This window comes from Arachis hypogaea, chromosome 14 (genome assembly GCF_003086295.3).
Source record: "Arachis hypogaea cultivar Tifrunner chromosome 14, arahy.Tifrunner.gnm2.J5K5, whole genome shotgun sequence".
Lineage (NCBI taxonomy): Eukaryota > Viridiplantae > Streptophyta > Magnoliopsida > Fabales > Fabaceae > Arachis > Arachis hypogaea.
Genome location: NC_092049.1, coordinates 22878817 through 22950905, shown reverse-complemented (window position 1 = coordinate 22950905; position 72089 = coordinate 22878817). Strand labels below are relative to the sequence as shown.

At 34.2% G+C, this 72089-nt stretch overlaps 1 protein-coding gene and 1 pseudogene across 1 annotated transcript; both read right to left on the bottom strand.

The window, feature by feature from the left end:
- Nucleotides 1-20723: 20723 nt before the first annotated feature.
- Nucleotides 20724-38297, bottom strand: LOC112741830 (pre-mRNA-splicing factor ATP-dependent RNA helicase DEAH10-like; annotated as a pseudogene).
- A 13760-nt stretch (nt 38298-52057) lies between these two features.
- LOC140178537 (uncharacterized) lies at nt 52058-53116 on the bottom strand. Its single transcript, XM_072215713.1, has one exon. The coding sequence runs from the start codon at nt 53114-53116 to the stop codon at nt 52058-52060; it is 1059 nt and encodes a 352-aa protein (XP_072071814.1).
- Nucleotides 53117-72089: the final 18973 nt, after the last annotated feature.

The window sequence follows — 72089 nt, the reverse complement described above, 5'->3', positions numbered from 1 at the left end:
GCCCAACGACGCGCAAGCGTCAGCCACGCGTACGCATGGGTGCTCTTGCGCCCCAGGCACAAAACTGGCATAACTCTGGCACAACTCTCGGGAAAATAGCTGGGCATTTGGTGCAGCGCATCGACGTGCCCGCGCACACCACGCGCACGCATGGATGGTGCTTTCTTGAAGAACGGCACGTACGCACCAAGTGCGCCTACGCGCGGAGGGTCATTCTGCTAAAAATTTTCTAAGTTAAAAGCTGCAGAATTCACAGATTCAACCCCCAATCTTCTGACGTACATAACTTTCTCATTTTAATCGTTTTCCGTCCGTTCTTCCAGCGGCGTGGACATCCCGGATCCAATTTCATTTCTAAATAAGTTTGGTACAAAACGGGGATCCGTAGTCCAAGTTATGTCCCGTCAAAACATGCCCGAAAATCATGTTTTCATACAAAACCACAAGGTGCCATTTTCAACTCTTTTCAAAATCAACCAAAACATGCCAATTTCGCCTTTTTTGAAATCAATCAAAATGTACCAAAATCAACATCAAGCCATCCTCAACTCACACATTGACACTTTACCAAAATTTCCAAAACCACCGTCCAACCATTTTAACACTTCTCAATCAAATGGCTACAGGGCAAACACAATATCATATCACACATCCTTCCTCATCCCAATTTTCGATAATACCATTTCCAAATCAAACATCATTATACATAATCATCATCATACTCACCATCAACATGGTACCACCCACCAATTCAACCTCAATCATTCATCAAGCAAATATCACAACATGCAGTTTCTCATATATTACACAATCAAGGCATCAATATTCATAATCACATATATGATCACATCATATATCTCAACCATTCAACAACATCATCAATTCAATGCCTATCTTAGGGCCTCTAGCCTAAGTATTTCCTACCACATTACATATTAGATACGAGAAACCGAGACCATACCTTAGCCGATTTTCTAAGCTCAACCGGAGCACTTCCAAACCACTTGTCCACAAGTCCTCTAGGTCTCAACACCTCCAAGAACAGATTTTTACCACCAAAAATCCCTTTTCAAGCTTTCAAAGGTCTCAATCAAGCCCCAATATTCACATATACACAACCTAAGCCACAATCATCATACCCATACACAACATCTCAATACCCAAACATCCTAGAACAACAAATTACACTAGGATTGAGAATCTTACCACACCCAAGGTCCAAGGAGACAAGATTAACCTTCTCCTTTAAGAGAGTTAGGTCCTATAACATCAAAGAGCCCAAAATCTCAACATTTTTGCTCATGAAACTCGAAATCAAGGCTGGAAATTTGAAGAGAAAAACGTGGCTTACCTCAAGATTGATTGTATAGATTTTGTAGAGCTCTCCGCGGTGAACGCGTGGCCACAAACGGTGCGGCGATCGGAGCTCTAGATCAAAAGTTATGGTGGTTTGAAGATCAAGTGAGAGATAGAAGTTTGAGAGAGTGTTCTTCCCCTCCCTTACTCCATTTCAGCGTGTGTGTGTAACAAATGAGGAGAGAGAGTGCTGAAAACTAGGGTTTTGGCTTAGTTTAGTTGGGCCAAGGGCCCACTTTGGGTCCGGTTGGTCCGGTTTGGCCCGTTCGGTCCAATCTTGGTCCGATTTTTATAAAATTGGTACCGAAATTTTCGTCTCAATCTCCTCTATCATCTTTAGCCATAAAAATCGCATTTTTGGCTTTCTAGAATAAATTCTCATTTATGGGTTAATTAGTCGTTAATTAACCAGGTTTTACAGTTGTACTTTTTTATTGGTAGGGCCGTTTGTGGCGCTACTGATGGGTTTGGATTTATTAAAACAAGGGGAAAAAAGATAGAACAAGTTTTGGAGAAGGTTGGGCCAGTGACGGATTCAGAAAATTTTGATAGTGGGAGCAAAATATATATAATATAATAATAATTTTTATAGTAAAATTATTATGTGTACATAAAAATTAGCTATTAAATTATATATTAATTATTATGTATTTATGTAAACATATATGTGTTGTTTAATTTATTTTCAATGTGTATTTTGTATTTCAATATATATTCTATACAGATAATTCATTTTTATGAACATATAGCACGATTATTATAATTATATTTTGTTATTATAAAATATAATTAATCTTTAAAATAACTAATTTACAAATTAAAATACTAAAATAGTAAATAATAACACATAATTTAGAATTTTATTTTTTAGGTTTTATATTTTAAAAAAATTGAGTAATCTTTTTCTTAACAATACAATTGAAATAAGTTTTTTCAATTAATGCAATTGCATAGGAAAAACTAAAGCTAATTTAAAAGAAAATAAATACTCTTTCAAGTTGATTTTTAAGAAAGAACAACAATCTCATTTAAATTGAGAATTAATTATTATAATAGACATCTAATATGAAATTTTTAAATTAACTATTAAGTACCAAAAATTGAATAAAAAATTATTATAAGATCAAATTTAATAATTTAATGAGGACAAATAAATATTATTATCATATACTACTAAAAAAATTTCAAATTGTAGTGGAGGCACTTGCCCCCATATCCAGGAACATAGATCCGTTCCTGGTTGGGCCAAAATGTTTGATCCGAGTAATAGGTGTTTTTAAATTTGTATGTTATCCCAAAAAAAAAACTATATGTTATTTTTTGTTAGGGGTATTTTTGTAATAGAACATAGAGAAAAGAATAAAATGATCAACTTCTTTTTTTCTCCATTATCACTATTTGTGTCCATTATCTCTATCCTATGCAATAGTACATACACTAAGAATAAGATACATTTTTTAAAAGTAAGTATGAAAAACATGCAAAAATCGATTTTTTATCATTATTATTTCAAATAATAATGCCTCTTATAATCATTTGTTGCTTTTGTTAAGAAGAGGCAATGAAAAACAGGTGTTGTATAGTATGTAAAAAAATAAAAAAGAGGTCATGGTAGTATTATTTATGGTTATCAGATTAGATATTTGAGTGTGAAGCATTTAAAGTTTAGGATCAATAATTTAGGGTCATGTAATTAGAATTTAGTCATTAGTATTTACAGTTTAAAAATTAGGATTTAAATTTACAATTTAGGATTTAGAGTTGATAATTTGAATTTCAGGATTTAGAATTTATGGTTGATGAAAAAGAATTTAGGGTTTAGAGTTGAGCAATTATAATTTAGTGTTGAAGGTGTAAGGTCAAGGAATTACTTTTTAGGGTTTATCGTTTTAGGTTAGTAGGATTTATAATTTAGGATTTGTGATTTTGAGTTTATGATATAGGATAATGACTCAAATAAGATATTGAATAATAGATATTTAAAAGTTATCTTTTTATGTAAACAAATTCAATTAGTTAATTATTTTTTTTTCATATTTTTACTTTAGGAAATACATAATAAAAATTTCATACTTTTATCTTTTTTTTTTTTCATACTTTTACTTTAGGAAAACAATTTATTTTTATTGAAGATGTAGTTTGCTAGAAATAGAATTAGAAAATTGAAAACTATATATTAGACTTAGGTCGATAATAAACTATGTATTTGAAAATATTATATTTTTTATGATAATAGTAAATAATAATAAATCTATTATAATACTGTGTACATATCATAAATAAAATATTTTATTTTTTATGATTAACATTAGATATTTTTATGTTAACAATAAATAATAATAAAACTAATACGATACTATACAAAAGATAAATAGTATATGATATATTTTTTATCTTAATAAATAATAATGAATCTGTTATGCTACTGTATAAATAGTAAATAAAATATTTAATTTTTTATGTTTAATATTAAAGTACTTTATATTGGTAATAAATAATAATAAAATTACTGTAATGAAGAACAAATAACAAATAAAATATGATATACTTTTTATTTTTATTATTTTATTTTTCATGTTAATAATAAATTAAAATTATATTTTTTAGGTTTAATATCATATTTTTTGTCTTAATAATGAATAATTATAAAGAATTTATTTTAGTTGTATTAAATTTTTTTATTTTATTTAGAGAATAAAATATATTTATTTGTATTATTAAAAATGATGAAGAAGTTTAAGTATCGTGGACTCTAATGTTAGTTTCATTGGTATTGAAATTTTTGTTCATTGGTATTGAAGGTAATTATTATTATTATTATTATTATTATTATTATTATTATTATTATTATTATTATTATTAATTTTGCTGGGCATCGTTGGATTTAATTTGTTGTTATTATAATAGCATTGTCCAAAATATGGAACTTCATGCTCAACATAGCATGCCCATATGATTAGTCCAAAATTAGTTTTTTGACCAATAATTCACTTTCTTAGCGTAGTTCAATGACAACAAAATTCAACAAAAGAGTAAACTATCATTTGTATCCACAAAAGTTAAAAACACTGACATATCTATCCATAAAAAAAAGAAATTACCATTTGTATCCATAAAAAAATGTTTTTACAGGCAAAATTATCCAAACCCTAAAAAATTATCTAAAATCCCTAAATTATCCTTCTCTCCACACTATCATCTCCTTCCTCCCTCCTCTTTCTCTCAATGTTCTCAGCCACCCAATCCCAGCATCAACCACAAACCACTGTCTCACCCTCCTCATCATCGTTCACCTTCTCCGCTAGCAACGTCGCGGACCTCCGCCAGCGCAGGAGCACCGCGCCAGCTTCTCCTCGCCACCATCACCATCGGCCTCAAACCAGAGCCTACCGCGTCAGAGACCCTCCTCTTCACGCTATCTTATTGGCGACGGCGGCATCAAAAGCTGCGAGAATGTCAGAGTCGAAGCAACCGCCGTTCCAGCAGACCTTGCAGATGGCGAGGCGGACCTGCAATTTCAGGAAGTTTCCCCTTCATCTTTTGCAGAGCTTCTGTCACCAGCCTTAAGTTATACAAAATTCCAAAGTAAAACTTTCTCAAGAGTGAAATGGCGCTTCCTCTTCTTTTTCCTAGCCTCCGCAAGTTCCTGAAATCAAACAACAAAATGTTTCATCGATTCATACCAATAACAAAACACAAATTCAAATGCATTTGAAAGCAAATTGGTAACGTTTTAAGACCTTAGCATGAAGACGACATTCTCGACCTGTAAGGGGAGCCTTCTTGGTCTTGTCTTTAGGAATAGCGTCCTGTTTGCGTGTTTTGAGGGATTTGAAGGGTTCTTAGAGGCAGAGAGTTTAGGAGCCTTAGAAGGGGATTCATGTAATGCTTCGGCATTAGAGCCCGAAGCTGGAATTCGCTTCCTCTTCTTGGTGCTTCCATTGTCCTGCTTCTTCGGTGCCATTGTAGCTCAAGCTCTGAGCCCTGAAGTTGAGTTTAGTCAGAAGAAGAAAGGGGCTCTATTACGCAGAACATGAAGCTGAGGTTTTTGATTTAATGGTGAAAGTGTGTTAGAAAGGGAAAGAGGGGTGGTGGCTGGGTGAAGAGGGTGGTGGTGGGATTTAAGATTAGGAAGGAAAAGAGGGGTAGTGGTTGGGTGAAGAGGGTTAGGGTTAAGAAGGTGATTGGGTGAAGGAGGTGGTGTGGTGGTGAAGATAAGGGTATTTTAGGGATTTTAGGTAATTTTTTAGTGTTTGAATAATTTTGTTATGCGAAATCCATATTTCATGGGTACAAATGGTAATTTCCTTTTTCTATGGGTAGATATGTCAGCGTTTTCAACTTTCGTGGGTACAAATAGTAGTTTACTCTCAACAAAAATAATTACTTTCATTAAACCATTAACAATCACTATATACTTCCAACAAACTTCTGCTGCCACTGTTATTCTTCAAGATGTGTCAGCTTCTTCAACAACAATACCAACACATGTCATTGGATCCCTTCCCCACCTCATTTTAGTAGGTGCTGAAAAATTCTTGTTTCAAGAAGTATTTTGACTAAACATCTTCCTTCTCTTTGAATTTTGTAAATGTCAATAAACTTCGTTTTAAAGATAATATTATAAGTATAAACATAGGATCGACTTGGCCAGTTAGACCGAACTGGTGAACTGGTTATAGGACTGGTTCAGCCAAAATATAGAATCGAATAAAAAAAGAATTAGCGAAAATCGATTTGGCCCTACTTATTTTATAAAAACCCGTGGGTTTGAGAAATTCGAACCGGTTCAAAATTATTTTTTTAGCTGTTATCGTTTTGAATTTCAAGGGAAAAAAAAACAAAAATAGAACCCTAATCCAGCTAAGGATCCTCCTCCCCAATTTACTCTCTCACTCGTCCTCACTCTGAAACGGGCCAAACAGCAAAGAAGCTCAGCGCGGCGCCTCAACCCTCTCACTCTCACAGAGCCGCTTCCCTCTCTCAAAGAAAGAAAAGAGGTGACAAACCCTGTTCTTCTCATCGCCATCGTCCCGCCGTTCTTCGCCAGCTTCTTTTCTTCGAGTCACCAGCTTCTTCGCTTGGTCCCGCACGCTTCATCGTCTGTCGCCAAGTCCAGTTCATCGCGTAGCCAACCTCTTTGCTAGGTTTAACTTCGTCGTCCGTCACGTCGCTTGGTCCAGCTTCGTCGTCCCTCACGTGCTCGTCGCCGGTGGTCTTGCTTCCTCTCCCTCATATTCTACTAGTTCTCCGCGTTGTAATCATAAGGAGAAGGACGTAGTGCCGCTAGCTTCTCCATGTCACATTCTTGCTCCTCCTTCGTACTCTGCTCGTTGGAAGACCACCAAAGTTTACTTAATTTTTCTTGCTTACTCTTTTCATTGTAAATCTGTTGTTCATAAAAAATGCGATTTGGTTAATTGATTTTTTAATGTGTTCAAAATGATTTAATTAAAAATAATTAGTTAATTTTGTGTGTTTCTAAGCTCTTATCTCTTATGATGTTATGTATATAATGTAATTGACTAATTGCTTGGTTAAGAATTTATGATGAGACCTGAATTTGTCAATTTGTTGAATTGGAGATTTAAATTTGTTGAATGGGAACCTTACTAATTACTAATTTAGTTATGCTGCTGACTGCAGATTGTGTTTGTTTGCTAATTTTGAATTTGGAAAGAAAATGTTTGGATATTAGTATTTAGTTATTTAGTTTACTTTGTGGTTATGATATTATGATTCTGCTAATTTTTTCAAAATTACAACTCGCCAAGTGCACCGAATCGTATCAAATAATACCATGGGAGTAGGTTATTGTTCCCACGAGTACTAACGAACTAAGCAAGCAATTGTTAATTGATTATTCTAGTCAGACAATTGAAACTTGATTTGAGATGTGTTCAAGATCAAACAGAAACTCTAAAAGGAACTTTAGCAGAAACTTTAAAATACAGCAAGCAGTAATGATTAAAGAAAGTAATATAATTAAAAAGGTTACGGTTTTGGAGATGTTAAGACTTCAGGGCAAACTTTTTTTACTTTCTACCTTGATCATGCAACGATACATCCATGATAAACCATAATTAATTAAATCTCAATCATTTGGTAATTCAATTTTTCTTAACTTAACAAACTGTCAATTCCTTGAACAATCAATTATGATAAGAGATTGAGCACAATTTCTGACTTAATGCCACACAATTCTTAAAGATTAATTCTAGTAGTTGATTAGACGCCATTTATCGAAACTAATTTTAGAAACTTATAGAATTATGAGAAGAGATTTCACACTCAATTTCCAAATTTGATACAGAATTCAATCATATTTGAGTTATTTTCTAATACTTTCATATCCTTATGATGAAGAACAAAAACCTTGTTTCTTGAAAAAACATCAATGCAATAATCAAAGATAGAAAAATAATAATATCAATCCATCAGAATTAACAGAACTCCTCAACTTAACTGAAGAGGTTAGTTACTCATAATGCAAAACAAATACAAGGATTCAAAATTATACAGAATAAGCTAAAGGTCCTTCTATCCATAGTTCTTTGGATCATTTTATACTTAAACCTAAACAAAACCTAATATTCAAACTTAACTCAAACAGAGTCAAATCATATCTTTCCAAATTAAATTCAAATTAAAAGTGACTCTCCTTGTGATTAGGACTTGATCCTTGGTGAGTTGCTTCCTTAGAAATTTAGGGGCTTCCACTCAATCTTGGGCTTGAGAATTGACTTTGCTTTTGAGTGAGGTTTGCGACCATTATTGTGCACCTCCAAGGGGTCCTTTGTTTAGAGAGCATGAAGCACGTGAGGCAAGTGGCACGCCCTTGAATGATGAAGGAGAGTGGGCATGTGCAACGTGCCACTTCTTCAAAGGTTGCATGCGCTGGTGTGAGTGGCGTGCATGGCGTGTGACGTCGTTGAAGCTGGAGGCAATGGGGGGGGTTGCTAGACAATGGCCTAGCGTGCCACACTTGGCACGCCCTTGAAAGTTGCATAGAGTTGGCGTGAGTCACGTGGGGCTAGTGGCACGCCTATGAAGCTTGGAGGATAGAGGGCGTAAGGGGCGTGCATGGTGTGCCACGCCTGCGACGCATGCATGGGCAATGAAGGTGGTGGCATGTACGGCGTGAAGGACGTGGGACGTCCTTGAGGCTGGGATGGAGGTATGATAAACCCCAATTTTGAAGTTTATCTTGTGCTTAATTTGGGAGATTTTATCAACTTATCTCACATTTATTCAATGAAAAAGCATGGTTTCGTAATTCTTCCTAATTTTGTGCTTAAGTGTAAAAACATGCTTTTTATCCCTTAAAATAGCTAAATTTAATTCACTTTAATTCCATTCGATGCCTTGATATTTTTGTTGAGTGATTTCAGATTAATAAGCCAAGTATTGGATGGAAGAAGTGAAGAGAAAAGCATGCAATGTGGAGAATTCATGAAGAAATGAGCATTTGGAGAATTAAAGGCCATGCGCACGCATCATCCACGCGTATGCGTGAGAAGAGATTTGCAAGCCACGCGCACGCGTCACTCACGCGTATGTGTGAGTAGGAGTTTTGGCCAGCGACGCGCTCGCGTCGTCCACGCGCACGCGTCACGCTCAGCACGTGACTCACTTAAAGTGAATTCACTGGGGGTGATTTCTGAGCTTCCCAGGCCCAAATCCAACTCATTTATGAGAGTATTTCATGCAGAATTCAAGTTTGGACAAAGGGAGGAGCAATTAGTTGTAGACTAGGAAGCATGTAGTTAGTTTCTAGAGAGAGAAGCTCCCTCTTCTCTTTAGAATTAGGTTAGGGTTAGGTCAATTTCTCTTAGATCTAGGTTTAATTCTTTGTTTTCATCTTGTCTTCTTTACAATTCCTTGTTGTATTGTCTTAATTCTTCTCTTTTCTCTTGTTAATTTCTCATTTTGGTTATTTTTATGTCATGAACTCTTGTTAATTTCCATTATCTTTAATGCAATTTTGAGGTATTTCATGCTTAATGTGCTTTCCTTAGTTGTTGTTGTTGTTAATTTCTTGTATTGGGTAGTAGTAGATTTCATTAATAAGCATTTTGTTGGATTTGGTTTTCATTTAATGTAATTTCATATTTGATGTTCTTTTATTGTTAATTGAGTTGTTGTTAATTTCCTTGCAATTGGTAGTTGTTAGATTTTATTCTTGTTGTCATTTTAGCTTGCTTTCCTTTTATGCCTTTCAAGTGTTTGACAAAATACTTGGAAGGATGTTAGAGTAGATTTTTTAGCATTCTTGGCTTGGAAAAAGGAATTAGGCAATCTTGAGTCATGAATACCCAATTTAGATTGGTGATCTATAGTGATTAGTTAATATTATTTCTATTGACTCTAATCTCTTGCTAATTCAATTAGTAAGTTGATTAGGACTTTTGGATTGAGATTAACTAGTCCTATTTGACTTTCTCCCTATGTTGAAGATGACATTGTACTTTCTTCCGATGTTGGAGATGACGAAATAGGATTAGCTCTTATTAATTATTGTTATTAATTACTAGGATAGAAGGCCTATATTCTCAATCCTTGCCATGAATGTCTCTCTTTATTACTTGCTTTCTTTAATTGTTTGCTTTAGTTTTCTTGCCATTTATTTTCTTGCCCTTTTTACCAAACCAAACCCCCCTTGTTCCTTCATAGCCAATAATCATTCACTTCATTGCAATTCCTTATGAGACGACTCGAGGTTTAAATACTTCGGTTAATTCTCATCGGGGTTTGTACTTGTGACAACCAAAATATTTTAAAATTTGATTTGAGGATCGATTGTCGGTTTGAACTATACTATCAACGGAATTATTTGTGTGAAATTCCAAACCGTCATAAAGCTTCTCATCAAATTTTTGGCGCCGTTGCCGGGAAATTGCAATGATGCTATGTTATTGGCTATTGTGAATATGTTCATATTGTGAATATTATTTTTTTTTTTGCTAGTACTTAGGAGTTTACTTTTCTTTACTTTTTGATATTCTTTGTTTTGATTTTTCCTTTTCCATATGAATTCTCATCCTTGTGGTTTTGGATATGGTCATGACTATGTTGTAGGTAATGAAAACTTTAATGATGGCTCACATTATGGGAGAGCGGAATTCTTGAGAAGGGAGCCACATCCATATAAGCAATCCTCATGGCAACCTCCTCAACCAAGCTACCATGATTGCAACCCCTCTTATAATGCATATCATTCCCATGAATATGATGGCTCTTATCATGATTATACCACTCAACCACCATCATTCCATGCACCATACTCTCAACATAGTCCTCAACTACCATATTCTCAATCCACATCCTATTACCACCAAACACCCCATATGATCCTAATCCATATCCACCATACCAACCACCATATGAACCATACCTAAAGCCACCACATTTTTAACACCAATACTCCCAAGAACCATAATTTTCTTACACACCACCTCAAAGCTTTCACCAATATGAGCCACCTTCTAACTACAACACCTTCCCTTCAAACAATGAACCCTCTCTTCCACCACCACCAATAGATGAAGGTCTCCATGCTCTCATGCTAAAGCAAAGAGATCTTAGATTTTATATCCTAATGCAACAAGAGGAGACGGAAAAGGATTTCAAGGAGGTAGAAACCAAGATTGCTATCATGATGGAAGCCGTTAGCAACATGGTCTCATTCCACCTAAGCCTATACGATCAAGTCACTCCCATCGTTGAATGTGGAGAAGCAACCAAGGAGCTTAGTGAGAGAGTGAATTTGGAATTTTCAGGTAGAGAAGGGGAGCTGAGACAAGAAGTGCAACAAGAGGAGGAGGTAGAGATTATTGAACAAAAGGAAGTGGTCGAATATTTAGGATATATTGGATACAAGGAGGAATCTAGAGTTGAAGAACCTTCTTCCATGGAGGATAGTGCACAACCTCCAAGGCATAATGTGATTGAAGAATTGGAAGAAGTGGGGCAAGCACCAAGTCCCCCTATATATGATGATTCCGCATCAACATATGATCCTTTTGAGTTTGAGGAATCCTTTCCCATTAGACTTGGAATTGATGATGAGGTAGATTTCACTAAACCTCATATTTATGACTTGAGTGATAGGGAAGAGCTAGAGGACACTGGTGAAGAAGAATATGAACTTGAGGAAGCTTGGCAAGAGGTAAAGCTTGAAGAATCTTGTCAAGTGGTGGAAGCCTCTAAAAGAGGATGGACGGGAGTGGAGCGTGCTTTATCAAGACCGTTGGGAACTCCTCTACCTAAGTTGTCATCTAATCCTTCATTTGAGTGGGTAAAACTTCTAACTCTTAGCTTTATTATCCCACTTGAATTTGGCTTGCTTGAGACATATGGCCAACTTAGGGCGCTTTGTGGAATTAAGCGTAAGAGGAACATGTTTAGTGGTTGGCGGTGTAAATCTAGGCTCATCATGATTGGAAGCTCAAAATTTAGGAGCATGGATTGGTGTAGTGCTCAAATAGATGGGTCTAGGAGGGTAGTTTGGTGCCTTCATGAGAATTCGACTTTCTTACCACCCAGAGAAAATTATCATGATCAACTCAAAGACGGGTGTGAAAACAAAGTATGGAATCCTGGATTAATAGACGAGGATCAACTTTGGGAGCTCATGGTTTGTGAAGAACTCCATCAAAGTTTGGAGATATCAATCTTGAATGATGGATCTTATTGGAAGTCCAAGCGTTGGTGGATGTTCAATGATGGATTCAAGCACAAGCCACCTTGATGAAGAGCTCCCCATAAGTCCAACTTAAGGACAATAAACAAAAGTACTAGCTGGGAGACACCCCACCATGGTAACATCTTTCTCTTTTTCCTTTTTTTGTAAATATTGGTAAAATAGGTTTAATTTCATGTTTTATTTAGTTCGTTAAGTTTATTTGGGAGTCTAGTAGGTTAAATAAGGTTTTATGGTATTTTGGTAGCTGTTTGGAGGTTTGGAATGCTTGGTTTGGTGCAAGAACTTGGAAAAATTTTGAAAAATAGAGCACCATGCCACGCGTACGCGTCACCCACGCGTACGCGTGAAACCAAGTTTTTCGACAATCTACGCATACGCCTCGCCCACACGTACGCGTGGATCCAAAATTTTCACCTGCCATACAAATTCCAAAGAGTTGTGCGAGTTTTGGGCTGGAATTGTGCCTTTAGCACAAAATTCACTCATGCGTACGCGTCACCCACGCGTACGCGTTACCTCTCTGAATAGCCCATGGTCACGCGTACGCGTCACGCCCATTTCACCTATCCACGCTTACGCGTCACTCGACGCATACGCGTGGAATCCCCTTCTTCACCACTCCTCCTTTCTTCTCTTCTTTCCATTTCTTTCCTTCTTCTTTTTTCTCCCCTTTTCTTTCCACCCTTCAACCATCATCCAACACTACTAAACACCATCTATCACCATTTTCTTTAGTTAGTTAGATTGTTAGTTATCTAGTTAGTTTGATTTTTTGTTTAATTTTCTATTTTCCATGATACATGTTGGATTAGTGATTTTGTTTGGTGTCTATTGCTGCTTATTATTAACTGAATGCTATTTTAGCATAATTGTTTTTTATACTCATTGTTGGACTTCTTTTATTGAGGTTACCTTTTGTTACTTGGTTTCGAATTTTTCATGCTTAACATTTATGAATACCAAGTACTTGTACATTGCCAGCATCTTAACTCTTTTGAATTGTGTGTTTTGGCCACCATGCATTCATCATCCATTATTAGGCAATTGTATATTGTCAATGCTTTTTTTGTTAGGAGATGATTGTTTATGATTGACCTTTATTTACATCACCTATTTCATGCATTGGGATTTTGAAATTGTGGAATTGGATCGAAAGCTTACCTAGTGACATATTTTTGAGCTTTTAAAACTTTGTGGACCATGCTTGCTATGTGATTGATATCCACTTCTATCTTCTTTTTCCTAAGTTCTATAGCACCCATGTATTCCACTTTTATGTCACTTAGGTGTTGCAAACAAACTTCAATATGTGTCATTGATTGTTGTGTAAGTTTCATACACCATTTTGTTCACTAAATTCACTTACACATCAATCAATGCCCATTCATTATCCGATTCACAATTACCTGATTAATTGCTTGAATGCTTTCATGCTTCTTCACTACTTGTTTGGTTGCCTTAACCTACAAGTTCTCTTCGAAGTATCTCAAGCACACTAGAATGAGTGACGTGCATACTTTCTTTGTGTAATTGTGACATAGCTCTCTATGATAGTGTGTGTGTTCTAAACCGCGTGCAACTTAGAACTCACACACTTGTTTCATTAATGTCACACTAGCTCTCTATGATAGTGTGTGTGTCCTAAACCGCGTGCAACTTAGAACTCACACACTTGTTTCATTAATGTCACACTAATTCACTCACTTCATTCTGGTGATTTACCTCATTCCAACAATTTATGCTTTCTTGCTTTTGCATTTTCTCATCTTACTGTGCTATTTTCTATTTTTCATGTGTGAGCCATCATAAGCAAAGACGGAAGTGGGAGAAAGAACATACAGCAGCCAATTGATCCACCAGCTGAAGGTGGCCATTCGGAGAGTCGCCGTACCCCCTTGCTCATCTTTGAATGCACCGAGGACGGTGCAAACTTTTAAGTGTGGGGAGATCGTCCGACCAGTCGGCGTTTTAGGGGTGACAAGTCTTTAATCCCAACACTTTTGCATTTATTTTTTAGGTCTTTTAGGATTTTAGTTGCATTTTCTTATTTTGCATCTATATATAATAAGCTTAGTCAAAATAATGAAAATTTTCAAAGATTTTATCTATAGGGCACCCCAATTGAATTTTTTTTTTAACTTTCTTGAATTACACACATTGTGGATCATGATTTTTGAGCTAAGAACACAAGCATGTGAATTTTGAGCCTAATTGTGTGGTTACATCATATAACCACTTATTTTATTCTTGTGTGTATTATTCTCTTTCTATGATTGTAATCTTTGATTTGTTTGATTATTTATGTCCATTATTTTGTGTATGAATGCACTTAATTGAGGCCATTGTTTCAGTTAGCTCACTTACCCAAATAGCCTACCTTTTATCTTCCATTGTTAACCAAACTTTGAGCCTATGCTAAACCCATTTGTTCTTAATTTTAGCACATTACAAGTCCTAAGTAAAAAATAATAAATGTCCCTTGTTTGGATCTTTGATTAGCTTAGGCTAGTGAGAGTGTTTATTATTTGATTTTGGGAGAGTTGGGAACATTGGGTAGAGATAAAAGTGTATTTTGTGATTTTGTTGAAAATCATGGAAATTGGGTACGTACTCATGTATCAATTATGTTTAAACCATATGCATTGATGCTTTTGTGTGTATTTTAGTTTGAAAAAAATGAGAAAAATAAAAAGAAAAAATGTATATATATAAAAAAAATATAGAAAAAGAAAAAGAAAGAAAAAGAAAAGTAATAAAAAGGGGGCATTTAATAAAAAAATCAATGCATATGTGTGGTGATAAAAAAAAAAGAATGCATGAGTGTGTGAAAAAGTGAGAATTAGGGGTAGTTAGGTTTGTTTAGAATTGTATAGGTTGCTATATAGGTTAGGTGGAAAGCTTAAGTTGATCAAAGATTCAAATTCTAGCCCACTTAACCAAATATACACCCTTACTTTGACCCTAGCCTCATTACACCTATGGGAAAGTTCTCATGATATTTGTATGCATGCATGAAATAATTGTTGATTGTTAGATAAAAAATAAATCTTGGAAAGCATGATTAGGGGAGAATTGAGTGAATCAACCCTATACACTTGAGTGACTAGAGCGGATACACATCCGGTGAGGGTTCGATTGCTCAATTACATGTTTTCACCTATGATCATCTTTTCTTGCAAGTTTGTAAAATCTTTCAATAACTCAATTCAATTGTGAGTTTGCTTTGATTGCTATTGCTTTAGCCCTTGTACTTGTATATGTATTCTTAGAAATTGATTTATTTTGACCAAGTAATTGCATTCATTTAGATAGATTGCATGTAGGTAGTTGCATCTAGGTAGTTTGCATTGAATAAATGTTGATACCCTTTGTTTCTTTCTTGAGTTTAGCATGAGAACATGCATGGTTTAAGTGTGGAGAGGTTTGATAAACCCCAATTTTTTTGTTTATCTTGTGCTTAATTTGGGAGATTTTATCAACTTATCTCACATTTATTCAATGAAATAGCATAGTTTTGTAATTCTTTCTAATTTTGTGCTTAAGTGTAAAAACATGCTTTTTAGCCCTTAAAATAGCTAAATTTAATTCACTTTAATTTCATTCGATGCCTTGATATGTTTGTTGCATGGTTCTGAAAACCGGACCGGACCGGCCGGTTCAATCGGAAAAACCGGGAACCGGTTACCTAGCCGGTCCGGGTAACGTAGAAAACTGCCTGGCAAAAAACCGGTGAAAAAACCGATCGAACCGGCGGTTAACCGGCGAACCAGAAGAACCGTCCGGTTTTTTGGCGGTTTAGTGGTTTGCAACTTCAATGCTAAACGACGTCGTTTTGGCTTAAAAAAAAAAAAAGACAAAGGCGTACGCGAACCTAACCCTCTCATCAGTCTCACTCACCCAAATCCCTAACCCACTACGGTGCTACAACCCTCTCTCTCTCTCAGCCAGGCGCCAGCAGCCCCCGCCTCCTCGTCTCGCTCTCAGCCAACAACAGCAGTCTTCGGCGACCCATCGTCCGGAAAGCTGACCACCATTCTTACCTTCCCTCTTCTCTTCTCGCCTCTCCTTTTCCCTTCGAACGCTTCTGCCCCCACTCAGCTCTCGTCACTGCCACAGAGAGAAGCTGAATCTCTCTGCCCTGCATTGTTCCGCCGCTCGCGTCGTTCTCTACGCCGCCGCGAGCTCAACCGGCCACCACCAACTCTGGGCGGCACTACTTCTGCTCTTCTTTCCCTTTCCATTTCCCAGTCTGTCTCTGCTACATTCCAGGTCCCCTGCCTTATCCCTGCTTCCTGCTCTGTTTCTTTACTTTCTTTTATTAATTCTGTTATTAATTTTAGTTAGATTGCTGATTAATCATAATATAGAATTAAGAAATTGGTTCTTTTTTGTTTTCTTTCGTTCTTCTCTGATATTATCATTATTGTTTGGTTTTGGGATCTTTTCCAGTTTCTGCTCGTTGGCTGCCATAGTTTTTTGGGGCTCTATTCAGCTTTAGGAGAATACAGAAAGAAAAGAAAGCTACAAAAGTAAGAGTTTTTCCTCAGAAGAAAGATACCATACATACATTTAACAAGGTTTGTAAATATCTTAAACTAGCAGAACCTAGTGCAGTGAAATGGGTAGTGCTCCTTTATCAAGCTGGCCATGGGAGAATTTTGGATTATTCATGGTATATTATATTATGTGATACATCTGTTATGTATATAGAATAAGTCTAACTACTTGTGTGTTTTCAATTTGATAAATACAGTATGTGTTATACGGTCCATTGGTGGGGAAAGTTGTGTATGAATGGTTGAATGGCGTGGAACTCTACTCCATGATCAGCTGCTGGAGCCTTCACTTGCTCATACTATGGATTCTAAGAGGAGGAGTTCATGTTCTGTGGAGTTCTTAATAATTCTGTTTGTTAGAATAGATAGATATATATGCTGTTAGGTAGCTAGGTTGTGGTTAGAGGATTCTAGGCCTGATAATTGCTCCGTTCTTGATTATCCAACATGGCTTAATACTGCTTGTTTGCTGAATGATGTTGGTGTGATCATTACTGTGTTGTTTCTGTTTCATGTGACCTGATTCTACCTGCTGCCCTGCTGAACTATACTTGTGAAATTAAGTTTGATGCTGCCTCTGTACATGCAATCCATGCTTTTCTCATGTTAATTGCAATTTTTGGATTCATGTGCTTATATTTTGCTGCTACTTGCTACCCAAATTTCTAGAAATTGCTCTGTTTTTAAACTTGTTACTTAAGAGTTGAACGTGACACTTTTCAAATTCTTAATATCACTATATTTCTCTTCCTTAATAATCTATGAAGTTGTTTAGTTATAAACTTTGATGTTTGAAGTTGTTTGTGAACTTCTAATATTAAGTTATGGATAATTTATTATGTGAAATTTTAAATTTTATTAAATTAGAAATTATTGAATTTATATATTTAAAATTATTTTTAAATTTTTTAATAATTTTATTTAATATTTAATTAAACCGGTTGAACCCCGGTCGAACCAGTGAACTATTGAACCAGTGACCTCACCGGTTTATTGACCGGTCCGGTTCTCGCAACCTTGGTTTGTTGAGTGATTTCAGATTCATAAGGCAAGTATTGGATGGAAAAAATGAAGAGAAAAGCATGCAAAGTGGAGAATTCATGAATAAATGAGCATTTGGAGAATTAAAGGTCACGCGCACGCGTCATCCACGCATACGTGTGAGAAGAGATTTGCAAGCCACGCGCACGCGTCACCTACGCGTACGTGTGAGTAGGAGTTTTGGCCAGCGATGCGCATGCGTCGTCCACGCGCACGCGTGACGCTCAGCACGTGACTCACTTAAAGTGAATTCACTTAAAGTGAATTTGCTGGGAGCGATTTCTGAGCTTCCCAAGCCCAAATCCAACTCATTTCTGAGGATATTTCATGCAGAATTCAAGCTTGGGCAAAGGGGGGAGCAATTAATTGTAGACTCGGAAGCATGTAGTTAGTTTCTAAAGAGAGAAACTCCCGCTTCTCTCTAGAATTAGGTTAGGGTTAGGTCAATTTCTCTTAGATCTAGGTTTAATTCTTTGTTTTCATCTTGTCTTTTTTACAATTCCTTATTGTATTGTCTTAATTCTTCTCTTTTCTCTTGTTAATTTCTCATTTTGGTTATTTTTATGTCATGAACTCTTGTTAATTTCCATTCTCCTTAATGCAATTTTGAGGTATTTCATGCTTAATGTGCTTTCCTTAGTTGTTGTTGTTAATTTCTTGTATTGGGTAGTAGTAGATTTCATTAATAAGCATTTTGTTGGATATGGTTTTCATTTAATGCAATTTCATATTTGATGTTCTTTTATTGTTAATTGAGTTGTTGTTAATTTCCTTGCAATTGGTAGTTGTTAGATTTTATTCTTGTTGTCATTTTAGCTTGATTTCCTTTTATGCCTTTCAAGTGTTTGACAAAATACTTGGAAGGATGTTAGAGTAGATTTTTTAGCATTCTTGGCTTGGAAAGAGGAATTAGACAATCTTGAGTCATGAATATCCAATTTAGATTGGTGATCTAGAGTGATTAGTTAATATTGTTTCCATTGACTCTAATCTCTTGCTAATTCAATTAGTAAGTTGATTAAGACTTTTGGATTGAGATTAACTAGTCCTATTTGACTTTCTCCCTATGTTGAAGATGACATTGTACTTTCTTCTGATGTTGGAGATGACGAAATAGGATTAGCTCTTGTTAATTATTGTTATTAGTTACTAGGATAAAAGGCATATATTCTCAATCCTTGCCATGAATGTCTCTCTTTGTTACTTGCTTTCTTTAATTGTTTGCTTTAATTTTCTTGCCATTTATTTTCTTGCCCCTTTTACCAAACCAAACCCCCTTGTTATAATCATTCACTTCATTGCAATTCCTTGTGAGACGACCCGAGGTTTAAATACTTAGGTTAATTTTCATTGGGGTTTGTACTTGTGACAACTAATCTTTTAAAATTTGATGTGAGAGTTATTTGTTGGTTTGGAGCTATGCTTACAACGAAGTTCTTATTTCTATTAAGAGAAATTCTAGACCAACAATGAATTTTCTTATCAAGATAGCGTGGATGGCGTAAGGCACGTCCCACGTCCTCGATGGTGGAGTGAGGCACATCCCACACCCTCGATGGTGGAGTGAAGGTAGCTTTCTGGACTTTGGCCCAACGTGTGCCTGGCGTGAAGCAAGTGGCACGCCATGCCTCTGCTTACTTCTCTATTTTTGCTTGCTCTCTGTTTCTGTTTGCTCTCTGACTTAGCTTCCTCTTTGACTTGAGTACCTCTCTGAGTTTATTTCTGTTATTTAGATAATCTTCAATAATCTCTGACAAAACACATAAAGCAAAGTACTCAAAGTATCTTAACTAAAACACCAGAGATATAGCGAGAAATCATTGACTTTACTAACAGAATTAACTAGGAAACTACTAAAAGATACTCATGCATCACAACACCAAACTTAGGTTTTTGCTTGTTCTCAAACAAACAAAGAATCATGCATTCATAATTAAAGAGCTTAAATTAAACAAAAAGTTTTTCCTTTCCGCGCCTCCTTTCGGGTAGCCACCTCCACCTCTACCTCCACCTCGTGTTACTTTTGGATTTGTCTTGTGTCACCATCTCTGCCTCTACGTCGCCTTCCAAATCTGGCCGTTGCCGGCTTCCTAATTTCTTCCTCTTTCTCTGTCATCCATATTACTCTTCCTCTTTTCTTCCTGTTCCTTTTCTATTATTGTTCCTATTGTTTTGTTGAGTTGGGTGGCTGCGGTGGCTGAGGGGTTGACATGGCAGTGTGGTTTCCACTGTGATAAATATTTTTTCAAAAATTTGAAATTGCAGTATAGAGTGCTGGACACATTTTATTGGTGGTCTTCATAGAAAAATCGAACCAATACAAGGAGGGACATAGATAGAATGGTGCTAAAAAGTATCGAGAGACTAAGGAAGAGGAGAGCAATGGTAGACACAATAATTGGATTATGATGTTATAATAGCGCAAATCTGGATGTACATGATAGCATCATAATAATAGAGCAATGTCCTTTTATAATTTTTTTCATTTTGGGTCAAGAACACATGAACATAACTGAACTTTCTCTAAAGAAAAGTGTGGACCAATGACATGGCTGCTGTAAGTTGGTGGCAGTGGAGGTGAAGGGTGTTTGGCAATGGTCAAGAAGAGTGGGATTCAAGATTAAGAGAGGTGAATTTTCTGAATTATTAAGATTGACATTGAAAATAAAAGAAATAATAATGGGTAAAATTAGAATTAAAATGTTGACTAATGGTTGACCGTCTAAAATTTAATGATAAGGATAAAATTAAAAATTATTTCACACATTAAAGACAAAATTGAATCGAATTAAACGTTAGAGGTATTTTTGAAAAATTTAGGAGACAAAAAACATACTTTACCCTTAAAATTAATATACATGATTAGATAAATATGCAGATCTAGAAAAATAACTTTACACCAAAGTTCTGAAAACCGAACCGATTATCGAACCACTTTAGTTACTGGTTCACTGGTTCATAAGTTCAACCGGTTCAACCATGATTGAACCAAAAAAACTGTTTTATAATAAAATAATAAATAAACACATTAAAACATAATTATAATTTAATATAAACTTTAAATATCATTCAAATTAAAAGTACTATATAAACTAGAATGTTATTATCTCATTCAAATAACAAAACCAACCAACTAAATATAAAATGCCAACATCCAAGTTTATCATCAATCATATTTATTCATATTCACAATTTTATCACATTCATTCATATTCACAATCCCTTGCCTTATTCAGCAGCACAATCCCTTGCCTTGCAACCTCAAGTGTCAGGGTTCTGTGCTTTGTGCTACAAACATTCCATGGCCCCGTTTCCCAAACTGCCCCTTTCTGGGGTCGCCATCAAACATTCCTAGGGGAAGTTGAACCGAGAATAGGTTGAAAAGAGCTCTATCTAGCTCCTCTTCTTCTACCTTCCCTTGTTTGATAGCAGCTTGAGTATGTCTAAGCATGTATGTTCCACAATTAATGCCCACACCTAAAAATAAACCAATAACAAAAATTGTTTACTAAATTCAGTGAAACCATTCATCCACTTGAAATGAAAATGCCAAATAAAATACCTGCTCTGAGAACATCAGCAACAGCATCCTCTACTGATTTTGCATACTTCTGATATTCATAAACAGTGGCCACTACATGTTACGATTTAATATTAGGAAGGATACTAGTTATGCCCATTAGAATTTGGAAGGCGCTCAATCCATTTGCCAATTCGAAAAAATTCAAAATTGCGTTCTATCATTGTTACCAACCGGATATGCGTCCAATCTTGCCAGAAATTTGCTGAAATGAAGTTGCAGAATGGAAAATTGAGTGGGAAGAGATTAAAGCTAGACTAAGGCAACAACAACAACCACCACAAATCAATCAAGAACCAACCAAATCTTAGCTATCAATAGAACAAGAAATCGCAGCAGCATTAACATGAATTCAAGAAAAAAGAGAGGCTGAAATCGATGCAAATTCAGATTCCACAAGCAATTTAGCAACAAATCCAACAACAGATCACAAATTCAATTTCACAAGATCAGTTCACAAATCAACAAGTCCAAAATATGAAGTTGATGAAGAAGAAGAATCATATTTCAATTTTGAATTTCAACCACAACAACAATAAAAATCAACAGAAATTGTAGATCAAGCAGGAATTCAAAATTCAAATCCAGAAATTCAATAAAAAATAACTTTACAACAACAACAAAGCTTGTCCCACTAGGTGGGGTCGGCTACATAAATCAAACGACGCCATTGAGCTCTATCATGTATCATGTCTACAGAGAGACCGTTTACATGTAGATCTCGTTTGACCACCTCATGGATGGTCTTTATAGGTCTTCCTCTGCCTTTCACCACTTGTCCATCTTCCATTTCATCCACTCTCCTGATTGAGTGTTCTGTCGGTCTTCTTCTCAAATGTCCAAACCACCTGAGACGCAATTCTACCACCTTTTTCACAATGGGTGCTACTACAACTCTCTCCCTTATTTCTTCGTTCCTTATTTTATCCAATCGCGTATGACCACTCATCCATCTCAACATTTTAATCTCTACCACACTTAGCTTATGTTCGTGCTCCCCTTTGGCCGCCAAACACTCCGTACCATAAAGCATTGCCCATTTTATAACAGTGCGATAGAATTTATCTTTAAGTTTTAAAGGCACTTTTTTGTCACATATAAACCAAATGCACTCCGCCATTTTGACCAATCTGCTTGGATCCTATGATTTACATCCTGTTTAATTTCTCCATTATCTTGTATGATACACTCAAGATACTTAAAACTTTTAACTTTTCGTAGGATGTTTTCTCCAATCTTCGCCTCTATATTAGGGTTTTTCCTTCTCAAACCGAACTTACATTCCATATATTCCGTCTTGCTATGACTTATGCGTAGACCATACACTTCTAGAGCTTCTCTCCATAAGTTCAATTTTTTATTTAGGTATTCCCTTGACTCTCCCATAAGGACAATATCGTTGGCAAAAAATATGCACCGTGGCACAAGCTCTTAGATGTGCTCTGAATACTTCCAAGACTAATGTGAAAAGGTATGGACTTAAAGATGTACCTGGTGTAATTTTATACCAATAGAAAATTCCTGTCACATCACTTTGAGTCTTCACATTAGTTGTGGCCACATCATACATGTCTTTAATTGCACGAATATATGCGATCCTTACTCTCTTCTTTTCTAAAACCTTCCATAAGATCTCCCTTGGCACCCTATCGTATGCTTTTTCCAAATCAATAAACACCATATGTAGGTCTCTTTTATTACTACGATACCTTTCCATCATCCTTCTTAACAGGTATATCGCTTCGATGGTGGATCTGCTTAGCATAAATCCAAATTGATTCTCTGTTACTTGTGTCTTTTTTCTCAACCTTCGTTCTATCACCCTTTCCCATAACTTTATGGTATGGCTCATGAGCTTGATCCCTCTATGGTTTTCATAACTTTGTATATCCTCCTTATTCTTGTAGATAGGTACCAATGTGCTCTTTCTGCACTCATCAGGCATTTTCTTTGACCCTAAAATCTCATTAAAAAACTTGGTTAACCAATTGATGTTTTTTCCTCCAAAGCCCTTCCAAACCTCAATCGGGATATTATCAGGTCCTACTGCCCTGTTATTTTTCATCTGTTTTAGAGCCTATTTTACCTCGAAGGCTCGAATCTTTCGATAGTAATCAAAGTTTTGATTTTTTTCCCTTATGCATAACCGACCAAGGCACGAAAGAGTCTTATGTCCTTCATTAAATAACTCGTAGAAGTAGCTCTTCCACCTTTCATTAGTCTTCTCCTCTTAGACCAGCACTTCTCCATCCTTATCCTTTATGCACTTAACCTGATCCAAATATCTCCTTTCACGGCTCTTTGCGATTCTATATATACCTTTTTTTCTTCTTTCGTGTCCAAAGACTGGATGAGACCCTCATATGCTCTTGTTCTTACTTCACTTACAGCCACTTTTGTCTCTTTCTTAGCCTTCTTATATTTTTTCTAATTATCTGCATTGCAACATAAAGACCACTCTTTAAATCACTCCCTTTTTATCTTTATCTTTTCTTGTACACTCGCATTCCACCACCAGGACTCCTGTCTCTTGGTCCTATCCCTTTAGATTCACCAAAACTTTATTTTGTTGTTCTTTTAATAACTTCTGCCATCTCCCTCCATATCTCTTCTGCGCTTCCATTCCATTCCACTTTGCCTCTTTTCCTACCCGTCTTAGGAAGCTTCTTTGTTCCTCACCTTTCATCCGCCACCACCTCGTCCTTGGGTTCTTCGTATGATGTCTTTTCCTCGACTTTTGCTCAATGCGAAAATCCATTACAAGCATCCTATGTTGTTAAACTCTCTTCCGAGATAATTTTACAATTAATGCAAAATTTTCGGTTGACTCTCCTCAATAAGAAGTCGATTTGAGAGCTTGTCATGCCACTTTTATAGGTTATAAGATGTTCGTTTCTCTTTTTAAAACATGTATTTGCGATGAGAAGGTCAAAGATTGAGGAAAAGTCCAAAATAGTTTTACCATCGGCATTAATCACCCCGAAACCATGGCCTCCGTGAATACTTCCATACCCAGTCACTTCTCTTCCAACATGACCATTTAAATCTCCTCCTAATAAAATTTTATCTCCCGAAGGCATGTCTTGGACCAAACTCTCTAGATCCTCCCAAAACCTTATCTTGTGTTGTTCGTCCGAACCCACTTGCGGTACATAAGCACTAATCACATGAAAAGCACCTCCCTCCACCACAAGTTTGATAGAGATGATCCGATCTGCCACCCTCTTGACATCCACTACGTCCTTCTTCCACTGCTTATCCACAATAATTCCAACCACATTCCTATTCTTCACCTTTTTTGTATGCCAAAGTTTGAATCCGGAAGTATCTAACTCCCTAGCCTTCGCACCAACTCATTTTGTTTCTTGTAAGCACATAATGTTAATCTTCCTCCTTGTCATAGTGTCCACCACCTCCATGGATTTTCCTGTTAGAATGCCTATGTTCCATGTCCCAAATCTCAACCTTTTGTTGCTCCGACTTTTACCTTTTACTTTGTGAACTAGCTTATTTACCCTCGTCCGTTCACGAAATCGCGGGAACCGTTGCTCATTTAAGACTATATCCGGACACCGATGTAGTGACTCTTGCTCATTTGACACCATACTCAAACCATACAGCGCGTTGCTTCCGGGCAACGACCTAGCTTTAGCTCAATAACGTCTTTGATTCATGTTATGAAGATTCGACTAAGTTTTTATGTTGGTTGTTGAAGACCTAACACAACCCTCCTCCTTTATCCGGGCTTGGGACCGGCTATGTACCTCAAGTGTAACATAAGCAGAGTTTCAATAAAAAATAACTCTAAATCCAAAAAATCAAGTACGCTTAGAGACAATTGCAAAGAAAGTAGCAGATCGCAACAATAGTGGGGAAATCAAAACAACTTTGAAAGATTCAAGCAGAACCGCTTTTAACATGGGGTCTTCAACAGCGGCTTTCAGCGGGGTGACTTCTCTTTTCTCGCAGATTCGGTCTCTCTCGCTTCCTTCCTCACGTGACAGCGACGACAATGGCTTTGCCTAGCTGCGGCGGTGATGGATTGGCAGCAATGGAGGCACGGCGGCAACGCAACAAAGGCAGGCTCCCTCCTCCCCTCCGGTGGCTGCGATTTTCGAAGGCTGACTTCGTGACGGTTCGTGGCTGCGCGAACAGAGCTAGCTAACGTTAGCACAACGGAAGTTGCGACGGCAGCAATGGCTGGATGAAAGTTGTGCCGGAAGCTCAAGGTGAGTCAAACTGGAGATGTGAGAGGTGAGTGGAGGCTCGAGAGGAGAGGGGTGAGTCCGTTAGTGGGTCTGTGCCTCTATCGGTGACTAGGGTTCCCCTTTGGCCCTTTCAGCATGCAAAGCGCAGCGTTTTTCCCAAATTTCAAAAACTGGTCGGGTCACGTTTCGGTTCGACCGATCAGTTCCCGGCCAATTCGACGGTCCAACTCCGATTTTCAAAACTGGCAGTTTTACTTTCTGTTCGAACCGTATTTGTCAGCGGTTTTTGGTTCAACTGATTTGACTGGCTGGTTCAAACTGATTTTTGGAACATTGCTTTACACCCTGATTATTGAACTCGTAAGTTAGACAAATAAGCATCGACATAATACCACTAGCACCTAAAGTTTGATAGAATTGGGCAGCTCAAAATATTTGTTAACTGGTCTAACTCAATTCCTTTGCTCAAGCTAATCCACCACCTCAAATGTAGCCATCGACAGTAAGGTTTGCGGTTCCATCACTCAACCATTACTGAATCTCGATAGCAGTAACCACGAGAGACATGGAAATTTTGCCTAGACCCATTAGGAGTTCCGTCAATGCATAGGAAATAAATACATTTCAATACTATTAAGTTAAGTGAAATCGATAAGACAGAATCCGTATTAGACCACTTCACTTATTTTAGTGTTCCCCTTCGCGTACCTTTGAATCCACAAGTACCTGCAGAGGACCACGAGATTACCCGATTTGGTACCGCTCTCGCGGCCCGCATCGAAACAGTGCTTTATCCCTAGATGTCCAGTCAGCTGCCTGCGTTAGCAGTAACCACCCAAGTAGTAGAAAATAAAGCAGGAATAACTCAGTAAGAGGTGTATGTCATCGGAGGATCCAACCGCATCTCCATAGTTTTAGACAAGTAATGACAGCAAAGACAAGCCATTAAAACTGTTGTCATTTATAAAAATCAATCATTTCAGTGCCATTTATATGTGGAATGAATGGATAAATTTTGTATAAATCATTTCTTTAATTTTTCCAGGTGAAGGGGTTTGAACTCGTGCACAATCATTAGCATATTATGTTTCACATCTTGAGATTAGGTGCAACGCAATTTCACTGTACATGAGATTATCAGTTCCATTGAGCTAGGATTTCTAGGAAGAAAGAAAACCTAGAGACATCACAAGCTAATCAGATCCATTTTGTTACTAAGCTGATATCAGCAGTTATTCCAGTTTAAGCATAACATCATTAATATGCCAAGCATAGTGTTAAGGCGACAAAGATATAGGAAACTTTTGGGAATTTCAAGGCCACTTTAGCAAGTTACTTTATTCTCTATGGATGTAAAATGGCAAAGCTTAACATAATAAAAGTATATAACTGCCCAAAATTATCAAATCACTAATGAGATGCAAAAATAAAGAAAGTTTTAATTACCTGTTTGGCAAAACCATCAAGAATTTAATTTTTCACAGCATAATATTGAGGAGCCAGCTCAGTTAACCATAGGTAGTCAATTCTGCTTACATTCCGAACGTACTTGCTATTAGTTTGAACAAGTTCATTAAAAATAATACACTCTGGTTTTTGCCTGAATAATACAGAAGATGGGTGGATTTGCACCACCAGACCACTTGCCAAGGCCCTGTCATGACGCGACAAAGCAGAAAGTTGTTTCCATAATAAGTAAAATAAATATCTGAGTTGAACACTATATACAGTTGCCAATTAGCAAACAAGTCAAAATGCTAAAGAATGAAAATATAAAATTCCACAGGAGTTTGAACTTAATAGAGGGAATAGACAACAACCTGTATGTGCCCTCAGGCTGCTTTATGGCCGCATTGAGGAAAAAGGAAGCAGCAAGACATCTGCGGTACTGAAGCATATCATCTCCACAAGAAGCTAGATTCAGCCCCATTTGTTCAGCATGTACACTAATTTGCCTGCAGTAGTTATCATAGATGAGAATGCATAGAGTAGATTTCAAGCAAGACAAGGAAAATTACATTCATCCCTACCCACATTTTTTGACCAGTATGCACTCACCACCCCCGCATTGTACCAATTGTTCGCCTAAATAATACACTTAGATTCCTGGTATTAATGTAACTATCAAATCTTTATACATGTGCCTATACCTGTATCTTAATACTTTTTATTTTGTTTTATTTTACTTTACTGAATTGAAATGACAAAAATTCCCTACATAACAATGTTAAAAGAAAAAGAGCCTTTGACATTGTTCTTCTGTCGCTACAAGTTCTCTATGCATAAAGATAGTGGAGTTAAAAATGACTTTATATAACTTATTTAATGTCATTTCAATTTAATGACAAATAGAGGAGAGGTGAGTGCATGCTATTCAAATAAAAGGATGGTGCCCGTAATTTGATAAACCTCGGGCTGTGAGTGTAATTTACCTTCAAAGATATCACGAATTTGCGACATTTAGATTTAAAATAAGAACTACCTGTGGATGTCACGAGCATGTCTAAGAGAACGACTACTAATAAAATTATCCTTACACCACTTTTTGAAAGCCTTTTCAATTTTTGCTTTACCCATTTCTATTGATCTCTTCTCTAAGAAATCATTAGATGCTCGATACACATTAATCAAAGTAATGTGGTCTCCCTCCGGACTAGAGAAGCATTTTATTGCAATTCTTGCCTAGTAAAAAGATGAGAAAAACAGTAATTCAATTGCATGCAAGGAATAGACAATGAATGATACCTGTAATTATACCAACACTAGAATTTTCCTACAGAAATTCATTGCTTATTTTATAAATCATTTATACACTATCTACACATTCTGTTAAATAGTCAATAGAGGGGTAGACTATGGAAGTATACAATCAATGATTAATATTCATATTTATTTGTCGGATTTAATAAATTTTTGGTCCCTACGAAACACCTCTTATGTTTTGGTCCCTAAAATTTTTCTGATTTTAGTCGAGTAAAATTAAAGTTATCTATTTTAGTCCTAGTTTGTTTTGTTAAGTGCTGAACTGGCAGGTTAAATGCTGAAGTGGCAAGACATATCACATCAGCAAGCAAATTAATTGTAGGTACTTAAATGACCAACTTTGAAATTTTACTAAACGAAAACCCAAAGAATTATAAGGATAAGAGGAAAAAAACACAGGAATTTGACCAAAATCCTTTTAAGCCTTGTTTTTCATAGTAACATCAAAAGAGAATATAACAGATACGCAGTAGAATTAGAATTTGTTATTCAAACCTCTACTTGCTTTTCCCGAGGAGCATAAAATATGGATTCCACAAACAGCATTGCTACGGTTATCAACATGTCTTCTAAGCAGTTATACTGACTAGCTAAGATAAGAGCTTTGGAATAAACAGGGTCCAAGGGCAGCTGAGCCATTTGATGCCCAACAGGATCAGAGAGCTGACAGTCATCTGTTAGAGCACCTAGTGAAAATAGCTATTCCAATGATTTGATAATCGCTGTCCTGTTCAAACATGAAAGGGAACAAGCTTTTAATAATGTTTTGCATAGTATATTAGCATATAGAAACAGTAATATATATATATCCCTTACCCTGAAAGAGGCTACTTCAGTTCAACAGTACAATACATGATACAGCTTACAAGAGATCAAAACAAATTTCAAAAGCTCACTAACCAGGGATGCCAGAAGAATAATTCACTAATATATTATCAAAGAGATCAGAAATTACATCTAGTCAAACAGAAATTTTTATTTATCTCATGTATGCTTCCAAATAGTGGTCATTGTACCAAGAAGTATAATGTGCACCACAGTGCAAACAACCATATATGTTGTTCTCAGGTTGCACTATGATAATAAGTGAAATGAACCATTAAAACTCATTTTTACTACCTTAGAAAGTGGTTGTGGTTGATGTTATATTGAAGAGAATAGAATCATTTGGGTCTGTTTGGATTCAGAAAGTTGTTTTTTTCTTCCAAAATTAATCACAAAACTCCACCTTCTTTATTTATTTATCAAAAGCTAAAATATTGAGGTAATGTGCATCTTGATTCCTGAAATTGATTAGATGGGTCAATTTGATTCCCAGCTTTTCAAAATGACCAACTAAGTGTCCCACTTTTAGAAACAACGAAACTTTTGTCTCATATCCGTTAGGGTAATGCTGAAGTGAACATTTAAATGCCACCCCGGTACTATAATAATTTTTAAATGTGTAACACTTCTTAATTGTATTCAAATGGTATTTTAATATTGGTTCATAGGTCTTAATTAAATAAAAATTGATACACATCAATAAGACACATGAACTAACTTCAAGCACCATATTGACCATAATTAAAATGTTTCCACGTCGACTAGCTATGAACATGGGAATCACATTTCTGAAAGTGGGGGACAGAATTTGTCATTTTGAAAAATAAGGTACTAAAATGACTCATTCATTCAATTTCAGTGAGTAAAACAGGCATTACCTCTGAAATATTAGTTGGAACTTGGAAGAATTTGTTCAGGAAAGGGAGAATTCTACCATTGTGCCATCAAAAACCATATGTTAAAAATAAAAAGGATTCACCATAGACATATCTAAAAAAAATGCTACGATAAATAATTATCAGCAAAAATGGAGCACATAAATACTGATAAATATGTAAATGTAGGGAAACAATCAAACCAAAATGCTGACAAGTTTCTCACCGTGAAGGTTTCTCAATAAAATCAAACCCTAATATGTCATCAACACCCAAGGCCTTAAGCTGCAAAATCACATTAGATAGGTTGCACCGCTTAATCTCTGGCTTTGTCGAATCCTCAAGCTTCTCGAATTCACTTTCTGGATATAGACGAAAGCATTTTCCAGGTCCTTCACGCCCTGCACGGCCACTAAACAACAAAGCTAACAATCAGTTTGCTCGTACTTAATGAAGAATTTTGTGTATATGTTAATTTCAGTAAGATAGTTTAGCGAAACTAACTATGCAAATGGCATCACTCATTATAACCAACATATGATATGTAAGAATTGCTACGCATAAAATCACAATTAAAGAATGAGCTATGATACAGAAAAGAGAGTTCAAGACTTGAAAAGGCATCATAAAGATAAAAGAAATGAAAGGTTACATCACTCAGTTTAATTTCATTTTCTGATAAAATATATTACAAGCTTTATAATAAAGAGATTCCCAATGGACATGCATAGCAAAAAAAAAAAAAAAAAACACATGACATAAACAAATTGAAAAATATACCAGAAATAATATGCTAGATTTGCATCTAAAAAGTCTTTGTTTAGCAATGTCGTGTGATGTGAGGAAAAGGTTTTCTACACTAAACTACATTAACACTGGAAAACTGACATCCTCGGTTAAACAGAGAAAAGCTTGTCAGGTTTTTGTTGACTAAATTAAAGCAACAATCAACATTAAGCACACTAAAACAGAATCTTGCACATACCTTCTTTGCAGTGCCTGGGATTTGGATGTAGGTACTATAATCAAAGATTCCATGTCTTTTCCAGGATCATAAGAGCGTGCTTTGACAAAGCCAGGATCTATTACATACTTTACTCCAGGAATTGTTACCGATGTCTCAGCAATATTAGTTGCCAATATCACCTAAGAAAGAAACAGAAAGATAACTTGAATGCAACTATAAGCAAGTGAGTACCCATTCGATAAAGATTATTATTTAAAATTTGCATTAGATCTCATTAAACAGGTGATGCCCAATAATTTTTAAAAAATAAAAAAATTATAGTGTTCATAGGGATTATGTCTAGCTGAGTTGAAATTTACCAAATCATAGGAGGTAGTTGTTATGGAAAAGCTGGTAGCACTTACAGTGAACCTTACTTGAAAATAAATTATATATGAATTTAAAAGCATGTGCATATGCATATTCAACTCTAAAATGAGGCCACCGGCATTTCACTTTAAATTGTAGACATGGTCAGACAAAACAGAATGCTTCACAATATTTAATGGAAACCTAGACCAAATCTATCAATCATTTTAAATATGTGAATCCAATTTTACAAACGTCTAACTTAAATATATTTTCCCTTTAGTTTTATTGAATCAGTTGAGAGACAGAGCAAATGAAAGATGAATGCAAAGATGAGATACCTTGCGAAACCCAGACGGAGCTGGTGCAAAGACCTGCAACTGCTGCTCAGATGGAAGAGCTGCAAATATAGGCACAACTTGAAGCTTCTGACTCCCTTCAGGAAACTGAGTGAGTCTGTTATTGATAAGCTTTTCAACTGATTCAATCTCTTCTTGACCAGTCAGAAATACTAGTATATCGCCAGGGCCCTCCTTTGAATGAATCTATAGATCAATGATATGAGTTTAAGCAATAGAGCTATGAACTTTGTTTCTCAGTCATCCATCACTCACTACATTGTTATAACCGTATACCATATGATTTAATTTATAATATATACACGGCAATATCGCTGGATGATTCAATGCACTAATGAGAATGAATGGAGTGAGCCATCGCATGAGTTATGAAGCTGTAAATACCATAAATGCATATGTAGAAACCAAGAGTGATGCATTGTAAAATATCTAAAGATTTCTCATTACAATCAAATAAAATATCAATTGCATTATATTAGATTAAATGAAGTGGTTATTAATTAAACCTATCACCTGGAAAATTGTTATCAAGGAAGCATCTAAATAATCTTCTTCTAGATGGCATGTGTAAAATATATCCACAGGAAATTGTCTCCCTTGGATGTGAACAGATTTGGCACTGCCAAAATACTCGGAGAAAGTGTGAGCATCAAGACTAGCAGACATAATTATTAGCTTCAATGGAGCATACTTTTCGTGGTTATCCTTTTTAAGAAAACTGCTGCTCTGACCACCGTATTCTTTCTCCAGTGACATGCCAGCATTCACAATCTTTTTTCCAAAGTTAACGCCCTGATCATCAGCAACAGATCTTGACCGAGCAGATTGTACATTTTTTAGCAAGGCCAGCAAGACATCAGTGTGGACAGTTCTCTCATGTGCTTCATCAACAATTATAACAGAATACTTAGAAAGATATGGATCCAACAATGCTTCCCTATAAGTATAAAGAAACACATAAGCTATCCTATACAAAAAGCTGCACTTACAATCTACAGAAAATAGATATTTCAAATTGAAATCTCCTTAGCTGCTTAAAATCATATACAACTAAAATCCATGTCAAAGAGGGTGATTTGTGAAGAACGTGGTTTGGTTAGCCCATTCTTAAAGAAAACAACTTAAAACAAATGGCAGAAAGACACCTCCACCAAAGTAAATCATAATTTCTTCTGTATTTTAGTATTGAGAAGAGCAACAAATTCTGATTGGCCAAGTTCCCAGTAAAAGTCTCACAAAATGAATCTTACTGGAAACGGAAAAAGATATCCAAACATCCATGTTACACGTATACCTTAGAAGCAATCCATCTGTCATATATTTAATTCTTGTTGAGCTGGAAGTAGTATCATCAAATCTAACAGAGTACCCAACTTTCTGGCCCAACTCAACACCACATTCTTCAGCAACCCGTTTTGCAACTGTAATGGCAGCTACGCGTCTCGGTTGAGTTATCCCAATCACTTTTCCATCACGACAAAATCCAGCACCAAACAGGAACTGTGGAATCTCTACATAGTAAAATGGAATATATAGAACATGGTGAAAATCTGCTATACCTAAAAAAAAGCCTTTTTTCCTTTACTTTTATAGAAAAACTAAATCATGAATTATATAAAAAATAAGATGCGACCTACGTGTAGTTTTCCCACTTCCTGTTTCTCCAACGATAATCAAAATATCATTCTTTTGGACCTCTTCAATGAGTCTTTTCTCAACTACAAGAGTACACAATGATGACAACAAGCATAATCCGGATTATCACAACACAAACCGAAAATAACTAGGAAAAACATAACAAGGAAGAAAAATATAAAATCAAGCTCAGCCAATACCAGAAGCTATCGGGAGAGACTTCCTCTGCTGTGCTATCTTTTGCCTCCTGAAAAAGGAAACAACTATAAATGTTAAAAAACAACAAAAACACTAAAAGTGATTACAAATGTGATTCTCTCATTCATGGGTTTGGAGGAAATAATGAAACTTGACATGTATTGCAGAAATCCATACCGTGCAGAGAACTCAGTTTGACGATTCTGTTTTTCATTAGAGAATTTTCCGGTAGAACAAGGGTCATTGCTTCTCTTAGCCATGGAAGGAATTTCAACAAATCCAAAACTGTTAATTTGGAGATGTGGCAGTGGCTACCACTGAGATTTCAAAGACTTGCTACAAAAGAACAGCAAAGAGGATACCGAGTTAGGGCCTATCTGATATATTCTGCTACCAGTTTTTTTATATTCTGCTATCCAACTATGAAACAATTACAACAGATCTCTAGTTAGGCCTCAAACAATGATCTTCCATAACAAAAATCTTATTATGAATCGTGAATCATACTATCTCTCAATTATTAAGTCAACATGGAAAAAGCACTTCAGTCAAAGCAGCAATGCCAGAAAATTGCATGAGATGATTGATATTTTGATAAATATAAGTAACTATTATATTATCAGTATGATGTAATTTACATAGCATACACATAAATATAAATATACGTACATATATATACAGATTTTCAGAAATATGATATTATCCATAGTTGTCAAAACTGAACCGGTGATCAAACCGGTCAGACTACTAGGTCACTGGTTCAACTGGTAGATTATTGGTTGAACCAACCGAGACAATCCTACTAAAAAAAAGTATAAAATAGTCAAAACTTATATTAAATTTTGAAATACATATCTTCACCAACACTTTAACAACAATCAAATCTCAATCTCTAAAAATAACTAATACGAAGATAAACATAAAATTAGTCAATACTACAATAATATTTTAATTTAACACAATAAGAGTGACAATCAATTAGGCAATTAGCAATCAATCCAATTAAGCAATTAACAATCACACTACAGGAACAGAGCCTATTAACAATTAACAATCAAATAGGCAATTAATCAATTCTAACAGAATCTATTAGCAATGAACAATCAATTCTAACACAGGCTATTATCTAATTCTAATCACACTATCACATTGACAATCTATTAGACAATTAACAATCACATTGCAGCAACTTAGCCTATTAACACTTAACAATCAATTAGGCAATTAACAATCAATTCTAACAAGAGTCTATTAGCAATTAACAATCAATTCTAACAGATAAACTATATATAAGGACCAAGGTTCTAAAAACCGGACCGGTCATCGAACCGCTCTAGCTACTAGTTCAATGATTCACTGGTCCAACCGGTTCAACCGTAATTCAACTGAAAAATTATTTTATAACAAAATAATAAATAAATTATAAATAAACACCTTACATCATAATTACAGCTAGTACAATTGAATCACAAAACATAAAACAACATCACTAAAAAAATCACAAAACACAACAGCACAATTAATCAATAATCATACAATCTAAACACAACTAAGTCATCAAGATAGTCACAATACAACACGTTACTGTATAAAAATCACAAAACGCAACAGCATCACAACAGAGCAGCCATAGTTAATCAATAATCAATTAATCATTCAATAATTTTAATCTAAAGCACAATTAAGTCATCAAGTCAGTCACAATCTAAGTACAATTGAGTTACAAAACCTAGCAGTACATCACTACATATAAAAAACACAAAACAGCAGCACAATTTTAATAAAGACTAACAAGGTTAACCAGTGAACTAAATCAACTAATCCTTCAATGATTCAACCCAAACTAAGAAAACAAAGTAACAAATGCACAATACAGCATCGGAGCAGAGCTAACCATTTAATGATTCAAATTTCAATCTGAGTGCTACTAGCAGAATCCCAAACAAAAATCAATGTTTTGAGCAAAGAATGAAGAAGTAGGGGTGTTCGCGGTACGATTTGGTTCAGTTATTTAGAAAAAAGTCATCCAATCCAATTGTTTATTAAAACTGCCGTTTGGTTTGGTTCGGTTTTTTCAATTAATTTTAAAAAAACCTGTCATACTATTTCACAAAGTCATAACATGAAATCATACAACACAATAACTAACAAAAATCTTAATACAATGAAATTCAACGACAAAAGAAATTATAATACGCCAATTGAAGTCATTAAAAGTTCAATAGTCAACACAATAAAAGATAAAAATAAATTTTCAGCAACAACAACAACAACAATAATAATAATCATGATGCACCAGTGATTAACACGGATTGAGGAGATGCTATCTTTACATTGGTACCTTTGTTAAGAAGACAAATATTTTTAATAGTGATAATGCAAATGAAATAGAATGCAGAATAAATTTAAACTAATAATACCTTCTTTCATGTTCACAAATCCAACAAGGACTTCTAATATATGTGCACCTTCAAATCTAGTTAGCACATTCAATCAGGAAAGGATTCAAGTGCTCAACACAAAAAAAATATCAAATTCAAGCAAGCTCATATAAACTAAAACTAGAATAAACAAAACTAATCAAATCAAGAAGCTAATACTATTTAAAAGGTAAAAAAGAAAAATTAGCCAAACAAAACAAGGCATGTCATAGCATCACAAATTCACAATCCAAGAAAGACACAAACAGACAAACATAGCTAAAACCAAAATCATAAACACATAATTATACAATTCACAGATTCATAAAAATAGAATTAAAAATCAAAATTATAAACACCTAGTCATATAAAATCATAAGCAGAAACACAACAAATAAAATTATTAGCAATTTCAAAAAATAACAACAAATTACACAAAACTTTCCGCAAATTTTTGCTTCAAAAGTAACCCCAAGTTACATTTCATAAGATTAATACAATAGAAAGAAAGTACGATGAACGATTAATTGAATTATTTGAACTAATGCTTCTGGTCAAATTACCAAAACCACAAGCATAAGTGCATAACCATCAAAGCCATGAAATTTCCTTTGTTATACAATCTACACAAAATACAGTGATTAAACATGGCATGATCCACACATAATTAGCATCGATATATAATAAACAACCAATCGAGCAATTATTTTAACAGGAAAAAATATTGAAAGCCAAATTACATGATTTCTTCAACGCAACATGAATCAAATCGTCAAATTCTATGAGTGATAAACCCTAGGATTCGATAAAACAAGGTTAGAAGGAATGCTGAAAGGGAAAAAGAAAGAAAAACTAGGTGGAACATTACCTGGTTGAAAATTAGGGTTTGTGAAGGGTGAATTGGATGGAATCAAATATTGGTGACTCCTCTCAAGTTTTGGAAGAAACGAAGAATGTTGTTCGTGGAGGATGACGCAGCTCCTGGTGCGTGGAGGAGGCGGCGGCTGCTGGGCGTGGAGGACGACGAGGAAGGGAGGGAGAGACAGATGCCCGCCGAGGAGAGGGAAGCACAATGAGGAAGGTCGGAAAAGAAAGTACCACGCCGGGAAGCGAGAAGAGGGAAGCGCGACGAGGAAGGGCCACCGAGAGGGTGCTGTCCGGCGACGTTATTGGCTGAGAGAACGGCGGCAAAATAACCGTTTTATAATAAAATAATAAATAAAATCAAGCTCATTCACAACTGTTTTATTTGCAAAACAAGGTCATTCACAACATGAACTAATACTAGAAAGAAAATGAAAGCTTTCATGGCCAACTATAAAGAATTGCTTGCATATTTAGAAAAGAGTAATTACCTAAATTTTGGTTCAAAAGAAACAATTTGGTTTTCAAAAGTATATACATTATTCTATCTGACATATCTCTAAAAGAAAAGAAAAGAAAAGAATAAACTACTCTACTTACTAGTTACTACCACATGTCACAAAATTTGATACCTTCTATCTACCAATATGCAACAATAACTAACAAAGGCTATGGGATCAAAGGCATACAAATCACTACGACTTAGTGAGGAATATAAAAGAATATATTCACACATCAACAAACAAAATTACGAGCATCAACAAACAAAATTTTGACATCCAATTTAAAAAAAAAAAGAAAAACTAAAAAGTCAATTCCTAAAGTGGGCCACAAGATTTACATCCTTAATCATCATCGGGCTAACCTCAGAGAAGGTCCAAGCATGGTGGTAGAATCTCTTTGGAAGCAGGGATTGCGCTATACTAAACCAATAGGTGCAGTTTTAACATGGCAGGAACAGTTTTAACATGGCAGGTTTTCATCTTCCACTCAATGAACAATTTATTAAATCAACAACAGCAAAACACAATATTACAATCAAAAGGTCAAGAACAACACCAAAACAATAATTTATCAAATTAATAAGTTAGTAAGATCAATTAAAACTGAAAATCAAAATAACAAGAACAATTAAAATTTTAAACTACAGCAAACCAACAACAAAATAAGAACTAGAAAAAATACTAATCATGAAAACAACAACCAAATAAAACAATAACTGAATAATTAATGCAAGAAAGAACAAGAAGAAGGAAAAAAATACCCTAGGATGGAGCAATTCTGAAATTCAAATAGTACAGGGAGAGGGAGGAGCTTTAAAACGCGACAGAGATGACTGAATGGAGGCTGAACAACGGCAGAACGGTGGCTGAAAGGCGGCGGAACAGAGGCTGAACAGAGGCTCGAACACACGGCGTAGAGGGCTGAACAGAGGGCTAAGCAGCTCGAACAAGGGTTGGCCAAAAGGGCAGAACAAGGGTTGGCCAAAAAACAGAGGCAGAAGCTTGTCCAAAAAGGAGGCGGACGCGCGGCGAACAGGGGCGACGTTGCGCCAAAGCTGTAGCAATGCGGACGGCGGCGGTGGCTGAACGTTGAAGAACGGCTACGAGATGGAGGGTTGCTTCGGTGCTTCCTCCAAGCTGCATTCGAGTTCTCTTCTCTGCGTTCTTCAGTGTGTTCATTTAGAGGCCAAAGAGAGGGAAGTGAGGGAGTGAGGGACGAGCTCAATGAGAGGAAGGAGGAGAGTGGCTGAGTGAGACTGTGAGAGAGGAGAGGCCAAGAGGGTGCTGTGCATTTTGGGTAAGGGTTAGAGTTCCTCTAACCAACGGCGTCGTTTTGAGCAAATTTCAGAAAACCGGTCAGGTCCTGGTTCGGTCAACCAACCGGTTCGACGGTCCAACAGCGGTTTCTGAATCTTCCGGTTTTGGTATATGACCGATTCGCTTTTTATCCCAGTTCACGGTTCTATCGGCCAGTTCGAACCGATTTTCAGAACCTTGGTAGTGGCGGCTACTTGGGGTTGGGGGTTTGGTTTTTAGGATTTTTTAAGTAACCGGTTCGGTTCGGTTAGAGTTTTCTCTATTAAAATCGAAAACCAAACCGCAAAAAAAAAATAGAAAAATATCATTTTTTTGTTTTTTCAGTTTGTTTGGTTCGGTTGGTCAATTTGGTTCGATTTAGATCGGTTTTGAATACCGCTATGAAGAAGAATAGAAAACGAAAATTAAAATAAACTAAAGCCATTGCCTTTGTTCTGAACAGTCTGAGCAAACAATACAATTCAATTACAATATCACAATAATCCACAGCAACCCACTCCAACCAGTAATCTTAACAGCCAAAATTATTCAAAATTATTCAACCCAGTAACAAGTAACAACAGCAAGGTTCACAGATTAACTAACAATAATTATTCAAAATTATCCACAGTCCTAAACAACAATAATGAAAAATTACAGTTCACATATTAACTAACAACAATTAGTCAATTATAGTTACAAAAAAAATTAATACCTAGAAGCTAGAACAAAGTAGACTGAGCTAAAGGGGGACAGGGAGCACGGCCGAAGGGATGACACGGCTGAAGGGACAGGAGCGCAATGAAACAAAGAAGGTGCCTGCGGAGGAGAGGGATGTTGCGACAGTGGCTGCACAATGGAGGGTAAGGAAGTTAAGACGGTGGCTAGATGGAAGTGAGGGAGTGAGGGAGGAGCTCGATGAGAGAAAGGAGAAGGAGAGTGGCTCAGTGTGAGACGAGCTCGATGATACTCTCATCCATACCTAAAAATTACCAACAATCCAATAACAATACAGTGAAAGTGTTGAACAGAGCTGGCGACAGGAAATGGTTGCACGACGGACAGTGGCTGCGCGAACAGAGCTGGCGGTGGTCTCGATTTTCGAAGAGAAAAATGGCGGTATTGGCTGGACAAAGGTTGCGCCGGTGACTTCGAACGGCCCGAAGTTGCGACAGCGGCGGTGGCTTTAGAAGTTGCGTTGGAAGTTGCTTCGCGTTCTCCTTCTGCCCGTTGTGTACCAGAGACTAGAGAGTAGAAGGGTACCAGGTAATGGTAACTGGTTAGGGAGTTAGGGTTCCAAAATCCAAACACAAAGTGACAAAACGCTGCGTTTTTTTGCAAAATTCAAAAATCAGCCGGGTCACGATTCGGTTTGGCAATCCATCACCGGTTTCGGCTTCTATCCAAACCATCTTTAGCAACGATTTTCAGTTTGACCGGCTAGTTCGAACTGGTTTTCAGAACCTTGATAAAGACCACACCATTATTGTTGCGAAAAAAAAAAAAAGAGTTTCGGCTTCTATCCAAACCATCTTTAGCAACGATTTTCGGTTTGACCGGCTAGTTCGAACTGGTTTTCAGAACCTTTATAAAGACCACACCATTATTGTTGCGAAAAAAAAAAAACAAACCATTATAAACAATGGTAATTTCCGGACCCTCAAAATTGAAATTAAAAATAAGGTGCACCCCCATTATAAATGGTTTTCAGGTGAGAGATTTTTGAAAAGTTTCGTTAATTTGGAATGGCTTTCAGAAAATATTTTTATTAGAAGAATCATAATATCATAACCACAAAGTAAACTAAATAACTAAATATCAATATCCAAACATTTTTCTTTCCAAATTCAAAATTAGCAAATAAACACAAAATCTACCGTCATCAGCATAACTAAATTAGTAATTAGCAAAGTTCCATTCAATAAATTCAAATCTCCAATTCAACAAATTGATAAATTCAGGTCTCATCATAAATTCATGACCAAACAATTAGTCAATTACATTACATACATAGCATTATAAGAGATCAGAGCTTACAAACACATACAATTAACTAATTGTTTTTAACTAAATCATTTTGTACACAATAAAAACTAAATTAATCAAATCACATTTTTTATGAACAACAGATTAACAACGAAAAGAGTAAGCAAGAAAAATTAAGTAACCTTCAGTGTCTTCCAACGAGCAGAGTACGAAAGAGGAGCAAGAATGTGACGCGGAGAAGCTAGCGACACTGCGTCCTTCTCCTTATAATTACAACGCAGAGAACTAGTAGAATATGAGGGAGAGGAAGCAAGACTGCCGGCGACGAGCATGCGAGGGACGACGAAGTTGGACCAGGCGACGCGACAGACGACGAAGCTGGACCAGGCAAAGAGGTTGGCTACGCGACGAACAGGACCTGGCGATAGGTGACAAAGCATGCGGGACCAGGCGAAGAAGCTGGTGACGCGAATTAAAAAAGTTGGCGAAGAACGGCGGGACGGTGGCGATGAGAAGAACGGCGGTGGCAATGGAGGCTTGGGTTTGTCACCTCTTTTCTTTCTTTGAGAGAGGGAAGCAGCTCCGTGAGAGTGAGAAGGTTAAGGCGCCGCACTGAGCTCCTCTGCCGTTTGGGGAAGGGGATCCTTCGCTGAATTAGGGTTCTATTTTTCTCTTTTTTTTCCTTGAAAAATCAAAATGATAACCGTTAAAATTATTTTTGAATCGGTTCGAATTTCTCAAACCCATCGAATATCTAATTTTAATAAAATCGGTCTGGTCAAATCGATTTTCGCCAATTCTTTTCTTTATTCAATTCTATGTTTTGACTGGACCTGTCCTATAACTGGTTCACTAGTTCGGTCTAACTAGCCAAGTCGATCCCATGTTTACACCTACAATATTATCCTTAAAATGAAGTTTATTGACATCTGCAAAATTCAAAGAGAAGGAAAATGTTTAATATAAAACACTTTTTAAAACAAGAATTTTTCAGCACCTGCTGAAATGAGGTGGTGAAGGAATCCAATGAGATGTGTTGGCATTGTTGTTGAAAGAGCAGACACATCCTAAAGAATAACAGTGGCGGCAAAAGTTTGTTAAAAGTATATAATGATTGTTAATGATTTAATGAAGGTAATTATTTTTGTTGGTTTTTGTTGTCATTGGACTAGGTTGAGAAGGTGAATTATTGGTCAAAAAACTAATTTTAGGCTATCATATGGGCATGCTATTTTGAGCATGAAGATCTATTGAGTTGAAAAAGTATTTTTATATTTTTATTTTTAAATTTATAAATTTAATATCAATAATTAAAAAATAAATTAAAGAAAAGTAAAATATGTTAAGTTATTTAATATATGTAGAAAGTATAAAATAAATAAATTTAAATTAAAAAATTAAAAAAATTATGTTGTTATTATGTATAACAAAATTAATATAAAGATTTACTAATATTATTTACAAATTAGGTTTTTATATATTAAAATTATTTATTTTCTCAATTCTATTTAATTTAAAGTAAATTCAAAAATTTATATTCAAAACACTCTTTTTTTTATACATAATTCTAATAGATAAAAAATTATTTCTTTAACCTTATATTGAACATATTTAATTATCTTTGATTTTATTTTTATTTCAATATTATTAATTTTTATTTTGATATATCATCTCATCATATTATACACTATTATTTTTTCTTATTATTTTTTTTACATGTATAACTATTATTGTCTCGCCATCGTTGTTGCCTTGTTTTATTCTCATTCTTTATTTTGTTCTTCTATTAACCCCAACCGCAATCAATTACCACCATATCTTTATCGCAGCTCTCATTTGTGTTTATCACTTTGATCCATACATATCCATTGCGTTAACTTTTGCGTTGTTTAAAATTTTGTTAAAAGAATTATTTTTTTTTGTTTGATTTAGATATCTAGATGAATAACTATTATATAGATACTTATTTTTCATACTTGTTTGTTAAGTCATATTTTATCATTTTAAAAAAATGTAAGATACCAAACATTCAAAAAAATTTCATAGAATAATTAGATAAAAATAAAAAAAATTATAAGTTATTTATTTTTTTTAATATATAGAATAATTAAATTTAAATTAATTTAGGTATAATACTAAAATTATTACGTTGTTACTATGTATAACAATAAAGATAAAAATTAAAAAAAATTGTAAATTTATTTATTTCTCAATTATATTTAATTTGAAGCAAATATAAAAATTTATATTTAAATTAGTCTTTCTCTCACATAATTTTAATAGCTAAAAAAATTTTATTTCTTATAATTTTATATTCAACATTTTAAATTGTCTTTAGTTTTATTATTCTTTTAGAATTTTTAATTTTTGTTATCATTATTCTTTTTTCTTATCATTATCTAATATATGCATCATTACCACTCTTATATTGGGTTGTTCTCTCTTTCTTTCTCCGTTTTTTATTTTCTTTCTATCTTCTCTTCAATCGCAATTAGTTACCACCATATGTTAGTTCATAATAATTACACTCGGGAGTGAATACTACTTTAAAAATAAAGTTAAAAAAATCCTCGTAACTCTTATGTGAATCATCTACACTCCTATAAATGTAATGAACGAGTAAATTTAACTCTTTTTATTATGAGTATTTTTTTTATTATCTAATGCATACAAAGTCACATATTTTTATTTATGATAAAAGTTAAAAATTAAAGTTAAATGACATTAGTATTTTTTAGTTTAATAAAATTAAAATAAAGCACAAATATAAGGATAAAAACTAAAAAATAGATGGCTCTAGAAAAGGATAATGTTAAATTATATGTCATTATATATGAGAACAGTGATTTATTTTATTTTGTACCAAATAATAAAAAAGTTAAATTTTATGTCCATTTTTTATTACTTATTTTACTCATTTATAGTTGTTTAAATTAGACTTTATAGTTATTCACTTATGTTTCCTTCCAACAAAAAATAGTTATGAAGCAAGGTTCAGAAAACTGGACCGAACTGACCGGTTCGACCGATTTAACCGTGAACCGGCGATGCAAGCGGTCAAGTCCTCCTCTAATAACCGCTGGAAAATCGGTGAACCGGCCAAAAACGGCCGGTTGGGCCGGACCACTGACCGGCCGGTTCCTCTAAACGACGCCATTTTTTAATTATTTTTAAAAAAATGAAACCCGACCCGGACCCACTCGTGAACCACCCCCCCTTCTTCCCCCATTCATTCATCTCAGTCTCACAGTCTCACTCCACTCGTGGTGAACCTTAGCCTTCTGAAGTCTGAAGCATTCCCAGCCCAGTAGCCCTCCATCGTTGCCGCGGTTCTAAGGTCGTCAGCACCACCGCCGTCGCCTGTTCCTCAGCACTGTCGCTTCTTCCTCTTTCCCGTGTCCGGAACCTAGTCACTCGGCAGATTCTCTTAGTCTTCGCTGGCCTCTCGAACCCAGGTGAGTGATTCCTCGTCTTTATCTTCTCTGAACTTCCTCTTCAATTTTTGTTCCATAATTCTTCAATTCATCTTGGGTCTTGGGTCTGCGTTCTTCATTCTTCGCCTCTTCGGTCTTCTTCGGTCTTCAATTTCTGTTTGTTGTTTATTATAAGAAAAAAATAATCTTAAAATTAAATTAATTCCGATTTCTATTTTATTATATTCCAAATTCACCCTAGGAGTTTTTTTTCCTCAGTTGATATAGAAACATGAAGACGTTCTTAGTTTACCCGTTACGCGATTTTTGTTCAATTTATTGCTGTTTTAGTATTTTGCACTTTTGCTGCTTTGTAATTGTTAATTTACTACTCTGTTTTAGTCCAGAACACCTAATATGCTAGAAACTTACTCTGTTTTAGTCCAGAACACCTAATTTGTTACTCCGTTTTAGTGTTTTGTTAATGCTGGAAAGTGAAAACTTACTCTGTTTTGCAATATTGTTGAATGGCTGAATGCTGTAGGCAGAATTGCTGATATGGTCTTGTGTTGTGGTTAAGAACATGCTGTTAATTTTCATTGTGTTTGGCTCCTGCTTTAGGTTAAGAACATGGTTAATTTTCATTGTGTTGTGGCTGTTTTTAATTTCATATCTGTTTTATTAATTTCAGTTATGGAAAATAGTATTAATCAAGAAGCAACTGCTGATAACAATGCAAAAGACACAATATGATCCAATTGATTATGAAACCATCAGTCAAGTTGACTTTTGGGTGACTGAAGAGGTTGTAGAGAAAGAGCCTGATCTTCCTAGTAATGTGGATGACTTATTGCGTGAGTATAGTATATTTAGTTTCTAATGATTTATTAGAATGTTGTTAGTTTATAATATAATGATAACATGTGTATTTTATTAGGTGAAATTGATGCTGATTTATATTAAAGTGGCAGTGGTAGTAGTGGTCTTTATGCTGCATCTCTTGATTCTTCCGCTCAACAGGGTGGGAATGAAGGTGAAGATCATCCCACCGAAGCAGATTTGCAACAGGTTCTTGCGGATTTTGATGATTGATAAACCATGATGTTGGGATTAATATTTAGATATGCTTTTATTACTATTTAACTTTTAAGTTTGGATTTTGATAAGATCATATGTATTTGGTTGATGATATTTTATGTAGTGTTTTAAATTTCGAAGATATTTTAAGATTTATATTAGACTATAATTATATTTTAGGATGTTTATTTATAATTTATTTATTATTCTATTCTAAAACGGTTTTTCCGGTTGAACCACCGGTTGGACCGATTAGACAGTGAACCAGTGACTAGAGCGGTTTGATGACAGGTCCGATTTTCTGAACCTTGTTATGAAGTCATTTTTATTTTTTTAATATGAGTACATCTATTATATCATGATTTTAATAATTAATGCAAAATTTAAAAAATTAAATAAATATATATTTATTTTGATTACATTCAACAGTGAATTATATGTATTTCTATAGTGAAAACATAGACTTAATTTCTTCTAATAATAAATAAGTTTTTCAATCATCTAATTTATAAAAAAGGTTCCATCTTTTTATTTATCCTAAAAGTTAAAAAATTGAACCTAATGTTAATATTTTTTATTAACAAAACTAAAATAAAACATAAAAATAAAGCTTGAATAAAACAAAAATACAAAATTTTAAATCCCAAAATATAAAATGGTTATAAGATAAAAAAATTACTTAAATATAATTTTTATAAGGTACTCCATGAATGAACTCAAATGAATGAATATTATACGTAAGATGAATCCTGATAAATTGGTACAAATATTATATTTTTAAACTATTTTACTTTTATTATTTTAAAAGCATATCCATAATAAAAAAATCGCATAAATAATTTACATACAATAGAAAATTCTTAATAAAGTTACCGTAAAAAATGTGTGAAAGTTTTTTTATTCAACTTAACTGACGGATGTACGGGAGAAATTTTTTTAATAATAAACTTCTCTCATGAAGGGTAATATTGAAACTTAAATTTAGACGCCAATTGATATTATATATTGTGTAGGTACCTAGAGTATATTAAAAGAGTATGATAACAATTTGAAGAGTATATTATTCTGTGTAAATTTATTTTTTTTTTAAATTGTCTTTATTGAACTATTCTACTTTTATTCTTTAAAAAATATCCAAATAAAAAAAATCTACAACAATAATTTACATCCAATAAAAAAAAATTTTAATGAGATTATTGTGAAAAAATGGGTAGAAATTTGTTTATTTAACGTAACTAACGGAAGAATTTTTTAATAATAAACCTTTTTTTAGGAGTAATATTGAAACTTAAATTTAAACTCCAATTGTCATTATATATTGTATAGATACCAAGACTATATTAAAATAATATGATAATAATAATAATAATTTAAAGAGAAAAATTATTCTTTATACATTTATTTAAAAAAAAATTGCCCTATTTAAACTTTTGTTACTTTTATTCTTTAAAAATCTGCAACAATGATTTACATCCAATAGAAAATTTTTGACGAAGTTGCTGTTTAAAATGGATAAAAAAATTTTTATTTAAAGTAACTTGACGGTTGTACATGAGAATTCTTTTTAATAATAACTCTTTCTCGTCAAGATCAATAAGAACTTAAATATGGACACAAAAACTCTTGGTATTATCATTTTATATTGTTATAAATTTAAAGTACATTAAAATAATATAATAATATCTATAACAATATTATTTAGGAGAATAATTGAAGATTTATTGAATCAAAACTTAAGAAAAAATATATTATCAATTAAATAAATATACAGAATTTCTATTCATATTATCAGCATTCGATCTATTATTTAGACCAATTCCTTTATTATTGTATCTGAATATTTAAAAAATTTATTATTGGCATAAAAATAATATATTTTGAAAACTTAAGAGTACATTCAGTAGATAAATTATAAATAAATGATACTAAGAATACATTAACATAGATATATTGTATAAATAATTCAAATTAAATGATAACTAACCACATAAATTTATTAATTAGAAGTATAACTTAGAGTATAATTGGCACGCCTTTTGGCTAGGTGTTGCTGCCTCGGTTCTTCACTCATATTTTGTCTTCATCGCCTAGCATAGTCTTACCAAGTTGGTCGACCACTTCTACATAAATCTTCCATTGATATCTTGCTAAGTCAGTCCCCTAGCATAGTTTTACACTTTTATTTAACGATGGAAAGCAAATTACATTAGGTTTTACGTTAGTAATATGAGATAAGAGATAGTAAGGGAAGAAAGAGATACTTATAGAAGTTCCGTAAATATGAATTAATGAGATAAGAAATAACTGACATACAATAGGATAGATTATTAAAAAGGGCAAAATTAGAAAAGAATTTTAGACACCAAAATAGATTTTAGCATTATATATTGTTATAGATAACAAATTAAAACCAACGAAGCCCAACAAAATAAATAATAATAATAATAAGGGATAAGTACTGTTTTGATCCCTAACGTTGAGGGCCAGAATCGAAATCGTCCCTGATGTAATTTTTTACTTAAAATCGTCCTTAATGTTGCATTTCATTTTAAAATCGTCCTTTCTAATAAATTTTTTTAATTTATTCCAAAATTACCCTTACTTTAATTAAAAAAATATAAAATTAAAAAAAAAAAAAGAAAACGCGTTTTGTGGGGGGGGGGTGGGCAAAGGGTATACGAAGGGGGAGGGGAGGGGGAAGGGAAAGGGAAGGGGAAAGGACGTGGGGTTCGGGGTTAGGGGAAGGGGAAAGGACGTGGGGTTCGGGGTTAGGGGAAGGGGAAAGGACGTGGGGTGGAGGTGGGGGAAGGGGAGAGGTGGAAGGGGGAGGGGGAAGGGGAAAGGGGGGAAGGGGACGGCGGCTGTCGCTGTCGCCTCGGCTGTTCCCACCGCCGCTGGATCCGTCGCATGCGTCGTCGTCCGAGGAGCCACCGCCGTCCTTGCTCGTCGTCTCCCTTAGAGCCATCGCCATCGAGGGCTAGCAGAGAGAGAAACGCGAGAGTCAGGGTCACCACCTCGCCGCCTCTGCCTCTGCCTCGCCTCCACCTCTGCCTCGCCGCCTCTGCCTCTGCCTCGCTTCCGCCTCTGCCTCTGCCTCGCCTCCGCCTCTGCCTCGCCGCCTCGCCGCCTCTGCCTCTGCTTCGCCTCCGCCTCTGCATCGCTTTCTGCTTCTGCTTTCTTGCTTTTTGTTTTCTTGCTTTCTGTTTCTGCTTCTTGGTTTGGTGTTGTTTGGTGTTCTTGGTGTTAGTGTTGGTGTTGGTGGTGGTGGTGGTCTTGCTTTCTGTTTCTGCTTCTTGGTTTGGTGTGGTTTGGTGGTGGTGGTTGTGGTGGTGGTGGAGGAGGTAATTGTGTTGGTAGTGGTGAGGGTATTTTTGTCCAAAAAAAATTAAAAGGACGATTTTAATACGAAAAAAACGTTTAGGATGATTTTAAATCGAAAATTAGAAGAGAGACGATTTCGATTCTGACGCAAAACTTTTGGGACCAAAATCGTACTTATCCCTAATAATAATAATAATAATAATAATAATAATAATAATAATTACCTTCAATACCAATGAATAAAAATTTCAATACCAGTGAAACTAACATCGGAGCCCACGATACTTAAACTTCTTCATCGTTTTTAATAATACAAATAAATACATTTTATTCTCCAAATAAAATAAAAAATTTAACACAATTAAAATAAATTCTTTATAATTATCCATTACTAACGGCTTAATAAGCATTGCAGCTGTTTTTTTTATAGGATTTAAAGTTGATTATTTTAATAATTTTTTAAATTTTAAATTTGAATAACATAAAAATAATAATATAAAATAGCTTATAATAATATAGAAATGTTCAACTTAAAATAATCATATATTACCTATCTATAAACAATAAAAATATGAAAATGATTTAATTATAATGAACACATACGTCACTTATCTACAAATACATAATCCATAAAATAGTTATTATAATAATATTTTATCTTCTTCTATCTAACTCAAAGTCATAAAAATAAATATAAAAATATAATTGTTTACAAAAGATGAGCCATATTCAAAAGTATTTTTTTTTTCTTTGTTTATGGACCTTTTTTTTAGTGATAAGCCAAAGTATGAATTTGTATTTGAAGAATCTTTCATGTGTCTACAAAAAATATAAAAAAGAAAAATAATTATGTCTTTTTTTTTTTGGGAATTATAGATCAAACTATAAGTAAAAACGTTAAGATAAACCTAAAGTAATTTCTGAATTTGTACCGAGTAAAAATCTTTAGCAATTTCTCATACATCTCCTTATCAATAAATTCTTGAGCCTTGAAGAACTACAAAATTTAGAAATAAATAAAATATACCATATGCCAATACAAATTTCATTATATTTGAACGACAATTTAACAATAAAAAAAATAAAACCTGTAAAATTAAAATTTCTTTTTTGAGATTGGATTTCCTACACATGCACAACAAAAGAAGCCATTAAACCCTCCGTAGAGCATTCAAATCTATAATTATCCGATATTACCTCTATTTTTTGCGGTTTCTTAATCTAATGATAGGTGCCTACAATGTTGTTCTTTACTAACATGAGTTGGTTCTGCTCCTGAGTTTGTTGCTGGAAAAAGAAAAATGTTTAATTTATTATCATTGGTTTAAAATTATTTTTTGTAACTTTATTTAACATGGGAAACATAATCTCCATTGCAATCTCAGAGTAACCTTTTAATATTTTAGGCATATACTTTTTTCCTTTATGTAATAGAAAAAGAAGAATATAGAAGGGGATAGATAATAGGCATATTAATAACATTCTGATTACGATGATTGCATTACCTTATATGTTGTTGGAGCAATATTTCCTTTTTTATCATCTTCCAGAATTGGGTCTTGTTTGTTTTAATCGTTCCTCCCCAACCAATAGAATAAATTTGAAGGGAATGAACCTATTAGATAACATTATGATTACTAACATAGAAATAGAAGTATGTATATTAATGCAATTTTGACAGTAATTAATTTAAAAAATTACTTTATTGTCTATTGGTTTGATTGATACAATTGCTTGCTCATCTTTCCATGCACTTCAGAGATTTTAGAATTTTTCTTCCTGTAATTGATATTTGTTAACATATTTCTAGTATACATAGTATGTCTCAATTAATGATAATTAGTACATACCTGTTGCGTAAAACAGATGTTCAAGTTCGTTGTCTTTATCTCTTGGCATATTTGATGAGCTCCTTTGAAATCAAATTGTCTATTAAAAAAATATAAGTCGTTAGTCGTAGGGGTATCCGCGGATCGGATCGGATTGGATATGGCCGAAAATTCTATCCGATCCACATAATTTCCTCGGATCGGATCGGATATGATATCCGCACTTTTTAGTGCCGGATCCGATCCGATCCGATCCGCACATTTGCGGATCGGATCGGATATCGGATATATCCGCATAATTAAACCTTCTCTTTTTAATCATATTTCTATGTAAAAGAATTCGATAAAAATATTTCTTTCATACTTTTAAACTTATTTATTCCTAAAATATTTTTAACCAAACTCTCTCTAAATAACAAAAATAAAATAATACAATATATGAATAATAATTACTAACTAAAACATACAAATGAGTAAATATAATACCTATATATATATATATATATATATATATATATATATATATATATATATTTAATTATAGTGCGGATCTGCGGATCCGCGGATGTAGAGCAGATATCCGCGATCCGATCCGCAAAGGGTGCGGATCGGATCCGATCCGATCAATTTGCGAATCGGATGCGGATATTTACTGCGGATCTGCGGATATAATCCGATCCATGGACATCCCTAGTTAGTCGTCAATAAATTGAAGTTTGTATACTAAAATATCTATATCAATGAAAAAGATTTAAAGATTAAAATTATATGTAGACTGAATTGTACCAAGAAGTAACTACGCACACATTTACTAAGAACATAAATTACCTGTGGTGAAGGTAACAATATTTCTTTGAAAACTACATTTCTGGTAAATTCTCCACTTGTTCCATCTATTTTTCCTTCTTTGACTAAAATTTTTGTAGTTGACTGAGAAATATTTCGAGATAAAGCAACATATAATTGGCCATGGCTAAACATATGTTTAGGGAGACAGATCCCTACTTTAGGAATGGTCTGTCCTTGTGATTTATTTATTGTTATTACAAAACTCAACCTTACAGGAAATTGCTTCCGGATAAGTATAAAAGGCAGTCCCAAATTCTCTGTAATTTTGTGTTTTATCCGAGGCAAGAAAGCTCTTCTTCCACAGTGATGGCCGGTTAAAATTTCTACATCCAATATGTTTTGAAAAGTTCCACGACATAGTAACCTTGTACCATTGCATAAGCCGACCTTAGGGTCTATGTTTCTCAATAATATCAAAGGTGCACCTTTTTTCACCTTCAACACATGAGGTGGCAACCCGCCTGTAGAAACTGAGTTAAGGTATTCTTGTTGATATAAATTATTAGCATCTCCTTCTACCACATCAAATGAGACTAAATTTCATTCTTCTCTATATCATTAAGCTGTTGCACAACATGATTTTTTGGCGTCAATATTGCCCTTTCTACCATGTAAGAAGCATCCTACCCATGAGATTGTAAGTTTGGAAATATTTCTTCTATTAACTTGTGTAACAATGTTTCACCCTCTCACGAAATTGCCATATTTGCTTGTATCCGTACAAAGTCTTCATGTATGGTGGGCTCAATTCCATCACCAATGCGCATAAGATACTCAGCAAAAACATGATCATTAGAAGATCGCATATTTTGTCGCAAATGGAGAATTTTAGTGGAAGCCCATAAAAGAGACTTAACTATAGAAGCTGAAATCATTTGTGACTTGCTACCTTTCGATACAACAGGCAGTACTTGGCGAAAATCTCCTCCCATCACCATCACTTTTCCTCCAAATGGCATATCGTTTGCTAATATGTTTCTCAGAGTGTGGTCTAATGATTGCACCGATTCTTTATTTGCCATTATTGCTTCATCTATCCTAGATGATTGCTGTTGTTTGTCTAATCAGCTTCGCAAGATATGATTATTTGCTTATGTTGCAAATGGATGATGGTTCTGCATTAATTGGGATCTTAAACCTAGAATGAGCTATTCGACCCCCAGGCAATAATGTTACAACTATTCCTGATGATGCAGTTACCAAGACAATATGACCCTTATTTCTCAATTCTGCAATTATAGCTCTGTAAAGAAATGTTTTGCCTGCTCCTCCTGGCCCATCAACAAAGAACACTCCACTTTCTCTTCGATCAATTGTATTCATAATGCACTTGAAAGCTTTACATTGGTCATTGTTCAATCTTTCTATGGAACACAGGTCTTCTCGAGGTACTTCGACAGACAGTTCTTCTTGGATAACTCTGGGTATCGAGTTGTCATTGTCATTTTCATGAGTTAGAGCTGGCAAATCGTATCGTGTAATCTGTTTTTCGTGCTGAAGGAGTATATCATTTATATCCCTGAGTAGCCGATTTGTGAACACTAAGGATGTTGTAATGTTGGTTGACGGATAATCATCCACCATATATGAAAAAAATTCATCCCATAAGCTTTTTACATCTGTAGGCTCACAAAATATTAAGATGGTTGCAAACAACCTTCGTAAAACACATGGCAATTGTAAAATAGAAGCCTCAACCAAACACGCACGGATGTTACTGTCACTCTTTAACAATTCTCGGTGTTGAGCAGATTGCTTGAAGGATGAATATTGGACCCCATTCACTGTTAGCAAGTCATCCCAACTGATTGGTCCTCTGACATTAGATAATAGAATACACAAATAGAATTTTTCTCCTTCTGAAGGTGATACAATATAAATTTGACCGATGGATCTCCTCTGTGTCTTGCACCGACGCCATTCCTTTTTCTTGTTGTGCCAAGTGTAATACTCTAGAATTTTCCTATATAGAAGATGCCTAGATTGTTGGTCCTCCTCATGATTTAGGGCAAAGAACTCAGTGAGCATTGTTCTAGAGAAATAATCATCATTAAGTATTTCAGGAATGGTTTGGTGATCATAGAAGCTCACTTGATGTTGATTTGGCAAATGAATTTGTAACCTTTCCACTGATGGATACATTCGGTAAAGGTTAAATTTGAATATTCTCCAACATGCCTCTAGAGCAGCGATCCATCTCGCATCAACCCGGCCTGGACCGTTGTAGCAATACTTGCAGAGATACTTTAGGCAACGTTTGTTTGCGAGACAGAGACAGAGACCAAGAGACAGAGACAGAAATAAGTATTAGTATTGTGTTTGGTGTGAAAGTGTACAAGACTGATTTATGTCTCAGTATCCTGTTTGGTTCGAAATAAAAAATGGAGACTAAATATTTAAAATTACTAAAATGCCCTTAATTTTAATTAACAACCCTAACCCCCAAATACAATTTCATTTTCATCAGCATCCAACCCTAACCCCTTTTTTCCTCTTCTCTACCCTTTCTCCTCTCCTCTGCCATGAACTCCTGGAGCCTGACCCGCCGCCGGTAGCACCTCCAATGGTGGGAACCACGACGACGCCTCTCCAGTTCTCCTTGGTTCATCTTCGTGGCCCCAGTTGCCACCCTCGGTTTGTGATGCTACTGGTGTATCCATGCCAGTGGGTGTGTGTCACCACCGTCTCGGAGCTGTGCGTCTAGTCTCCACTGTTTCTCTATCAACGGAGCTGGTATGTTCTTTCAATTTACGTTATTTGCTTGTTAATTTTGTGAAGTTCAAGAGGGATTTTTGATTCCCCCATTTTCTGATTTGTGAAACCCTCACCTTCTGATTTGTCCTCATGTTGATGAGAGCGTTTAAATCCCTCGTTGGATGATTTGAGATTTGCCTTGATTTGCTTAAAATTGCTGATTTATGCTTCTTCAAATGTTGAAGATTTCTGAAGTTGTTATATCCGAGTTCTTATTTGCCCTCATTTGCAAATTTATGAATTCTGTGTCATCTTTTTTAAAGATTTGGGAATGTGTGATTGCTGTTTGCTGATTCTATTATTTGTATATCATACAATTTTTTTCAGCTTACTTGTGCTTGTTAATCGCTGATTTGTAAATCTATGATTGTTATTTTTTTAAATTTATTTTTGATGATTATTGTATAGAAAATCAAAGAAGATTATTTGAGAACTGTTTATCATAATTATGTTCCTATTATCACTCTTTTTTGTTATCGAAATTAGTACTCACTGGTGTGCTATATTGATTTGGGAATGTATTTTTACTATTGTCTAACATATTAGGAGTCTAAAAATTTAGTGGAAAAGCTAGAGGCACCAATATTTGATTTTAAATACAACAGATTAGACATTAGTTAGTTAGTTTGTTAATTGTATATCTTGCCTGAATTAGTAGTTAGTGAAGTTTGTTATTTCCTTCTTGACTTCTCAATCTGATTTTTACAATTCTTTGTTGAATTTTTGCTGTCAAGAGTTGCAGATTCTTATACACTAGTGCTTTTATGTTAATGGTTACCACCTACTGTGTTTCTCTCTTGTTTTGGAGGCACACTTTATCGATCCATAGAAAGAGCATTATTACAATTCACAAAGTCTATGTACTACTCATATTGTAACAAACACTATTTTTCATTGAATGAATTGACAAGCGTTCAGTCTTTATCACATTTCCTTCCTCTTCATCCTCAAAAGTGTTCCTGATACCTATTTGCTGTCAAATAATTGGTTGTATTAAACACACATGTTGTTTTATTGTTTATTAACAAACATGGTTTGAAAAGTTGCTACTAGTACTGACATTGTGTACATTATAAAAGCATGGATTTTAGCGTTATTTGTTAATTAGGCTTGTAATTCTTTGTTGGGTTTGTTGCATTTTTTGTGCTTCTTCTTAATATTTTAGCTTTTATGTTTTTGTATTAATTTACCATTTGGGCTTTCTGTTCTCCGTTAGCGGTTCTGGGAGGAATTGAAGGGTGGATGTAGGCAGAAGTGGTCTTCCCCGTTCTTGCAAATTGCAATGAGATATCTTGAATTGGAAAATTTGTTTTGATTAGATTCATTGGTGCATTTTATTTCGACTAGTTGATTCATTCTTGTGCTGTGTTACTATTTGTTGTTAACCTGGTAAATGATTTTTGCTTACTGTTAAAGGTATAGCTTGGTTAACAATGGCTTCCACAAGTAGAAGATCCACAAGTGGTTTGTACGGCAGCGGCAACGTAATGGGAGAACGTTTTTGTGAGTGTGGTTTAATAGCACCGTTACAAGTTTCGAATAGCATGGCCAACCTGGGTAGAAAGTGAATTCTAATTTGAAGACGAGCGCACGAGTGGAAAATCTTCATACTGATGTTGTGTATTTGAAATTGTTAGCATTCCTTCAACTTCTTGTTTCTGTAGTCTGTGTTGTCTTAGTCATTTTATTGTTGTGTAAGTTGTAGTATGACCCTTGAACTCAAATAGACAAATGAGAAATTGTAATAACTAGTTTGAGAACATGTTTCAGTATTTTTTATTGTTAATTATAAAATGAGTACAGATTCAATATCTCTTCTTCTCTTTGTCACTGTAGTCCTTTTTACTTCACTACTGCTCTCACTTTATATTTCCTTTTTGTTATTAACCGTATAAGAGGAATCATATTATACACATTATGTTACATTAAAAGAAATAGAAAAACTACTAAGGCAGAATGGTGTGACGATGAGTAGCATTAGAAGTTAGAACACAAGAAGAAAGAAGAAAAAATGGGTCCAATAGTGCAATGAGAAAAAAGAGGGGGGGGGGGGGCTTGCAATGTGGTTGAGAGTGAGAGTGAGTGGCACAGTTTCCACAGAGGCATCAACTCAGAACGAGTGTAACATATTATCTCATGTTCTGCATAAGTTGATGTTTTGAAAATGGGTACATTTTTATTTAATAAAGTTAACAAGAAACTACCATTCTATGTAAATAAATTATTATTTATCTTATTTTACCACAACTTCTTCTTGAATAATAGAGATGGTGACATTCTCATCTTAAACTAATATTTAAAGAGTTAATGAGAAATAAGTTTTTTTCTTCCATAAAGAATTGAAAAGGCTTGTTCTTGGTGTTGTGATCCTGTAATAATTGAGACACATGATATGAATGTTAAATACATAAGTTGCTGATAGTGGTAAGTGTGGAATAAAGTAGATATAGTTGTGGCTAAAAGAAAATTAACAAAAGCAAAGACTAGAAGAAGAGCTGCATTACTGAGAACCACAAATTATAAGAATGGGATAGTTGATGACCAAAAACTAAGATAATTGTCATTAACATGATCATGACCATAAATATTGTACTTAGTAAACAATTCCTGCTCAAACCACCAAAATAAAGACCATACCACAATACCAATAAAACTGTACAAAGAACCTACACCTGTTCTGAACAGAGCAAAATAAAGGCGTTACTAAAATATCTATCCAAATGCATACCAAATATAAGTTTGTACGTTATACCATCTTAAACATAACCATCTCACAAAATCCTAAAATCCTATAGTGAAAAATTTAATACCCTAGCCCAAACCTAATACCCTTAACCAACAGTCAACTTCATATAATGGAGAGGACAAGGCCAATCATCTGTGAATTTGACAAGCCCCAGAAGTGTGCATACACGTTAGGACTTTCAGCAAACTTCAAAATCGCCCTCACCACCACGTCATCACCGAACCCAAGCTGTGTGAGCCTCTCGCCAACCTTCCACTTCTCGTTCACACCAACAATGGCATCAGCTATCAGTTGGGCATTCTTCCTTTGGTCAGCTGAAGATTGCTGAATATGGTCGGCCATCCTCTCCAGTACGTCAAGTTGTTTTCTCTTCTTCCCATATCGCCTTGTGCTTCCTACACTCGCACCTGCTTCAGAATGTGATGCTTGTCCTTGCATTGCTGGCCCTCCGTCATTGTCTGGATGTGGAGACATATCAGACTCACCAAATCTAACTGCAGTGTCTTCTGTCTCTTCGTTAACCTGTTCCTTCGCATCAAAACCACTAACTGCTGCTGCTCCTGTGGCTCTATCCCTACCAAATATACCCTCCAGCCGGTGAAAAGGAGGAAATGGCTTGCCAGGACTGTAGAACTTGATCGGATGTGCATGTGAAAAAATAAACCATATTTAACAAATTTTTGATGAAGTTAATATTCAAAAGACATGAAATATATGAATGGTTGAGGCTTGTATATATTATAGAGCATGTTTCATTGCTTAGTGTGAAAGCAAGAAGAGAAGGAGGCTGCTCTTGCCAACACCAGAGTCACCAATGAATAACACCTAATACGAGTTATCAAAGTTGCTATTCACAACAATCATAGATTTCACAAAATAATTTACACATTCTCACATCAAATAGACATAAATTAGGCAAACAGAGCATCCCAGAATTCAGAATCAAAAGATGTATAAGAATGAAAACCAAAATAACCAAACATGACCAAAACCAATTCATAAGAAGCACATCACAAACGAAATTAAAGAAACAAGGCATAATATACGCATCTATACATCAGAACAAAGAACCAAATCGAAGTGAAGAGAGAAAAACCCAGATTCTTTCTATGCATTTAGTTTAACAACAAACGAAATCCACGGAGCATAACTCGTGACATAAAAAAATTGACCCAAACTAAATCAGTAATGAAATTTGACCCCAACTAACCTAGGTTACACAAACTGTGATGACAACAACGAAGTCTGATGAACTCGACAGCGACAGCAACAGCGGAGACTCTCTCAATTGGGTTCCTCGTACGTTATCCTGTGAAGGAGCAAATGAAGACATGAGAACTCGTAGCCTAGGAAGAGGAACTTCAATTGCGACTCACTTACCTTGCAGTGGTTATTACGGCGGTGACGATGGGGCTGTGCTGACACTGGCGATGTAGAGACTGAAACCCACACTTTGAAACACGAACGAGAAAATGGAGTGAGGGGCTGCTCACACTGAAGCCCTAATCTGATTTCAAGAAAAGGTAAAGTTGGCATTAGTTAATTACAATAGGGGTATTTGAGGTACAAAAATATTATTAAAGTTTCTCTATCTTTAAAAATCTCAGTCTCCAGTGTCCCTACTTTTTGGAGGTACTGAAATACTGAAATTTTTGAGGTAGAGACATAAATTTAAGTGCCAGTCTCTACCACAACAAACATAATACTGAGTTCTTGTCCCCCAATCTCTACAAACAAACGCTACCTAAGTGATGTTTTAATAATTTTTTTTAACTTTGTTACACTGTATAATATTGTGATATTGTTTGACTTTATTTTTTTTTTATTTTGTTATTCATATGTATTTAACAACCTTAATTATTAAATATTTTATTTTATTCTTTATAAAGAAGTTTTTTATTCGTTAAATAACTTTTTTTATTCTTTTGATTATAAAGAAATATTATTTATTGTGTAGTAAAATAGTTTTATTCTTTTTTTTAATAAAATCATTTTGTTTAAAACCTTTTATTCGAAACTGTTATAACCAAGTTAAAACCACATACGATCTATAACAATATTATATTATTTTAAATATTTATTATTTTCTTGTTCCATTATATGTTTTTGTTATATGTTATTATGTTTGTTATGGACTATTTTTTTAAGATTAAATAGTCAATACAATATGATTTTAGTCTGAAATACTTAAAAAAAATTTTAAGAATGCTATCTTTATATATCATAATTTTTTTATATAAAGTTCTCAGTTGCATCAGTTGTTTTATAGCATTTTTTAGTTAATTATCTTATATAGGGTATGACGATTTTTGTCCTTGGCTAAATTTTTTAATTTGTATGTTTTGTTTCATGTTTTTAAATGTTTAGATATTACTGATCGAAGCAATACAATACATGACGATAATATTGGTTCATATTTTATTTGTTCTATTACTTCTAATAATTTTTATTTTGTATGCTTTCGCCTAGAGTTATCATTTTAATTTTTACTATTCATTTTATTTCCTAAAATATATTTTATTTAATTATTTTATTTTGTCATATTTGTGTGAATTATAACAAAATGATTCAAAAAAATATAAAGTATTTTAAATTAACTATTTTTTTTTCGCTAAAGTTTACATATTTTCATTTTAATTGGCAAATAAATATTTTAAGTATCATTTTGGTTTTTATAAAATTTTTGTATATAAATTTTAATTTTTTTTTGTTAGGCACTGTCACTCTTTTTTATAATTGGTTCTTCTAATGATCTTAAATAAATAAATTTTTTAACATCAATTATGCTCACATTTAATATCTACTATAAATACATTAATATGTTAACATATAAGGATAAAATAATAATCTTTTTATAAATTTATTTACCTATTAAAATTGTGTCACAATACTAAATATATAAAGAAAAAAAAAGTAGAATACTAACCCGTTATATTTTCTTCACATCTACTGCTTTGATCAGATCTATTTTCATGAATTTCTGATAATATTTAAAAAGAACACATTAACAAAATTATAGAATTGTTCAATGAATTAAGTTTGTACAATGTCAGTGGTAATTGAAAGGTTACTTTATAAGAAACAAAACATACAAAATTAAATTGATTGGAAGTAATGGAATACGTAAAATACCCATTAATATTATAATTATCCAAACTTTGAATAACTAAAAAAAATAAATAATGGCACGTAAAATAAAAATACATGATAGGCAGTTTGAGTTCCTGTAAAAAGTTACCATTTGAAAAAATGATTCAAGTGTAACCGTATAATAAATTTATTAAGTGAAAAAATTATCATTTATAATTTACAATGTTATATATATTTATTTAAAATATTTGAACCTTTTTTGTGTATTAAATAAAAGGTTTAAAAGAATTGTAGAATATTAAGAAAGATATGAAATGTAAAATTCTATTTGATATTACTTTGACCACTATTATTATGAGCATCTGAATAATAATAATCATATTATTGGAACGACAATAATGTATATTAAATGATTATATTTTATAGTGTATAATTATTCTTTAGAGATAAGTAATTCGTGAATATAAAAATTATATTAAACTGGTAGCATAATAATTATATTAAAAATAGTAAATTTATCAATTTAAGTCTATGTAGTGAAAAAATTGCCACTTCTGATATATCTATTTTTTAGAAGAAAAAGTATAAAAAAAAATCGAAATTATCAACTAATTTTTTGTTATACAATGAAAAAATTTAAGTTACAATTATATTATTAAACATATATCTAATATAAATTTTTATAATGATACGGTGAAAACATTTTATATTCTTATAATAATAATATTATTTAGGACACTAATGAAAAGTTTATTGAATCAAAATTTAAGAAAAATAAATTATTATTAATTAAATAAATATACAAGAGTCCTACTTATATTATTATCATTCGGTCTATTACTTAAATCAATTTCACTTTTATTTTGAGTATCTAAATATTTAAAAAATTTATTATTAGCATAGAAATAATAGATGTTGAGAACTTAAGAGTACATTCGAAAGATAAATTACAGATAAATTGTACTAAGAATACATTAACATAGATATATTGTAGAAATAATTTAAATTAAATGACAAACTGAATTGTAGAAAGAAAAGTTAAAAACATAAACCAAAATAATCCACTAAGTTTTTTTTGTTACAGAGTCAAAAAATTTAATAACAAATATATTATTAAACATTGAACATATATATTTTTCTTATAATAATACAGTTATAAAAAGTTGATATCTGTATAATATTATATTAAAAAATTATTAAATTATCTCATAATTGAGATTATAATTATGTAAAGTATATTAAAATAATATAATAATATCTATAATAATATTATTTATGCCAATAATAAAAGGTTTATTGATTCAAAATTTAAGAAAAAATAAATTATTATTAATTAAATAAATATAAATATACAGAATTTCTATCTATATTTGGATTATTCGGTATATTACTTGAACCAGCTCTGCTGTTATTATGAGTATCTGTATATTTAAAAAATTTATTATTAAGATGAAAATAATGTAATTTGATAATTTAAGGGTACACTCAAGAGATAAATTATACATAATTGGTACTAAGAATACAGTAACATAGATCGTAAAAAATATTTCATATTAAATGATAAACTAACAACATAAATTTATTAATGGGAAGTATAACTTAGAGTACCTGATACAGAGTAAGCGGGTATATTTGTGATATCTTGTAATGGTGTTGTCATGTTAGTTGGACCACTCGATTTGTTTTTCTCGTCTAATACTCTCTCTGGCACGCCTTCTGACGAGGTGTTGTTGTCTCTGTTCTTTGCTCATATTTTGTCTTCGTCGCCTGGTATAGTCTTGCCAAGTCGGTGGCCACTTCCACGTGAATCTTCTATGGGTATGTTGTCAACTGTAATTAATCAAAGAAATATATAAACATAGTTTTACATTTTTATTTAATGACGAAAAGCAAATTATAGTAGGTTTTACGTTATATTTAGGTGAAGTGAAAATGATGCAGGGAAAGATGGATGAGAAACGAAGAAAGTTTTTTTCTATTATGCAGTAACCAGTAATGTGAATTGAGAGAGATGAAGGGGAGAAATTGGTATCCTATTAGTTCAGTCAGTGAGATGATTATAGATGAAGATGAAGTAGTGGGAATTATGTAACTAACCTATAATACAGTATTATGCAGTAACCAGTAATGTGAAAGTGAGAGAGATTAAGGAGAGAAACTGATATCCTATTAGTTCAGTCGGTGAAATAATTATAGAAGTTACATTCACGTATGGCATAAGAGAACGTGAATGAAAATAAAGTAGTTGAAATTCTGTAACTAATATATACTGATGTATATTAGGAATGATAAAAGTGAAAAAAAAATTTGGACACCAAAATGAATTTTACCCTTATATATTGTTATAGATGATTATAGATGAAGACGAAGGAGTAGGAATTCTGTAACTGACCTAAACTGGAGTATTATGCAGTAACCAGTAATGTGAAGTGAGAGAGATTAAGGAAAAAAATTGATATCCTATTAGTTCAGTTAGTGAAATAATTATAGAAGTTACATTCACGTATGGCATAAGAGAACGTGAATGAAAATGTAGTAGAAATTCTGTAACTAATATATACTAGAGTAAGTTATTAGGAAGGATAAAAGTGAAAAAAATTTTGGACACCAAAATGAATTTTATCAATATATATTGTTATAAATTAAGACACAAAATATGATACTAAACCTAAAAAATATAATATTTAATTTATTATTAACATAAAAAATATAATAATAAAAATAAAAAGTATATCATATTTTATTTGTTATTTGTACTTTATTACAGTAGTTTTATTATTATTTATTACCAACATAAAGTACTTTAAGATTAAACATGAAATATTAAATATTTTATTTATTATTTGTACAGTAGCATAATAGATTTATTATTATTTATTATTAAGATAAAAAATATATCATATACTATTTATCTTTTGTACAGTATTATATTAGTTTTTTATTATTTATTGTTAACAAAAATATTTAATATTAATCATAAAAAAATAAAATATTTTATTTATGACATGTACACAGTATTACAGTAGATTTATTATTATTATTTACTATTATCATAAAGAATATAATATTTTTAAATATATAGTTTATTATTTACCTAAGTCCAATATATACCTCCCAATTTTCTAATTCTATTTCTCACAAACTACATCTTTAATAAAAATAAATTGTTTCTCTAAAGTAAAAGTATGAAAAAAAAAGAAAAAGATAAAAGTATGAAAAAAAGTATGAAATTTTTTATTATGTATTTCCTAAAGTAAAAGTATGAAAAAAAAAGGGTAATTAACTAACTGAATTTGTTTACAAAACTATTTAAAAAAGATAACTTTTAAATATCTATTATTCGATACGTTATTTCAATCAATATTCTATATCGTAAATTCTAAATCCCAAATCCTATATTATAAATTCTACTAACGTAAAATGATAATTTTTAAAACATAATCCCTAGACCTTACACCCTCAAAACTAAATCATAGTTGCTCAATTCCAAACCCCCTAAACCCTTTCTAATCAATCATAAACTCTAAATCCTGAAATCTAAATTATCAATCCTAGATTCTAAATTGTAAATCTAAACCTTAATATTTAAACCGTAAATTCTAATGACTAAACTCTAACTACATGACCCTAAATTTTAGATTCTAAACCTTAAATGTTTTACACTCAAATATCTAATTCAACAACCATAAATAATATTACTAAGACCTTTTTTTATTTTTTTACGTACTACACAACACCAGTTTTTTACTGTCTCTTCTTAACAAAAGCAACAAATAATTATAAAAGGCATTATTATTTGAATTAATGATGATGAAAGATCGGTTTTTGCATGTTATTTTTTATACTTGTTTTTAAAAAATGTATCTTATTCTTAGTGTATACATTGCTGCATAGGATAGAGATAATGGACACAAATAGTGATAATAGAAAAAAAAGAAACCGATCATTTTATTCTTTTCTCTATGCTCTATTACAAAAACACCCCTAACAAAGAATAGCATACACATTTTTTTTGGATAGCATACAAATTTAAAAATACCTATTACATGGACCAATATTTTTGGCCCAACTTTCTCCAAAATTTGTTCTATCTTTTTTTCCCTTGTAAATAAATCCGAAACCTATCAATAGCGCCACAAATGGCCCTACCAACAAAAAAGTCCAAGCCAAACAACTAATCATCATTAACCATAACTTTAGCCTAACACATTAATCCATCTCATGTCAACAGCATTCTGCTACTACTGCAAAAGAATCAGTCTTTCCTGTTTGCGTGTGTTACACCAACTCCCACATGCATCCTTCTCTCCATCGTAACAAATTATTTCAGTAGCTACTGAAATTTTAGGCCTTCAGCACGCTAGTATTGACCTTTATTATTCTTAGTCCCCATTATTCGTTGTTGTAGGATACCAAGGTTACGTTGGTTATATGTACATGACTCCAATATATATATATAGAGAGATAAAATTATATTTAAAAGATAAAATATAAAGTATATCTTAAAATATTGACTTAGTATATTTTTTGTCCATCAAAATAGGAAGAATATAAAAATATTAGATGAAGACACAAATTTTTTTTGTTATCATTATTAATTTTTATAATTATATTTTTTATTATTCTATTTTTTATGAAAGAAAAAATAAGATAAATTTAATGTTTTATTATTTATTCTATCTTATATTCAACTGAACAAAATATAAAAATATTAACTTTATGTACGTTCTTTATATTTTGTTTTAACTATCATATCCTATCCTGTTTTCAAGACTAAATACCACATAACTAAACATGTATATAAATTTAGTAGTTTCTCAAAAAGTATTACACCAATTTAATCTCTCGCAAGATAAATTTATGGTATTAAGTTAGTCTATGAAAATAGATGCAACATTGTTTTTATCAAAGAATATTGAGTTGTGACGCAGTTCACTAGTAGGTATTTATGATAGAAGTTTATATATATACACGTTGTATATTGTATTTATAACATAATTTTAACATACAAAATTTTTTTTAGTTTCATTTCTTAAGTTCTAATATAGTATCAGAATTAGGTATTTTTTTTAAATTTTTTGAGGGTTTTTTTAGTCATGTTAGGGAGACATTGAAATATATATACAATGACTACAATGAACTATTTATTTGGCCCAATTTAAATTAAAAGAGTAAATTAACTCTGATTTATTCTAATTTCTATTGGCCTGTTCAGTTTTAATTTACCCTACCACCAATTTACACCTATTTCCAATTTTTTCCCATTAACCCAAACCCTTTTGGCTCTCACGGTTAGCCTCCCCCCCAAAACCCCTCCCATTCGCTTCACAGACCCTGGACGCTGCTGATAAACCGCTATTTTACGGTTTATTTTGTATTGAATTGAGCGAATTTTATCCATTATTCTCACACTTATTCATATAATTTGCATGTTTTATATTTTTCTTTCTAATTTTGTGCTATGATTGAAAACGTACTTCTTTGGCCTTAAATTCGCTAATTTTAATCCTCTCTTATTACCATTCGATACCGTGATATGTTTGCTAAGTGTTTTCAGGGTTTATGGGGGCAGGAATGACTTAGAGGATGGAAAGGAAGCATGCAAAAATGGAAAGAACACAAGAAATTAATGTTTTGAGAAGTTGGCAGCGATGCGTACGCATGGACGACGCGTATGCGTGACCAGTGCAACAGGCAAGCAACGCGTACGCGTGGATGACGCGTACGCATGACCAGGAATTTGTTCAAGCGACGCGTATGCGTGACAAAGCGTCATGTGTTGCATTAAACAAAAGACGTTGGGGCCAATTTCTGGGCTGCTTTTGGCCCAGTTTCAAGCCCGAAAGTGAAGATTAGAGGCTGCAGAGTGGAGCTAGAAGGGGGGGATGAATCATTCACACTCTCATTCACATTAGTTAGGTTTTAGATGTAGTTTTCTAGAGAGAGGTTCTCTCTTCTCTCTAGGTTTTAGGATTTTTAGGTTTAGCTTTTCTCAAATTTAGATATCTACCTTGCTTTTATTTAGTTTTCTTCTACTTTTATTTGTTCTAGTACTTTGGTTTGTTTACTCTATCATTGATTCCTTTATGTTGTCAATTTAGTTTATGAACTCTTCTGTTTCCTTTAATCCATATTAATGCAATTTATATTTTTATGTTTATGATTGCGTCCTTTACTTTGTTGTTATTGTTTCCTCTTGCAATGTTAGTCTTAGATTTTGCTATGCCTTGTTAATTTTCCATGTTTTTATTTTATGCCTTCCAAGTATTTGATAAAATGCTTGGTTGGATTTTACGCTAGATTTTTATGTTTTTAGCTTAGATTGAGTAAATTGGAGGATCTTAAATTGTCAAAGTCTCTTGTTGGTTGGTGATTGAAAGTTGCTAGTTGGCTTGAGCTTCACTAACTCTAGTCTTTGATTAGGACTTGTGAACTCAAGTTGAATTGCTCACTTGACTTACCTTCAATTGTTAGAGGTTAACTAAGTGAGAGCAAAAGGCAATTACCATCACAAGTGACTATGATAATGGGGATAGGAATTCCAATTATCAATCCTTGCTAGGACTTTTCTTAATTGTTAGTTTACTTCCTTGTTGTTTACATTTCTTGTCTCTTATTCCAAAACCCCAAAAATACTTTTCTATAACCAATAATAAACTACACTTCCCTACAATTCCTTGGGAGATGACCCGAGGTTTGAATACTTCGGTTAATTTTATTGGGTTTGTATTCGTGACAAACAATTTAAACATTGACTGAAGTTTAGTTGTCGGTTTAGAACTATACTTGCAACGCGATAATTTTTGTGAAAATCTTTACCGACATTTTTTCTCCGTCAAGTTTTTGGCGCCGTTGCCGGGGAATTGCAAACGTGTGTCTTATTATTGGTTATTGTATATATTTACCTTTTGCTTGTTTGTTAGTTTTTGTTAGTTTTAGGACTTTGTTGCTTATTTTTATTAGCTTTATTTTTATTTGCTACTATGAATTCTCACCCCTTTGGCTATGAATTTGGTTCAAATTTTGTTGTAGGGAATGGAAGCTACAATGAGAACATGCATCAAGGATGGAAAATCAAAGATGGGAAGAGTCACAAGGATTTGGACAACCTTCTTGGCAACAACCCCCACCAACATACTATGAGCAAGAGCCATTCTAGGATGCATATCAATCCAATAGTTATGGTGGACCCCCTTGTAGTTACCAACAAGCTCCACCATATGCCTATGAACCCCCTCCTCAACATAGCTCTGAACCACCATATCACAAGTTCCCTACAATAACACACTTCCACATGACCCTAACCCATATCCACCATACCAACCACCTTATGAGCCATATGCACCATACTTAGAACTACCACAATTCCAACCCCAATGCCCTCCATATACACCATCTCCATATCCGTATCAAGATGAACTACTTTCCCATTATGAGCCCTTTCTTCCAACAAATGAACCCTCCTATCCACCCCAAACTCCCATAGATGATACCTTTAGTGTTATTCGCCAAGGGCAACAGGAGCTTCAAACCACATTTACCTCTACTCTTACCGGTCTCACCTCTACTCTCCAAGCTCTTATATCCCGTATGATCCATCCTCTACCCCCAATACTCAATCCTCAAACTCTAGTGCACTTCTTTTTCACCCATATCCATCAATTCAAGAGCAACATGATCCCAATTATGCTATTGATATGGAACAAGAGAGAAGGGGTCGTCTTAGGGACTTAATGGATCGGGTTCACGCATCCATACTTCAAGAGAAGCAAGAGGAGGCCCGAAAGGTGGAGGTAGGAGAGACCCTTGAAGAAAGTTGTCAAGAGGCGGAAGTCATCAAGGAGAAGCTAGATTTTGTACTAGAGCAAGTGGAGAATGCCGAAATTATTGAAGAAGAGGAAGTGGTTGAAGATTTAGGAGATGTAGAACCTCCAATGAGAATTTTAAGTCATAGAGTCTCCTTCCATGACGTTTGAATTTGATGTTGAGAAGGGTGTACAATCTCCAAGGCATATCATGGTTGAAGACTTTGAGGAGGTTGATCATGAGATGGATTCAATAATTAATGAATTTCTATCCACAATTGAATCCTCTCCCATTGAACTTGAGGAAGAGGTTGATGTCGAAGAAGCTTGTCAAGTGGTGGAGATCATCAAAGAAAAATCCAAGAGAGTAAAGCATACATTGGCAGGGCCGCCATTGGAGACACCTCTCCCAAAGCCATCAGCATTCGTCCTTTCATTCAAGTGGGTAAATCTCTACTCCTTAAGCTTTAATTTCTCGCTTGCATACGGTTTGCTTGAGACGGATGGACAGCTTAGAGTTATCTGTGGTTTTAAGAGTAAAAGGAGAATGGTTAGTGGTTGGCAACACAATCCTAGGTTTGTTATGGTTGGAAGTTCAAGGTCTAAGTGTAATGGTTGGTATAGTTTTCAATTGATCGGGTCTAGGAAGTTGTTGGGATGCCTTAGTGAGAATTTTGAATTACTTGCCACCCGGTTGGAACAATGATGATCAACTTAAAGACGGGTGTAAAAATAAGATTTGGGATCCCGTCATACAACATGATCAAATTTGGGAGCTCAAAGCTTGTGAAGAACTTCATCAAGGCTTGGTGAATTCACTTGGGAATGTTGGAGCTTATTGGAAGTCCAAGTGTTGGTGAAAGTTTCAAGATGAGTTCAAGCACAAGCCATCATGACAAGGAGCTCACCAAATGTCCAACTTAAGGACTTTAACTAAAAGTGCTAGGTGGGAGACACCCCACCATGGTAAATTCTTTCTAATTTTCCTTTTGTTTATATTAGTAATAAGTTATATTTTCATTTTTAGTTATGTTTATTTAGTTTAATTTATTGTTTAGTTGTTTATTAATTTTTGGCATTGCTAAAAAAAATAATAAAAAAAATTAATACCACGCGTGCGCATGGCCGACGCACACGTGTGGAACCCATAAAATGGACCAAGCGTAAAGGGTGCTGGGACGATGCGAGCGCGCAGCCTGGATAGAGAGTTGTGCCAGGACCGCGCTGGCGGGGTGCTAGGCGCATAGCCAACTGCCAACCCCACGCGTGCACGTCACTGACACGTACGCGTCATTTGCGTTTTTTACCCACCCCACGTGTAGCGTGATCTACGCGTACACATCACTAGCTATTTTGCCACTCCACGTGTGTACGTCAGTGACGCGTACGCGTGGTATGCAAATTCGGCGCACTTTGATACATTGAACACAGAGTTGTGCTGGTATAATGCTGGAGTCGTGTGTCTGGCATGACGAGTAGTCACGCGTACGCGTGACCGACGCTCACGCGTCACTTTTTATTTTGGGCCATCCACGCGTACGCGTGGACGACGCTTACGCGTCGAATGCCTGTTTCTGTTTTCACGCGTACGCGTGACCTATGCGCACGCGTCGCGTTGCGTCCTGTTTTCCATTCTTTCTCTTTCTTCTCTCCTTTCTTATTCTTTCCTCTTTCCTTTCTTCTTCCTTTTCTGCTTCCCTTCTTACTTTCTTCTTCTTCATTTCTTTAACTTCTCATCCTTATTCTCTTTTCTTCTCTTTTGTTCATAGCCTTTGCATATTTTCATTCATTACATTTTAATTTTGTACTTGTTTTGATGTCTTTTTCTAAATTTGCTATTTTTCCATTGGTGTTGAATTTTCTTACTTAATTGTTGCATATTTATTGTGTTGTTTTGGGTGCTTCTTGACTTGTTTGGTATTTCTTTCCCATGCCATCTGCTTATATTTTATTTGTTTGCATATCTTTGTTTGTGGATTCTTCTTCTTTTTCCTTTTTCTCTTCTTTCAGGATGGCCACCAAGAAGGGAAACGGAAAACTTCTAAATGGGCCGGGGCGACAAACAAGTCCCGCCGCACAATCTTTGGAGGAAGCGCATTAGTTGTGGTCACCCGTCCACTTGCACATCTTAGCATGCACCGAGGACGGTGCAATCTTTAAGTGTGGAGAGGTCGATACCGACTTTCGTGGATTAGTTACTTTTTTTTTCAACACCAATGTTTAGTTTTCTTTGTTACTGAGTTGTTGCATTGCATGATAGATTGTATGGTCAGTTCGTTGCTTGCATTTAGCTACCACTTGGTTGAAGTAATATTTTATTTTTCAAGAAAGTTTCTATAGTATTTCACTAATTTGAATCAAAATTTTTATTGAACTTGCTTGAAGAAATTTATTTTGGAACATGGTTTAGAGCTCGAACACACAAAACCAGTGAGATTTTGAACCTATTTGATTGGTTGCATTTTACCAACCAATACTTTGTTTTGGTGTGTGTTGTTCTCTCTAAAATTGTGATCTTTGTCTTGCTTGATTCTATATTTTCATTATTTGATGTATGCATGCACTTGCGTGATTGAGGCCTTGTTTCACTATAGCTCACATACCCATATGGCCTTATCCCTTTCATTATTCTTTGCAAACCAATGTTGAGCCTATTTCACCCCTTTTGTTCTTTACTCTAGCTCATCAGTAATTCTAAGCAGAAAATAATAATGTCATTCATTTGAATCCTTGGTCAGCTTAGACTAGTGAGAGTGCTCATGATTTAAGTGTGGGGAAGTTGGGTTTCGAAACATTTGGTTTGGGAATTGAGTATGTTAGACTTTCTTTTTTGTGAAAATGTGAAAAGAATGTTGAGGACATGTTTATGCATTCAATACCTTAATCATATGCATTGAGAAAAACAAAAGAAAAAATATAAAAGAAAACAAAAGAGAGAAAAAAAAGAAAAGAAAAAATAAAATAATACAAAGGGGACAAAATGCCCCAAAATAAATAGTGACAGCAATGCATATGTACTGTACTCAAAATTAGGATGCATGAATATGTGGAAAACATGGTTAATGGATAGTTAGTTTTGTATTTTGATTACATGGATTGTCCTAAGTTAGGTGGAGAGTTTAGGTTAATCAAGGATTCAGATTTTAGTCCACTTGACCAAATACAATCATACATTGACCCTAACCCCATTACAACCCTTAAAAGACCTCTTGATATGTGTATTTGTGCATTAAATTTTTGTTGATTGGTAGAAGAAGAGCAAGCCTTAGAAAGCAAGGTTAGTAGAGAATTGAGAGAATCGAACCTTAAACACTAAAGTGATTAGAGTGTATACACTTCCAGTGAGGGTTCGATGCTCGATTCTTTGTTCCCGGCTTTCATGAGCTATCTTCTTTTGCAAGTCTATGTGTACTTCATTTTATAATTTGAATTAGTGGAATCCACTTCATATTTATTTTGGAGAATTTGATTTACTTTTAACCAAGTAGGTAGAAGCATTTAGAATGTAGTTACATTCATATAGATAGGTTGCATTGCATAAATTCTACCATTCCTCTTCACTCCTTTATAGCTTCTCTTGAGTTTAGCATGAAGACATGATAATATTTAAGTATGGAAAGATTGATAAACCACTATTTTACGGTTTATTTTGTATTGAATTGAGTGAATTTTATCCATTATTATCACACTTATTCATATAATTTGCATGTTTTATATTTTCCTTTCTAATTTTGTACTATGATTGAAAACGTACTTCTTTGGCCTTAAATTCGCTAATTTTAATCCTCTCTTATTACCATTCGATGACGTGATATGTTTGCTAAGTGTTTTCAAGGTTTATGGGGGCAGGAATGGCTTAGAGGAAGGAAAGGAAGCATGCAAAAATAGAAGGAACACAAGAAATTAATGTTTTGAGAAGCTGGCAGCGACGCGTACGCATGCCATGGACGACGCGTATGCGTGACCAGTGCAGCAGGCAAGCGACGCGTACGCATGGATGACGCGTACGCATGACCAGGAATTTGTTCAAGCGACGCGTATGCGTGGCCAACACGTACGCATGGCAGAGCGTCACGTGCTGCATTAAACAGAAGACGCTGGGGGCGTTCGGGCTGCTTTTGTTCTAGTTTCAAGCCCGAAAGTGAAGATTAGAGGCTGCAGAGTGGAGCCAGAAGGGGGGATGAATCATTCACACTTTCATTCACATTAGTTAGGTTTTAGATTTAGTTTTCTAGAGAGAGAGGTTCTCTCCTCTCTCTAAGTTTTAGGGTTTTTAGGTTTAGCTTTTCTCAAATTCAGATTTCTACCTTGCTTTTATTTAGTTTTCTTCTACTTTTATTTGTTCTAGTACTTTGGTTTGTCTACTCTATCATTGATTTCTTTATGTTGCCAATTTAGTTTATGAACTCTTCTGTTTCCTTTAATCCATATTAATGCAATTTAGGTTTTTATGTTTATGATTGCGTCCTTTACTTTGTTGTTATTGTTTCCTCTTGCAATGTTAGTCTTAGATTTTGCTATGCCTTGTTAATTTTCCATGTTTTGATTTTATGCCTTCCAAGTGTTTGATAAAATGCTTTGTTGGATTTTACTTAGATTTTTATGTTCTTAGCTTAGATTGAGTAAATTGGAGACTCTTGAATTGTCAAAGTCTCTTGTTGGTTGGTAATTGAAAATTGCTAGTTGGCTTAGGCTTCACTAAATCTAATATTTGATTAGG

What these genes read in the sequence shown, in the direction of transcription:
- LOC140178537 (XM_072215713.1), bottom strand. Translation starts at nt 53,116, where the DNA reads ATGTATCCATCAGTGGAAAGGTTACAAATTCATTTGCCAAATCAACAT.